Source organism: Rhinopithecus roxellana, chromosome 17, assembly GCF_007565055.1.
Source record: "Rhinopithecus roxellana isolate Shanxi Qingling chromosome 17, ASM756505v1, whole genome shotgun sequence".
NCBI lineage: Eukaryota > Metazoa > Chordata > Mammalia > Primates > Cercopithecidae > Rhinopithecus > Rhinopithecus roxellana.
Window position 1 is genome coordinate 3,668,022 of NC_044565.1, and position 72,089 is coordinate 3,740,110.

A 72,089-nucleotide genomic window follows, 5' to 3' on the forward strand; every position below is an offset into this window, starting at 1 on the left:
AGACTTTTCTAGAATGGGATTGCTGTTCAATGGCATGCCCCCTGGGTGACCCTGATGTACAGCCTGGGCTGGGAACCACCAGAGGATTACCTTCCAATGACCAAGCTGACAAACTCGCTTCAGGCTCTGAGTTTCACATTTGATTTTCTAGCCCCTGTCCTTCCATGGATCACCTGCCCCCTTCCCTCCTAACCAGGAGCACAGTCAGTGGAAGCACTAATGTGGCCTCTGCTTGGCTCAAGACAACAGGTGGAAACGTGGCCATAGGTGTACAGGGCTGCCTGCCATGTATTAATAGCCACAGATTTGAAAGATCCAAGGACAAGAGACTAGAAAAAAATTTAAAACAGTCAAGCATTGGCCCAATAATGGCATTTTAGAAATCCACCAAATATTAAGACACTTTTTGAAAAATATCCAGAGCAATCACGTAAAAGTGCTTAATTATTAATAAAAGCTAACATTTGTTGGGTACTTCCTGTGGGTACTTCCTGGCATTAGGCTAATTATGTTTTTAGGAGTTAGCTCAAATGCTCCCTGTCATAATTATGTGAAGAGATATAAATATTAGCTCCATGGTACAGATTAAGAAGAGGTTACATAAATAAAAAGGAATGATACTCAAATTAGTAACCCGAGCCCGTGCTCTTAAACACTATGCTGTTATTTGTCGACTCTTACATAGGGGGCAAAAGTCAAACGCTAGATTGACTTCTGTCCACTTCCATCCAAGATGAAGTACAAGATTCAGATACGCCCTTCCACATTAAACAACCTAGGAATCAGACAAAATATACAAAGCATTGTTTATTACACATTGGATAACAGACAGCACTAGATAGTGGTGTCTGAGGAAAGCGGTGAAATGAGGTGAGTCTTAGAATTGCCCCAGTTTACTATGGGGCATAGTAAGGGCGTTGCTGCAGCACGAGGAAGCAGAACCCAACAGAGACTGGTGTTCACCTGAATTGAGGAAACCAAGTTGAAAATTTAGGAACACTTGGGGAGGGGGGAGGGGGAGGGATTGCATTGGGAGTTATACCTGATATAAATGACGAATTGATGGGTGCTGACGAGTTGATGGGTGCAGCACACCAACATGGCACAAGTATACATATGTAACAAACCTGCACGTTATGCACATGTACCCTAGAACTTAAAGTATAATAAAAAAAAAATTAAAAAAAAAAAAGAAAGAAAATTTAGGAACACTAACACAGTTAGATATGTAGGCAAGAGTATCAGAGAGGAAACAGTTCCAGGGAAAAAGAGTTTTACAGAGAGAGAGGGAAAGAGAGAGAGAGCTCCAGAGACCTGCAGAAGATTCTCCTAAAGTCACTAGCTGAGTACTGATCAGCGCATACATGTAAGGATATTACTCAATATGTGGAAAAGAACAGAAGGAATGATGTCCAAAGCTCACCCAAGGACAGGAATCATTTATGTTTCCACCAGCCAGAGTGGAACAACCTTGTAATGCATACGGAGTATCAAAATGAATATTTCCTCAAAAATAAGTTCAAATTAACTGAGACTAAAGCCTGCCCGCTTTGTCTGGACATGCCTAACAAAGTTTTGAGGGAAGCCTCAAAAGAATGAAACTGTGTCCAAGTAACTTAACTGTGTCCCAGAACAAAACTCAAGAATATTTAAAGAAATATTAAAATATTATCAAACCCAACAAGGTTAAATTCACAATGTCTGGCATCCTATAAAAAATTACTAGGCTTGAAAATTGGCAGGAAAATATTAATCATAATGAAGAGAAAAAGCAATCAATAGAAACAGGCTCAGAAATTATACATGTGATAAAATCAGCAGACATTAAAGGGTTATGATTATTTTACATGTTAAAGAAGGTAGAGAAGAGCATAAGCATATTAAAGAAAGACAGGAAAGTCCCTGTGCTCACACAGGCCAGGAGCAGTGCCTGTTTTCACCAGTCAGGTGGGAAAACTTCATATTTCATGGAGCATTGGTAGAGTACACAGTGTCTTGCCTTAGTAGAGGGATAAATGTTGTTCTGTTCTCACCTAACCCATCTTAAAAGAAAACCTGAAAGGATCAAACTGTATTCAAGTAACCTAATTACATCCTAGCACACAGCTTGACTAGTTACAGAAATACAAAATATTAATATCTAGAAACACAAAAATAATGTCTAGCACCCACCAAGGTAAAATTCACAATGTCTAGCATTCAAATGAAATTTTCTAGGCCATCAAAGAAGCAGTGAAATATGACCCCTAAGACCGGGCACAGTGGTTCATGCCTGTAACCCCAGCACTTTGGGAGGCCGAGGTGGGTGGATTCCCCGGAGGTCAGGAGTTCAAGACCAGCCTGGTCAACATGATGAAACCTCATCTCTACTAAAAATATAAAAATTAGCCCAGCATGCTGGCGGGTGCCTGTAATCCCAGCTACTCAGGAGGTTGAGGCAGGAGAATTGCTTGAACCTGGGAGAAGAAGGTTACAGTGAGCCGAGATCGCACCATTGCACTTCAGCCTGGGCAACAAGAGCAAAACTCCATCTCAAAAAAATACATATATATATGACCCATAAAGAGGAGATAAATCAACACTTCAAAACTGACCTAAACTTGCAAAGATACTATAATTAACAGAAAATGACAGTTTACTAAGTACTCCATATGTTCAAAAAGTGAAAGGTTGAACATACTAAGTAGAGATGTATAAGATATAAGAAGACCCAAAATGAACTTTTAGAGTTGAAAACTACAATATTTAAGATAAAAATACACTGGATGGGATTAATAGTAGATTATACATTGCATAAGATTTTTAAAAAATGAGCCTGAATACAGCACAGTATAAACTACCTTAAACAGAAACACAGAGAGAAAAAATGACTTTAGAGACTTGGCTCTTATCCTCTATTTGTTTTTAAACAGAGGATAAGGGGCAGAAAAAAGTGTTTGAAGAAATCATAATTTTTAAATTTCCAACTGAGATAGGAATAGCACTGGGTAGTCGCAGGAGGTTGGAAAGACCCAAACAGCAGTTAAAACAGGAACTAGGCAAAGGAAACTGCAGGATAACAGTAAACCTAAAATAAGGGAGAGAAAACAGCCAAAATGCTGATCCAGGAGACATGTCCATGACTCTTGGGCAAATCCAAACAAAGGAGAAGTGGGGGTGGGTAACTGGGAGGTCCCTAAAATCCTGTCCTTTTCCAGAATACCTTATGACTATTTCACTTCCTAACTAAAGAAACGCTCATAAAACCAGAAACCAAAACTCTCTTGTGCGCGACTCATTCTTACAAGCATGCCCTTCTCTCTTAAGAGAGAGCACTTCTATTGCAAATAATGCTGCAATGAACATACGGATGCATGTATCTTTGTAACAGAATGATTTATATTTTGGGAGGTATACACCCAGTAATAGGATTGCTGGGTCAAATGGTATTTCTGGTTCTAGATCTTTGAGGAATCCCCACACCGTTTTCCACAATGGTTGGACTAATTTACATTTCTACCAACAGTGTGAAAGCATTCCTATTTCTCTGCAACCTCGCCAGCATCTGTTGTTTCTTGACTTTTTTTTTTTTTTTTTTTTTTTTTTTTTTTTTTTTTTTTTTGAGACAGAGTCTCGCTCTGTCGCCCAGGCTGGAGTGCAGTGGCTTCTTGACTTTTTAATAATCATCATTCTGACTAGCATGAGAGATGGTATCTCATTGAAGCTTTGATGTGCATTTCTCTAATGATCAGTGATGTTGAGCTTTTTTTTTTTTTTTTTGGTCATACGTTTGTCGGCTACATGAATGTCTTTTTTTGAGAAGTATCTGTTCATGTCCTTTGCCCACTTTTTAATGGGTTTTTTTTCTTGTAAATTTGTTTAAGCTCCTTGTAGACTCACAATATCAAAGACATGGGATCAACCTCAATGTCCATCAATGATAGACGGGATAAAGAAAATGCAGTACATATACACCATGGAATACCATGCAGCCATAAAAAAAGAATGAGACCATGTCCTTTGAAGGGACATGGATGGAGTTGGAAGTCATGATCCTCAGCAAACTAACGCAGGAACAGAAAACCAAACACTGCATGCTCTCACTTATAAGTGGGAGCTGAACACTGAGAACACATGGACGCAGAGAGGGGAACAACACACATTTGGGGCCTCTCAGGGGTGAGGTGAGGGAGAGACAGCATTAGGAAAAATAGCTAATGCATGCTGGGCTTAATACCTAGGTGATGGGTTGATAGGTGCAGCAAACCACCGTGGCACACATTTACCTGTGTAACAAACCTGCACATCCTGCACATGTACCCCAGAACTTCAAAATAAAAAGAGAGAACTCTTCTCTCCTAAGTGTCTTTTGCTTTGCAATAAAAACTTCCTGCCTTTCACTTCATTCTGACTTGTCCCTGCATTCTTTCTCGTGATGGTGCCAAGAACCTAGACACTGGCTGGGGCTGGGGATTCACCGGCATCCAGAGACCCTCCTGAGCCATCCAGCAATACAACTTTGATACAAACTATGAAATCACAGATCCAAGAAGCTCAAAGAACCCAAGCATAAGAAACACGATGAAACTACATGAACGAACGCCAGAAACAGATTGTTCAAAATCAATGATAAAGAGTAAATCTTAAAAGCAACCAGAACAAAAGATACATTATATAAGCAGGAGTAAAGATAAGTATGACAGCAGATTTACAAATAGAAAAAAACACAAGTGCAGCAACAGAAACAAACTATCAATGCAGAAATCTATACCTAGTGAAAATTTCCTTCAAAACAAAGGTGAAATAAAAACTTATTTTCAGGAATACAAAAGTTGAAAAAATTAATCACTAGCATTCATCACTGCAAGAAATGTTAAAGGAAGTCCTTTAGACAGAAAGAAAATGATACCAGGTGAATACCTTGATCCCCACAAAGAAATAAAAAGATCCACAACCGATAACTTAATGGGTAAACATGTAATTTTCACCAACAAGTGAATGAATAAACAAATCATGGTATATCCATATGATAGACTACTACTTAGAATACAAAAGAAGAACTACTTATGCACGTGATAACATGAATGACCCTCAAAATTATTCTTGAGCGAAAGACACCAGATCAAAACAAAGTACATATTGTATGATTCTGTTTATTTAAAACTCTATAAATTGCATGCTATTCTATAGTGACAGAAAGAAGATCAGTGGCTGCCTGGAGACAGGAAGAGATTACAAACAGAAATGAGAATTCCTTAGGAGGTAATGGACAAGTTCATTGCCCATCATATGTATACAGCCATAATGGTTTTACAGACACATATATATGCACACACATACATCAATATAAGTTATCAAATTACAGTAAGTCCTGATTTAATGTCATTAGGTTCTCGGAAACTTCAACTTTAAGCAAAACGATGTACAATGAAACCAATTTTACCATAGGCTAATTGATATAAAGAAGAATTAGGTTTTACAGCACATTTCTGGTCACAAGAACATCATCAAACTTGTAAATAAAGACACAAAACACTTCTAATATTAAATATCAAAATAAATATGAGTTATACTGAATTTAAGAAAGATTAATAAAAATAAGTAAGATCATTATTTACTGGATTTTCGGTAAGCAGTGAGTCGTGGTGGTAATAGTGGAAGTGGGTTAAGTCAAGAAATAAGTGTTTGCAAAACAAAAATTTTAAAGAGCCTCTCCTACCACCACACATCAAACAAGAAAACATGGTGGGCTTGCTAAGCAGTTTTGTACCACATCATATCCTATGCATTTGTATGATTATCGTAAATGTTTTATGATATTTTTTAGAGACAGGGTCTCACTGTGTTTCTCAGGCTGGAGTGCAGTGGTGCAATCATAGCTCACTGCCAGTCTCAACATCCTGGACTCAAGAGATCCTCCCACCTCGGCCTCCAGTGTAACTGGGACTACAGTTGTGTGCCACCATGCCCATCTATTTTTTTTATTATTTTTTGTAAAGACAGGGGTTGTGCTTTGTTGCCCAGGCTAGTCTTCAAATCCTGGGCTCACGCAGTCCTCCTGCCTCAGCCTCCCAAAGTGCTGGGATTTCAGACATGAGCCAGCAGCACCTTGACTAAAAATTTTATTTCACAATAATTATAATTCATTCCTTCATTCATTTTACAACCTACTTGTTCCAGTTCAGGATCTCGGGTGACCAGAGCCTATCCTGGCAGTTCATGCACAAGTCAGGAAACAGCCCTGGACAGGACACCATCCTACTGCAGGAGGAAGTTATACACCCACACTCACTCAGACTGGGAACATGCAATGAACCTAACGTGCACTTTGTAATATGTGTTATATGCCCACCGGAACAGCTAAAATTTAAAAGACCGACCATACTGAGCGTTGATCAGGATGTGACACAACTAAATCTTTTAAGCGCTTCTGTGTAAATGGCACAGCCACTTTGGAAAATAATTTGGCAGTTTTTCAAGTCTAATATACCCAAACTGTATGATCCACTTCTCAACAATCAAACAAGAGAAACAAAAGCAATGTCTACACAAAGATGTGTACACAAATGTTCACTAGCATCCTTCATTATACTAGCCCCAAGTTGAAACAAGCCAAATGTCCATTACCAGATGACTGGAACATACAAATTGTGGTATATTGATACAATGAAACACCTACTTAGTAATAAAAAGGAAAGACCTATCAATATATGAAACAACATGGATGAATCTGAAAACAATGATGCTGAGTGAAAGCAGCCACACAAAAGTTACATACTGTATGATCACAACTACATAAAATTACAGAAAAGGCAAACTAATCTACAGACAGAAAAGCAGATTAGTGGTTACCTAGGGATGGGACAGAAGGGAGGAAAGGACGGATTGCAAAATAGCACAAAAATATTGGAAGGATGACAAATATATTTATCATCTTGATTGTGGTGATAGTTTAATGGGTGTATATATACATAAAACCTCATCTAACTGAATACTTTAAATATATGCATTTCATTGTGCATCACTTATTTATCAATAAAACTATAAGATAATATATGCCTACATACATTTTAAAATATTCAAAATCTCACATAGTTATATACATAAATGCAACTGAATATGTATTTAGCTGTTTTAACAAGCCGAAAGGACTGGTCAAACTCATAAGAGTGGCTGTTTCTGGGAAGGATGAAGGAGACAAGAGATGGGAAAGAGGATGAGAGCCAGAAGAGACCCTTGTAATGATTCCTTTCCTTTATTAAAAATATACTGACAGTTAAAGCTGAGAGGTGAGAATAATATTCCCTGGTTTTTGTGTCCCTAAAATTTCACAAACTAAGTGAAATGGCAGAAAGCGAAAAAATAAACCTAAGTAAATGTTATACTGCCCAAAAAGAGATTTAAAATGGAGGTTAGACACATGAGGCTTAGTTTCTCAAAAAAGTAGAATCTGCAGGGAAGTTTAACAACGGTAAAGAATGAAAGCTGGTAGCTTCTACCAGCCCAAAGCCTAAAATGTTCTGCTTATTATAATTCATAGGTAATATATTTTATGTTTACAAATGAATGCAGTGATATTAGACCTCACTTTTAGAGGTGCTAAAAATGCAAAGTACATATTCCAAGTCTTCCCAATTTTCCTTCTCTTTCCATGAATGAAAAATATACATATTTGATGATTTCCAAGTTCATACAACTGATCTTTCTCTCAATTTTCTCTTATCAAACTCCCTCCCTCATTCAGCCACCAGCCAGTCCAACTGTGCCACCTGCACAGTAGCCCTCGTGCTGTCTCACATCAGGATCCTGCCCGACCTGTGAGGAGCAGCAGCAAGAAGGAGACAGAACCTCCATGCTGAGCATCTCAGGGCTTTCTCAGAGACTCCAGAGGACCCTGATAGGGACAGAGCCTGGCCAGCAATCCATGTTGCCAGCTGTATGATTGTGGGCAGGTAAATTCTCAATTTAAAATGAGTGTAATAATAACATGTTCTTCCCAGAATGAGCTTTATGAAGATCATATGGCTGTTTGAAACTCAGAAAAGCACTGGTGAGGATGCCAACAGGGGAGCCAACAGCCTATAAATAATCATTTAAGAGCATGAATGTAATTACTTAGGAACAAAGGGCAGAGTGGAGAGACTGCCCAGGACTGAGCTGGACAAGCTGCACCCTTTAGTGGCTCAGCCCACGGGCTGACAAGGAAAATGGAGGAGTTACCAAAGAAGGTGGAAGGAAGCCAGGAGAGTGGCCCTCAGCCTGCCCAGGGCAGGGCTCAGTGGGAGAGAAGAAGATCTGTTATAAATGCTGCCAGGAGGTCGAGTCATGTTAAAATGTCCATGTGAAAACATCCACTGTGTGTATCTAAAGAGAGTGGCTGTAAAACAGGTCAGGGTCAATGGTCTCATTGTCTCAGATGTTACCTGCACACATTGTCTCATGACCAAGAAATTAAGCAGCATGGACACAAAGGGTGAGGTTGAAGCGAAAGTTTAATAAGTGAAAGAAGAAGGCTCTCTGCAGCGAAGAGGGGAGCCTGAGTGAGTTGCCACTTTGACAGCTGAATCCAAAAGCTTTTATAAAAACTCCTCTCATCTCTGGAGCTGTTTGAGTAACTTCTCTTATCTGTAAAACTGTCTGTATAACTCTCCCTTATCTATGCAACTGTAGGATGTCTCCAGGTAAGCATAAAGTTAGCTTCTCTTGTTTGTATAACTGTGGGTTTGTTTTAGGCAAGCCCCCATCCACTCCCCATGTAAGCTCCCATGGAGCCCACTATGTACATGTCTGAGAAGTGGAGGAAATTTTTTCTGGGAACTCACTAATCATACAAAGAGCAAGAGGCTTCTGTGCTGCTTATCTATTCAGGTGCAGTCTGAGTTTTCCCCAGGCTACTCTATCTTTGCCTATAGCTATGATTTTTCAGGCAGGCTGCTTCTCCGAAAACTAGCCTTAACTGTCTACCTATCAGATTTTTCCTTTTCTTCTCCCTCAACTGGTTCCCCTCACCAAGGCTAAGCAAGTGAAAAGGAGGGCACAGGGCAAGCCAGTAGTGAGCAGCAACAAGGAACTGAGACAGCAGAAACCACTCTTCACACCTGGGTTGAAAAGGGGTGGGGAGCTAGGACCATAGCTCAGGTAAGAACATAGGTAAAGAAATATTGTTGTTGTATTGTTTTTAACTATGAGAAAGCATTGAGCTTTAAATTTCTACATGAAAGATCCAGTTCAGACAGGAGCACCCAACATTCAGAAGAGAAGGACATGGTGTAAAGCTCCTGGGAAGGCTGAGAGGATTGGGACTCAGAATCCAGAGCAGAAACTGTCTGTGAACAGAAGACGTACCTCCCCTAGTGTAACAAGAGGGAAGGAGAAGGGACAGATGCCAAGGCGGTTCAGCCAGAAGGTTTGGTGGTAAATGTGAGGCTGTGCCCACCTGCTGGCTTCAATTTTCTCTTTAAAATATCAGATGGAATCATTTGATGAAGGTCATGCCATGCAATGAAATAGCAATCTGAGGCATGGAGCAGCTCTAGCTTAGCCTGTGTTTAGGGTAATTATGGCTCCAATCCAGGAGACAAATATGACTAGGGAAAATGAAGTCTAAGAAAAAATGGTCTCAAGTTGATTGCGAGTCTTCTGGGAAGCTGAGACCACAGGTGGGGCTGACAGGGGAAGAGGAACCCACCTGCTGAAAAACATCAGGCTGTTGGATGGGGGAGGGATTAGGTCTGTGTTGTAGAGATGGATGGATGCCTAAATTAGGGTAAAGGTTTCAACTCTCCCCTCTGCACGGTGTGGAAATAAACAAAGACCACCCAAATGAGAATAAGCAAAGACTATTTATCCAGAGCTTGCTCTGACAAGGGAGTTGGCCACCATCACTTGCTTGGCAGAGACTCAGAAGTAAGCAGGGAGAAAGCCTCATAGCAGAAAGAAGGGAAGGCCTTCATGTGTGCCCTTATGGGAGGACTGTAGATGTGGGTGAGCTGAAGATGGCTAACTAGAGATGGGGCCTCCTGTGCTGATTGATTAGGGGCATGTTCGGCTTTCTCTGGTTGGTCCTACATTGGAAGAGGGAACAAAAAAATTAGAGCAGCTGTACAGTTATTAATCAAGTGTTGGCCATTTTTGACTGACTGTTACAGGAGTGACTGACTCCCTGGATTGTTTGCTAGAAATAGTGGTCTTCACTTCCTGCAAGTCTGACCTTCTGGTAGTAGGCTTCCTGGGTTGGCTATTGTGGATAATGAGTAGATTTGCTGAGCTGATTCCTGCAGATTGTGGATCAGAGTTATTTTATATAAACAGTCTGGCCATTTTCCACTTACATATTCCATCTTCCAAGAGCTGGCCAAGCTGATCTCTTACCTGTCTCCCCCAGCCCCTCCACTCTGGCTGTGAAAACACAAGCCACTAGGTGAGGAATGGGGACAATTGAAAACTGAAAGCTTTTATTTGCTAGGCTTTGCAGAGCTGAGGAAAGAGATGACAACATCCAAGTGTCTGCCCTCGGCCAGTCTTAGGGCTGCAGGTGGTAATGCTAGAACTGTGTGAGTTTATATTTTCGTTTGTCTCTCTAACTAAGGTGGAAAAAAAAACCCAGAAAATTGTCTGTCTGCAGTTTCTGCAAAAGTCTAACACTGTGCTTCCCAACATTGCAGCCATTAGCCACAGGTGAGTATCAAGCACTTTAAATGAGACTGGTCCAAATTGAGATGTACTCTGAGAATAAAACACACAGCAGATTTCAAAGACCTAGTACATGCCCTGATTTCAAGCTATATTACAAAGCTGTAGTAATCAAAACAGTATGGCATTGGAAAAAAAATAGACACATAGGTCAATGTGACAGAATAGACAGCCCAGAAATAAACCCATGCATGTATAGTCAACTAATCTTTGACAAGAGTGCCAAGAATACACAATGGGCAGCACTTTGGGAGGCCAAGATGGGCAGATCACGAGGTCAGGAGATCGAGACCATCCTGGCTAACTCGGTGAAACCACGTCTCTACTAAAAAATACAAAAAAGTAGCCGGGCGAGGTGGCGGGTGCCTGTAGTCCCAGCTACTCATGAGGCTGAGGCAGGAGAATGGCGTAAACCCAGGAGGTGGAGCTTGCAGTGAGCTGAGATCCAGCCACTGCACTCCAGCCTGGGTGACAGAGCGAGACTCCATCTCAAAAAAAAAAAAAAAAAAAAAAAAAAAGAATACACAATGGGGAAAGTCTCTTCAATAAATGGTGTTGGGAAAACTAGATATCCATATGCAAAAGAAAGAAATTAGACTCTTATGTTTCACAAAATCTAAAATTAATTCAAAGTAGAAAACGACTTACATGTAAGATCTAAAACCATAAAACTCCTAGAAGAAAACATAGGGAAAGAGCTCCTTGACACTGGCATTAGCAATAATTTTTCAGATATGACATCAAAGTACGGGCAATGAAAACAAAAACAAGTGAGAGTATATCAAACTAAAAGTTTCTGCACAGCATAAGCAATCAACAGAATGAAGACACGACATATGGCATGAGAGAAAATATTTACATCTGACAAAGGGTTAATATCCAAAATATGTAAGTAATTCACACAACTCAGTAACAAAAACCAAATAACCCAACTTTTCAAAAAATGGGCAAAGGACCTGAATAGGTATCCCTTAAAAAGAAGACACACAAATGGCCAAGAGATTTTGAAAAGCTGCTTAACATAACTAATCATCAGAGAAATACACAAATCAAAACAAGATATCATCTCACACCTGTTAGAATGGCTATTATTAAAAAATGAGATAAGTGTCAACCAGGTGTGGAGGAAAGGAAACCCTTGTACAGTATTCATGGGAACGTAAATTAGTACAGCCATTATGGAGAGCAGTATGGAGATTCCCTAACAAAATTAAAAATAGAATTACCATATGACCCAGCAATTCCACTTCAAGGAATACATTCAAATAATATCAGTATCTCAATAAGATACTTGCACTCCTATGTTCATTGCAGCATTGTTCACAATAGCCAAGATACAGAAACAAGTTAAATGTCCATCAACAGATAAATGGATAAAGAAAATGAGGTACATATATATACAATGGAATATTATTCAGCAAAATCCTGGCATTTGTGATAACCTGGATAAACCTGGAGGACATTATGCTAAGTAAAATCAAAGCCTGACACAGAAAGACAAATACCACGTAATCTCACTTACATATGAAATCTGAAAACGTTAAATTTATGGAAACAGAGTAGAATGGTAGTGGCCAGAACCTGGGAGTAGAGAAAATGAGATGCTTGTTAAATCAAATCACCACATTGAATATATATAATCTATTTGTCAATTAAATATTTTAAGAATAAAAATATCTAGTACCAAAAAAGAATGCAAAATGTCTCAACAATGTTATATGAATTGCATTTTGAAGTGATAATATTTTGAATATTAGGTTAAATAAAATATATTTGAAAAATTAGCTTCACCTATTTCGTTCCATTTTCGTTAGCATAGCTACAAAAAAAATTAAAATTACGTATGTGGCTTATGAATGTGGCTCATGTATGTGGCTCACATTATACCTTGATTACACTATACAGGTTAGTGACTATACAGACTAGTCTAAGAGATGTAGCAGGGTTCCAGAAAGACCCAGGTTTGGCCTGGGCGCGGTGGCTCACACCTGTAATCCCAGCACTGGGAAGCCGAGGTGGGAGGAACACGAGGTCAGAAGATCGAGATCATCCTGGCTAACACGGTGAAACCCCGTCTCTACTAAAAAAAAAATACAAAAAATGAGCCAGGCGTGGTGGTGGGCACCTGTAGTCCCAGCTACTCGGGAGGCTGAGGCAGGAGAACGGAGTGAACCCGGGAGGCAGAGCTTGCAGTGAGCCGAGATCCCACCACTGCACTCCAGCCTGGGCGACAGAGCGAGATACCATCTCAAAAAAAAGAAAAATAGACCTAGGTTTAATACAAATGAAGGGGCCAGCTGGCTTAGCCCAGCTTGTGTGGGAAATGTTGGGGAGTGGTTTAAGACACGGCAAAGCACGACATTTTGATGCTGTTGACATTTTTGGCACACAATCATTTTGTGGCCTGAAAAAAACCCAGAACATTAAATTTACAGCTTTTTAAAATTAGCTACTGGCCAGGCGCAGTGGCTCACATCTGTAATCCCAACACTCTGGAAGGCCGAGGTGGGTAGATCACCTGACGTCAGGAGTTTGAGACCACCCTGGCCAACACAGTGAAACCCCATCTCTACTAAAAATACAAAAATTAGTTGGGTGTAATGGTGCGCACATATAGTCCCAGCTACTTGGAAGGCTGAGGCAGGGGAATTGTTTGAACCTGGGAGGCGGAGGTTGCATGAGCTGAGATCCTGCCATTACACTCCAGCCTGGGTGACAGAGCAAGACTCTGTCTCAAAACATAAAAATAAAAATAAAATTAGTTACCAAGTAATATGTGCAGCTGACATGCTCCGGAATTGTTTGGCTTCTCTCTCCCATGCTCTGATCCAACCCTGTGGGCCTCAGCTTCCTTGTTTACGACCTGGATTTCTGTTGCTGTCCGCCCACTGATGGTTTGCTTGCCTCAAATTCTCGCTCTCTTGGACCATCCAGGTCACTTCAGTTAGACAGATATTTCCACAATACACATCTGTTATCAGTGCTGCCACAATACACATCTGTTCTCAATGTCTAAAACCCTCCAATGGCCTCCCGTTGCCTGGAGAAAAAAATCCAAACTCTTTGGCATGAGTCAGGTGCTGACAGGGGCACAGTATACACACAAAAGGTGCATGCTGGAGGTAATGTAAGGAAGGGGTTACTTATAAAAGTGCAGGCAGGTGCAGAGGAAGCAGCAGGAGATGGTGGAGCTCCAGGCACTGCTGACAGCGGAAATCCACAACCCTCTCTGGAGGAGGAGGAGCACGGTATGGGGAGGTGGGTGACCCGCTGAGAAAGCTGGGGCTGTGAGAGGGCCACTGACAGGAGCTGTGGCCTTCTGTGTAGGGGAATGTGGCCACTGCCAACCTGAAGGGGTGCGGGTGCACTCTAACCAAGCCCTCTTCCCTCCCTCTGACTTCCCATTGCCTGAGCCCAACCAGGAGATAGAGGATAAGAGACCACTAAGGCAGCCCATAAGGCCAGTCTTGAAGGTACAGAGTAGATGGAGACACCTGGCATGCCCACCTGAAGCTCAGAGACCCCATTTATCACCTGGATTCCTGGCCCATAACTGCACACCCACCTCTAGCCACTCCTTGCTCTGGGTTGCCCGCCTCATTCTGGTCAAGAAATCCTCCTAAAACGCAAACCCAATCACACCATTCTCCCAAGTAGAACTCGTCAGTGGCTCTGCACCATCTACACAGCAAGTCTAGCTCTGTAGTGAAACCGTAAGACTTTTTATAACCCAACTCTGCTCACATGCTTGCTCACAGAAGTTTCATGAATACACACGTTTGGTTCATCACAAATGTCTAAGAGAGCCATCCTCAGCCCCTGCCTTCTCCTGGGTCCTGCTACAGAGAGGACCTAGCTGCTAAGGAGTCCAGAGATTGACTTTTGGTCATCTGTAGAACATCACAACTTAACAGCTGTGCCCTGCTGGAGCTACTGGCAGAGCTGCGCTTCCCAGGACCAGTAGAGGGCGCCATGACATAGAATGGCCACATGTTGGAGACCACATCTTGGGCCTGTGGCTGCCAGAGCCCTGAGCTCAGAATGGCACCTGCAACTTTGGGAGGCTGAGGTCAGGAAGTTGAGACCAGCCTGGCCAACATGATTGAAATCCTGTCTCTACTGAAAATAGAAAAATTAGCCAGGTGGGGTGGCTAATTTGAACAACTTAGCTGGGTGTGGTGGTGCACGCCTGTAATCCTAGCTACTAGGAAGGCTGAAGCAGGAAAATCTCTTGAACCCGGCAGAGGTTGCAGTGAGCCAAGATCATGCCACTGCACTCCAGCCTGGATGACAGAGCAAGACTAGTCTCAAAAAAAAAAAAAAAAAAAAAAAAAAAGTCTGCATGAAGAAGTTATCACAGGGAACAAAAGCAAGAAACAAAGAATGGGAACTTCCTTAAGTGTCTACAAGTGCAAAACAAGAAATAATGTACATTATGAGCTTGGTTACAACAATGTCAAGAAGCCAGTCACAAAATGGTGCAATTAACGATGAAAGGCAAAACGTTCACACAATGGCAGAATCATTCTCTTTATGAGCTGGTGTGAAAACTCTCTGCACTATGTATGAGAGCAAGAAAGCAAAAAGAAAAATTTCATTTTCAAATGATAACACTAAGATTATTCAGTTAAAGTTTTCATTGCAAATTGATTTTTAAAAAAGTAGCTGCACACATATTTTTAATAGCAATAATTAGGGTCCCTAAAGAAAACTACTACAAGACATGCTAGGAGTGAAATACTCAATGAGTAAATCCAGGCATTTAAAACAAACAAATCAGAGATGATGTTTGTTTTAACCTTGTTGACATTTGTTTAATCAGAGATATGCCAGAAGCACTGCAGAAATTTGTACCCTCAGGATAGGGCTGCTATAATAGAAAGAGGTGGTGGCCTTTATACCAAGTCTGTCTGAAAGCATTGAGGTTCAGGTACTTTGAGTGATTATTAAAGTTGCAGATTTGTAGTGTAAAATGTTGCTTGGACATCTGAATTCCACACCAAATGACATTAAAACATAAAATTCAGCTGCTTCCATCCAATTTGTTTTCAGTTCCTTGTGAAGATGTGAATGCAGAATACCCCACTGAAAACAGGAGAATTTCACCAAGAGTTTGCAAGCTAAAGGCAGAATTGGCATTTCATAACATAATACTTACCCTTACTGTTAGGAAAGCAGGAGCCTAGGAGAGCCAGATGGACACCATTTTCAAATCAACCCCATCTTAAAACTAGCAAGACACATTCCTTGCCAGTCACAACCCATGGCCCTAAGATGTTTACAGCTAAGGAAGTGGCTTGGTAATGCCTGCAAGGACAAACTTCTACAACAACAGAAAGCCCAGATGTCCCAATACCCATAACAATAAATGCTTTCAAGATAATTATAGTTAAGCTTTGATGTACTTAAACACACTAAAATGTCAAGGATAGTTTTCTTTAAATCAATAGGAGAATAAATTTTTTCATGCTGTCAGCCCACCCACACATAGGCAAAGCTTAGTTTAGTCTTTATATAGACAATATTCCTATATAAGAAAAATTTAATGATGGCATATTCCTCCACTTGCTTTCTGTGGATGCTCTACTCTGTAATGGAATAACTTTCAATAAACTATCTCAATTCACCACACCCTGCAACTCACCTTGAATTCTTTCCTGTGCGAAATCCAAGGACCCTCTCTTGGGGTCTGGTTTGAGACCCCCTTTTCCAGTAACATTACTATGTTTAATAGATTCCCATTTTTTATTTTCTGTTCTGTTCCTTTTTGTTTTTCAATTGATTTTTATAACTTGTGATGGATCTCACCCTTCAGTTGGTAAAGCACTATCCTAGAATTGGGCTAAAAGAAAATGTAGATGATTGGCAGTGGGCTCTGGAAGACAGAGGTCTTCTCACCTGCTCCAGGGCCCATGGAGAGAGCTGAGCTTGAGGACTACAAGAGAAGAATCCTTTTGGTTCATCCTGTCGCAAACTAAGTTTGGACTCCACCTGTGCTTCGTGGGTTAAATAGAGGACTGACTCTTGTCCTTTTCACCTCTGTTGTCATAATGGTCTAATGAGTTAAATCACAAAGACTGGAAGGAAAGGTGCTGCTCTATGTAAGTGTTTCTTCACAATCACTCAGCAAGGACAGCCTGCTCCATGCATACCTCTGTGCCTCGTGGCCGTGTAGGTCTGGGCCCAGAGCCACAGCTGCTCACTGAGTACAGTCAAAAGGCACAGGCAGTCCCAGAGCTAGGAACAGACTATGTCCTGCAGGTCTAAGTCCATTGTTCAGAGCTGTGAACTCTGAAAAAAGGTTAATCCTGAGTGACTAACTGGGCCTAAATTCAAATTACAGCCAAGTGGCCATTTTCTGACTAGAGGTCATACATGTATTTGGAGTTCCCAGAAAACCCTGCATGGACCACTCCGAATTCAGCAAGTATAAACAAATCAGAACTAAACAAGTTTGCATCCTTCATTCGCATGAATGGAACCTGGGTGGAAACTTTCTCTCTAAAAGACAAACTCTCCCTTTGTAATTTGGAGCACACATATCTTCATTTTACACTGAAGGTTGTCTCTCCCTGGTCTGCAAACTGTTCGCTGGAATGAAGTCCCCTTTCCCTAAATTCCTTTTCAGATAACTTTAGTTCACAAAGCCCACAAATGCTTATGTGACTCATGCTGTGGCTTAGTAGGCAGAGTCTGCCATTGTTCCTAGCATGGTACCGGTAGTGACCATACCACAAAATACCCACAGAACGCATCAGATCATGGAACAGTGCCATTCTAACAAAATGCCTCAACACCTCAACCAAAGGAGAGGTCACCTCCTCCCAGACTTACCTATGAACATAGGTGTGCAGATGCACCTGTCATTACCTTTTCCCCCAGAGGAAGCATCACCCAGGCCACTCTCATCCTGTGCCTTTCTATAGGTTGTGACAGCTCTGCTGAGTAGCTGCAGGGACATTTTGATCTGGGAAAAGTGGAGCAGAACCCTTTCAGATATAAAGAGACTGAGAATCAAAGTAGGCTGGAATTCTCTTAGGTCAGCATTGTGTTGAGAGTTACCCTGTGTGTTCAATAAAACAACCACTGACTTGTCCTCAGCTTCCACTGCCGACATCTATGTTCATAAGAGGCACTTAAGAAGCTGATTGGTCAAATCTACAGTAATGGGGGATAAGACCAAAGGTTAGAGACACAGCCCTTGGAAATTATTCTGTAACAGCAATCCACTGGGACCAGCTGGGGCCGTGTAGACAGGAAGGAAGGGACGCACCGGTCCACACACCCACAGGCGCTCACAATCTCTCACAAAGGCCAGAATTGCTACTTTCAAAAGGATGTCACACAAGCTAGAAAAATGAAATACTAAGACAACAACTCACCCCCGAAAAAGTTTCAACTTCCAATATACTAAAAGCCTTGTCCTGTGCCTACTCTTTAACCTGGAATCCTCTTTAGAAGCTATACTCTAAAGAAATATTCGCCTCACCGCTGAGCTTATAGGGTACGCCTAATGTCCAACAATATGAAATCCCTTCAATGAACTGCAGCACGTCCACATATAACCCACATAGAAGCTGTCCTCTTTCCTCACCTTCGAGGTTCCCATGCCAAAGAGGGACCTCTTGGACCCAAATATGTCTTAGCAATATAGAAGATGCTGGAGACTTGCAGGAGAAGTGAAGAGGGTTTACAGCGTAGCCCCACAGAAAACAACTTATGACCCCGTCACTCACTTGTCCCTTTTTTCCATGCCTCAATCTAGTCAGGAAACCACTAGATCCTAGATGGCTTCTTCTCCTTTCCCCCTCCTTTCTCTTCTCCTCTCCCTCCCTTGCCCCTCCTTTCTCCATCCCCCACTCCTTACTTCCAACCAAAACTTGACTAGCTCCAGTCTCATCCCTCCTTATTGAAAACTATTTTACTCATCCCTCTTCCCCCACTGCTGCCCAATCTTTATTCCTTACCCATATCAGACTTCGCCAGAACAAAGGCCAGGATAATAAACAGGACAAACTATCTTTCATAAAACATTTTAATGACCATATTTTGTTATTGTGTTACAATTTGAGGAGTCCGGAACACCAGGGAAGACTAACAAGAAGTTCTCCTAACAAAGATGGATCTCCCCTTACTAAAAACCCCTGTAATGGCTGAAAAGAGCATGAGGCTTTCTGCGCATCTTTACACATTCAATAGAACAAAATGCAGCAGTTAAAAACAATCTGTAGAAGGCTATCTTGTGACAGAAAGGCATTGGAGATATACTGTTAGTGACAAAAATAGGTTATAAATGAATTTTTCCATGCATGCCTCTATATTTATAAATACACACACACACACGCAAAGACAGGAAGGACAGACATTAAATGTTCATAGTGCTTAAGATAGTTAGGACCATGGCCCTGGAGACAGAAAACTGCAGCCTCTCTCCCACTTACCAGCCATGGGACCTTGGGCAATTTAGCCTCAAAGCCCCCGTTCCTTTATCTATGTGCTAGGGTTGTTATAAGAGTTAAGTGCAATACACAGAGAGCGAGAGAGAGAGTACCTAACATGTATTATGTGCTCAGTAAATGTGCATCATAGTACTCATTGTTACATATATTCCTAACTGCTTTATACATTTTTCCCTGTCCCCTAAGTTCCCTCCCCTCACCCCCACCCCTCAACAGGCCCTGGTGTGTGTTGTTGCCCTCTCTGTGTCCATGCTGAACAAAATTTTAATAGCACTACACCAACCAGCTTTAAAATCAGGACAAAAATATTCGAATTGGATGCTGCACCTTTTTAAGGAAGTTAACATTCATGCTTTTTTCATCTCAAAGCATGCTCACGAATCAGCAACACCAACAGGAAAAATAAAGCACTGTCTATGACAATCATTTTAGCTTGTTTGCTGAACCAAACAGGTTTACATCAATGAGAATATATTTAATTACTATCAAATAGCAGCTTTAATACCAGCCAAGTCATAGATTGAAAACAAAAACAAACTTACTATCTTGGAAATTAATCTTTAGGAGTTTTGAAACCTTTCTGAAAAAGCTATGTGGCTTTTTGTACCTTCAGAAAAATCCAAGCAATATTCTTGGTCAGAAAACACTGATTAATGTAGAAAATGAATCAACTCACTGATAAGACACTAAAAAGAAAGGTGTACCAAAATAATCTCATTTTGAGTCTTGGTTATTTCACTGAGCTAACACATACTGTGTGTTTTCAGTACCAGTTAAACCTTGTGTCTGTGTGTGTACTATTGGTCAGATAATGTTGTTATTCTGGAAGAATTCATGACATACAAAGACAAATGCTTGCCCCTAGCACATTCTCAGCTTCAACTGCTACAGACTGTCACTGAAAAAAATGTATAGGTCAGTCTGAGCCATGTCAAGTTAACTATGGAAGTAGCAAATCTACACCACAAACTGTGCTAGCACTTTCTTTTCAGGTCTAACTCCAAAATAGGTACAGCCTGGAAGCCACTACCCCAATATGTGAAAAGTGGTGGAACTTGGCTACCAGGAAGGTGTGGTTGTACAGTACGTTCTCATGGCCCATACCAGGTTCCCACGGAGAGCTGCACAGTCAGCCCTGCAGCATTCACAACAGTGCATTGACAAGATTCCGATGCAGCTCAGCACCCATGTGTCTGATGTGCATACTGTGGAGCCTGCTGGGAGGTAACTGAGTATCCCACGCTGCTCTTCAGCTGGGATGTGCTTGGTCCAGGGTTGGGATATAGGCAGCATGTGTGTTGGAACGCTGATAGTCTGAGGCCATGAAAAGTCCACCTGAGGTACTGGTAGGAGGAACAAGCCTCACTTTCTTCTGTGTGTCTTGATTCCTGGGTGGCCAGTTCCATTCGTGTGGTTATTGCCCCTGCTGCTGGTGGTGGTTCCTTTTGTCTCCTTTGTCATCAGGTTCTTCTTCCATTAAAAATTCTGATTTGGGGTAAGGGATTTGATAACCGGCAAAAATGTCTGATGTAGGAAGTGGGTCTTCTAAGAAATGGGGAATTTGTTCTGAGGTAATTCACTTTATTGGGTCCATGGTAAGAAACTTCTAAAGCAAGTGGAATGCTTTACTATCTGGTTTAACTTTGTGTTATTCCATATATTTGATAAGGCTGCAGTTTAGTATACTTATTTCTTCTGAAATATTTCATTAATGTTGAATGTTCAGGCATCTTTTTTACATCTTCCCAATCTTTATTTGCAGGAAATCCCATTACATTGAGTATTCTGTCCAGCCAGTCATGGTGACAAGGATTGCTAGTTTTGATGTCCTCTTGTCAACGGTGAAATACTGGTTTTGACATTAGTAATTCTTCAAACATACACCCTATAGCCCAAATATCAATAGCTTTGGTATAATGCCTTACTCAAAGAAGTAATTCAGGAGCTCAGGTACCAGAATGTAACAATCACTGGATCCAAATCTGCTAATGTAAGCTAGTACAATTCTTTAAAATGTTTTGCATTATCCATTTATAATCCATTTTATTAGACCAAAAACACACTTATGTTTCTTTTCAAGGCAGCCTTTCTCTACCATGTGTGAGGCTTCCATGGGACCAGCCCTAGAAGTTTCTTAAAGGACCTATAAAACATGCCCTTAAATCGTTCTGAGTTCTTACAATTTCCCACATTACTTCAGGTGAGTTTTGCTAAACTTCCCGCCACTACATACCAAGCATCATTTTTTCCTCTAGCTTCCCATACTATTTTCCTCACCATCCTTCAACCCTCCCTAACAGTTTCCTTGAGGCCTGCCAAGTTCCCCCTGCCACTCAGACCCAAAGCCAAAGTCACACATCTTAAGCTTTCATTGCTGTAGCACCTCACTCCAGTACCAAATTCTGTTCCAGTAATCTGGAACACATCAGCCCAAAGCCTAATGGATTATTTTGCTCATAATTCTGCAATTTGAGCAGGGCTAAACTGAGATGGTTTACTCTGTTCCACATTGCTCAACTGGGGCTGGAGGATGCAGTCCTAAGTGGTTCACTCACCTGGTGACAAGTTGCTACTAGTTGTCAGCTAGGAGTGCAGCCAAGGCTGTATGCAAGACCCCAGTTTATCACCGTGTGGGCCTCTTAATGGGGCAGCTTAGAATTTCTCACTGTATGATGGCTGGATGTCAAGAACAAGTATTCCAAGGGACAGAAAGTATTAATAAAAGCTGCAGTTCCTTAAGACTGAAAGAGGCTGGAAATGGTTACATCATCATTTCCACTGCATTCTATTGGTCAAGCGATCACAGAGCCACCCCAGAGTCAAGTGGACCAAAGAACCACATGAATGGAACTGGCCACCCAGGGAATCAAGACAGCAGTCACACACAGGGACCCCCATTGAAGAAAGTGAGGCTTGTTCCTCCTACCACTACAGCAGGTGGACTTTTCATGGCCTCAGACTATCAGCATTCCCATATCCCATGCCTATATCCCAACCCTGGACCAAATAATTTGTAGTCATCTTTAATCTGTCCCATCAATGAAGCTATTAGCTGATTGCTTATTGCTATCATAATTTCATATCTATCCACTCCCATTTTATTATTCCCAATGATGCAAGAGTCTTAGGTATCATTGTGCTAGAAGACACACCAGAACTCCAGGCATCCACTCACAGCTGTCAACACTGTACATCCCTGAACCAGGTTTGTGGTCCTCACCCTGAGATTACTGAAATACCTCTCTGGGCTGTGGCATCAGTAACTTTGGCCTTTCCCATCCTCTAGCCCAAGCCTAAATTGTCTTCCTTAGCTGCGAACCTGCATGGCTGGGGAGATGAAATAACATTATTGACTTGGCCAGGCTGTGTTTTCAACTAGAAGGATCTCCTCCTAATAGCTTTTCTAACTTTCCAAATTTTATCCTCAATACCTACTCTGACCTACTTGCTCCAAGGTACAAGAGTACCTTTTCTCCCAGGAGGGAGACTCTTGCACCATTGACTCTTGCACCAGAAGTCAATGAGTTAATAGTGACGTAGACAGAGGGAGAAAATGGAGCATGAGAGTATAATACCTTGGCGCATTGTGGTAAGGTACCACTGGTATCATTTGTTCCTCTATTCCAAGGGCTGGGATGACTGATATTAAAGGCAAATAGAGAATTTGTCTTAGGAAAGTGTTTTTGGAACCCGCTGCTTTGGACTAACTTTGCTCGAGGGAGATTGATGCCAAATGTCTGAATATAGCATCTCTTTAGGCAGATTCGTGGGCATCACTTGAGTGCATACCATCTGAAGGTCTGTTGTGAATTTCATCAGCCTTGTGACCAATTATGTTTGTGACTGAGTGTCAGTCACCTAGATCTCCAAGTCCTGCAGGCTTGGGATCATCCTGCTTGTATTTTTTTTTTTTTTTTTTTTTCCTTTTTTGAGACACTGTCTCACTCTGTCACCAGGCTGGAGTGCAGTGGCACGATCTTGGCTCATTGCAACCTCTGCCTCCCAGGTTCAAGCGATTCTCCTGCCTCAGCCTCCTGAGTAGCCAGGACTACAAGCACGCACCACCACGCCCAGCTAATTTTTGTATTTTTAGTAGAGACAGGGTTTCACCATGTTGGCCAGAACAGTCTTGATCTCTTGACCTTGTGATCTGCCCACCTCAATCTCTCAAAGTGCTGGGATTACAGGCATGAGCCACCAGGCCCAGCCCCTGTTTGTAATTTTTAAGTAGAATTTACTTGAACCCCCATCCAACATACGGTGGAAAACCCAGTTTGCTCCACCCTATTTCCTAACACCTGAGGAGTACCTCTTGTGTCACTAATTTCTTTTCTCTCCTGACTTCTCTCTCATGGCTCACATATTTCAATTGTGTCCTGTGTTGGTGCCAAACTGACCCAGAACTCCCCCAACACACACACACACACAAAACACTATCACAAAACATTTGTATCAGTCCAGTAATTCCTCAAACCTGGCTTTAGAAACACCTGGAGGACATGCTGATGCCAAGCCTGCTCCCTGGATATTTCAGTGTCAGCTATGCCTGAGAACCTGTCAACTAGCCCAGTGCTTCTCAAATGCCAGCGTGTGTGAGAATCACCTGGGGAGCTTGTTAAAATGCAGGTTCTGTTTCTGGGCCCTGGGTGGGGCTTTAGATTCTGCATCTCTAACAAGTTCTCAAGTGATGCTGATGCCGCTGATCCCCAGACCACACTTTGACTAGCAAGGAGCTAGCAGATATGAGGGATGGCATGGGCCCAGCAAACAGTTACAACCAGACATCAGACACATCAGTGACACCGCATCAGGAACTTCTCAGAGGCCATTCTGCTCCCTCAGTTCCAGCTCCAGGGCCCCCTCTCACTTCTCATTTCCCTCGACTTCTACCTATTCCCAGGCCCTTGTCTTTCTAGGGATGCCATGGCCACTATATATATATATTTATTTATTTATTTAATTTATTTTTGAGAGAGGATCTCTTTCTGTCACCTGGGCTGGAGTGCAGTGGCACAGTCATGGCTCACTATAGCATTACCCTCCTGGGCTCAAGTGATCCTCCTACCTCAGCCTGCCAGGTAGCTGGGACTACGGGTACATGCCACCACATGAGATTAATTTTTTTTTTTTTTTTTTTCTGTAGAGGTCTTATTGTTTCCCAGGCTGATCTCAAACACCTGGCCTCAAGCAGTCCTCCCACTTCAGCCTTCCAAAGCACTAGGATTACAGATATGAGTCACTACACCCTGCTAGGCTGCCGTGTCTTTATCGGGCAGCTCAATCTAGTTCTCTCTGTCTCCAAACTTATCCTGGTCCCACTCTAAGAGCTGTCTTGCCACACCTAAATGCCCATCGAAAGGATTTGCCGACCCCAAGGCAGTACTGTGCCCAAGGAATGCTACCTCTAGCTTCTAAAGCAGAGGTTCCCAAACTCTCTCAGTTCATGGTATCTTTAGTGTGCCAGGAATTTCCTCACAGAGTACTTTAAGCCAAAAGAAACACCTGACAGTTCTGTTTCTCCCTCTCTCTCTCTCTTTTTTTTTTTTTTTTTTTTTTTTTTTGAGTCTCACTCTGTCACCCAGGCTGGAGTGCAGTGGCACGATTTTGGCTCACTGCAACCTCCGCCTCCCGGGTTCAAGCAATTCTCCTGCCTCAGTCTCCTGAATAGCTGGGATTACAGGTGCATGCCACCATGCCCGGCTAATTTTTGTGTTTTTAGTAGAGACAGGATTTCACTATGTTGGTCAGGCTGGTCTCGAACTCCTGACCTCGTGTTCCGCCCACCTCAGCCTCCCAAAGTGCTGGGATTATAGGCATGATCCTCCACGCCTGGCCAGTTCTGCTTCTTAAGTAATTGTGTTGAAACAATGTAATGGCAATGGTTTTCATGGGCCTGACAGATGTCACTGTGTTTTCCTCAAAATATTTAAATATCCCATGACACCTTATGAGTGTGTTGAGGTGCCCCTACAGTCCACACTTTGGGAACCACGGTTCAAAACTAATAGATGGTATATATGTCACCTCCAAATGCCCTAGCAAGGTAACAGAAACCCATCCATAGTGATGATTGTATGTAATGCAAATGGCGGACTGAATCTGATGGGAGAGGGGGGCATTTCAGAGAGGTGCTGTCCCACTCTTAACACCAGCTGGATCTGGCACAAACAGGCCAACATTACTCTCTGTTGTAGCCAAAAGAGTCGCTTTCTAGATTCATCTCCCAGTGGAAGTTCCAAAGGGTTCTGGGATTAGAATAGTATACGAGAGAAAGTAAGGGCAGAAAGATAGTTTGTCTCTTGGTAAAAAACTTGTAAACATGACTCATCTAATATCCGAAAATCTAGGAGGAAAGCTTAACTATTATCAGATTGCTGTGACACCTGATGGTGCAAACTGTTTCCAGTTAGGAGTCCAACCCTATGATACAGTGATTCTCAACCTTGGCCGCACAATAAAATCACCTGGAGAGTTTTCAAAAAATACAAATGGCTGGGCTCCCACCCAGACCAGTTAGTTGAGTCAGTCTCCGAAGGCAAGATCCAGAGATCTATCTTTATTTTTTATTTATTTATTTATTTAAGACAGGATCTTGCTCTGTCACCCAGGCTGGAGTGCAGTGGCACAATCTCGGGTCACTGTAGCCTCAGCTTCCTGGGCTCAATCCTCCCATCTCAGCCTCTTAAGTAGTGGGGACTACGAGCGTGCACCACACCCAGGTAATTTTTTTTTTCTTTGTAGAGACAGGGTCTCACCATGTTGCCCAGGCTGGTCTCAAACTCTCAAACTCCTGGGCTCAAGAGATCCTCCTGCCTCAGCCTCTAAAGTGCTAGGATTACAGGTGTAAGCCACTGCACCCAGTCTAAAAGTTTTAAAATTTGACGAGGTCCAATTTACCTATATTTTGTTGTTCTTGCTTATGCTTTTATTATCATCTAAGAATCAACCACCAAATCCAAGGTCATAAACATATATGCTTGTTTTCTTCTAGGAATATTATAGTTTTAGCTCTTACATTTAAGTGCTTGAGTCATTTTGAGTTAATTTCTGTGTATGGTGTGAGATAAGGGCCCAGTTGCATTCCTTCACATGTGGTTATCTAGCACCATTTGTTGAAAATGTGATTCTTCCCCTCATTGAATGGTCTTGGCACCTTTGCTGAAAATCAGTTGATCATAGATGTATGAGATTATTTCTGGACTCTCAATTCTATTCCATGTATTTACATCTCTCCTTATGAGGTAGGGAGTGGGACTTGACCCTGGAGGCAAGACTGGGACAATGGACCAAATTGAGGACTAACTGAAACAGGGCTTGGGTAGAAGGAGCTTTTCATAAGACATACCCACCAGTTCCCCATGTCAGTTTACTATTCCCATGGCAACACCAGGACATTAACCCCCCTTCCACGGCAATGACTCGATGACCGAAAAGTTATTATCAATTCCCTAGAAATTTCTGCATAAATTGCCCCTTAATCTGCATGTGTTAAAAATGGATATAAATGACTGCAAAACTGCCCTGACTTCAGGAGTTTGAGACCAACCTGGCCAACACAGTGAAATCTCGTCTCCACCAAAAATACAAAAAATTAGCTAGGCATGGTGGTGTAGTTACTGTTAAAGCCCCACACTAGGCCCTTTGAAAAATATGGAGTGTGTCAGAAATTAATCCTATACAATGATGTGACAACTGCAATACAAGATACTGCAGTATAGCTAACCTCACCAAAGCACAGGCAGGGGCAGCTCAAAGAGGATAATGTCACTTCCAGCAAGGGATTGAGGGAGGCCTTTAGGGAGGAAGTGGCATATAAGCCAGATTTACAGGATAGGGAGGATATAGAGAGTAGATGACAGAGAAGAGAGTGAAAGCTGGGAATCCCAGCTAAAGGTATCAGTTTTATGGAATGAGTAGGGGACAATACTGCATGTGTTTATGTTTATGTATGTATATAATTACATAGTATAATTGCTAATTGACAAAGTAATCTATCACATTTTACATTACCAGATTTTGCATCTGTTGTTCTAAATAGACTCAGTCATCAGCCCTGTGTGTGGGCTCTTACCCACCCCCATGCACACCTGAGCTCAGACACTGATGGATGGATCATCTGCCTATCAGAGGTGGCGACAGGGACAAGTTCTCAATTTAGAGTTCCTCCTTCTAGGCACAGCTAACGCAGCTGAATGCCTAATTCCACCCATATTCAGGTGAATCCATGGCCACAGCTGCAGCATGTCCTGCCCACTAAGAAAGCCTCCACAAGAGGAGGCACATCCCCTCTGACTGTCCCTAAGCTCCTGCCATCTTCACCCCAGGAAGCTTCTGCTTCTGGGTGCTTCCTGCCTTGCCATAGTCATCCCCACCCTTGCACTGTCCTCACCATTGGTACAGCTGATGCCCGAGGCAACAGAGATCCATGACACCCTGGGCATTGCTGACGGCCTGGGCTCCCCAGTGAGAAGGCACAGAAAAGAGGGTTATCAATACCGCTACTAATAATGATAATGAACTTTCAGTTGATATTATCAACACTGCTACTACAAATGATAATAATGAACTTTCACTGAATCCCTCTTTACTCCTCCTGTCAACCCTGTGTAAAATAGGTTTTATTATTCTCCCATTTTACTGGTGGGTGAAATGAGGTTGGAAATTTACTAACTTGTTCAGCTTTCAAAGACACCTACATGTTCCTGGCCATGTCTACGCCTCGTGATCACACCAGGGGAGGCAGGAAATCAAGGCTTTGTTGTCCAACTCTGTAGGAGAAGATTTAATCATCATGGGTGAAGAGCGGGAGAAAGAAATTGCAAGCCATAAGAGCTAGAAGGCACTCCAAGCACCATTGTCCAAGGGTTAGGTGTGGCCAGGATGCAGTGCAGAGTTTTCCTGGTTAAAGACTGCTTCCTCTCAAAGGATCTCAACCTCACTGGCTCCTGCTCACTGTACCCACCTGAAAGGGGCAAGCTTGCTGGGTGCTTCCTTCCAAAGCTTCACTTCCTTCTGCTTTTGTAGAAGGGGTTGTTGTATTATACTGTTGCTACAATGTCAATGTGGATAAGTATGAAAAACAAAACACCTAATGGAAACGATACATACAGTATGTACTAAACATTTTTAAGGCATACTTATAAACTTCTTAGAACACACAGAACAAAATTATATGCTCTTCATAAATATCTACATATAAATATAAGAGCAACATCTGTTCATTTTCTCCTCTTATGTTTATATGTAGATTTCCTAGTTGGATACACCCCCGGTCATGCCTGGGCACTGCTTCTCCATCTACAATTGGGGTTGGCCTGACTGATATCTGTCTCCCCGGAGGTTATGGTCTGCACCTGGGTCTGCTCAGCCTTTCACCCTCATTGCCTGACACAGAGTAAACTGCAGAGGGCTCAGCAGTCTAGCCCACACTGTCCCACTGCATGTAAATAAGCCTCTCCCAGCTGCTGTCTTCACTGGGTGCCTCACTGCTGGGGACAGTGCACAGCCACCAGATGTGCCACACAATGGAATTTTTCCATGGTTCAGACCAATATCATCTGGAGTAGGACATCTCCTATCATATGTGTTTAAGCCTAGACTGAAAGCTAGTACAGCGGGCTGCCAATGTCCAGTCACCCAGTGTGGACTAGTCACCCAGAAATGGCTCTCAGGCTGAAAAACATGTTACCATTTTCTAATGAAATGTATGGGGAGGAGGCAGTGTTTCTTCAAAGGGTGAACAAGAAAGAACCGCTTGCATCAGAATTACTTGGGAGGTTTTTTTTTTTTTTAAGGCAGCTAAATCCCTGAGCTACATCCCAAAACAGTTAAACAAGAATCTCAGGATGTACAATCTCTCTTTTTAGGAAGCTCCCTCAAGTGAGTCTTATAGCACAGTAGTGTTTTAGCACCTCAGGGGCAGTGCAAAGAACTCTGGACTAGGAGTCACAACACCTGAAAGTCTGCCACTGAAAAGCCACATGACTGTTACTTGATGTCTCTACGTCTGTTTCCTCACCTACAAAATGGGCACACAAATTCTCCCTCAATTGGTGATTGTCAATCACCCAATGCATGTGTAAATTCCCTCACGGACCAGAAATCACCAGGACCATGACAATGTACTGAACAGTCCCCTCTGCTGTCCCTGCCCCCTTGGTGCAACTGACCTCTGATCCTGTCCTGAGCCCCTGCATGGAGCCTCTCTGATAAAGCACCTTCTGCCAGGGACTGCGGGCAAGGAACAAGGGGGTGTCCAGAGGCTCCAAGTCTCCTGATTAGTTGTACTTTAGAATGCATTTTGCTATGGAAAATTGCCAAGGAAAGGTGGGCTAAGTAAAAAATAACGATGATAACATGTTTTTGCAGTAAAATATTGAGTAGGCTTTTGGGTGAAAGGCTGAAACCCCAACTATCATGCATTTCAGCCCTCTGGTGGAAACTGTGCTTCAGGCTCTAAATTTCAGGCTCTAGACTGATTCAGGGATGAATGTTTGGAAGCTGAAGACAATCTGTGGTCTCTTCTCCTGTAGAGCAGGAGTCAGCACTTTTCATAGAGTGCCAGATTCTATATATCCTGCCACATGCTCTGTTGTTACAGTACAAAGAAGGCCATAGACAGCATGGCTGTGTTGGCAAATACACAAAACAGGCAGCAAGCTGTATTTGGCCTTTAGGCTGCAGTTTGCCAACCCCTGCACTAACACAAGGAGCTTAAAGGTGGCGGTGGTGGTGTGCTGGAGTTAACTTTTATCAGCTTGCAATAGCCAATTGTTAATATCTCTTCCAAACTCTGTGTCTGTGCCTTCGTGTTGGTAGTTTGAAATTGGCCATATTTGGAGTAGTTATGCCATGGAAATTGGCAAAAGCTGTATACCCACCTTCACCAGCCCCCTGAGAACCAGCTGATCACATCACTAGGCATGTGTCCACCAGAATGAGATTGAGGGCTGGGGTTGGTTGAGCTAGACAGTGCATGGGAATGTGGGAGAAAATATTAGATGTCAGTTCCTATTTTATTTAGTCCTTGTAAATTTTTAAATTCTGTGTAAGTTTCATAATGTACCAATGCCCACATTTCAAGACATGTTCTAGACTTTGTTTAATTGATTAGGATAATTGGGATCCAAAAAATGTTTGGAGTCTACCACTCCTAAAGCTATTTATTATATCCTATGCTGGATAGCTCATTCACGAACAGAGTGCTGAGTGAATAAGGTCTTCTCTTTCTACTCCCAAGACAGCCTTCCTCTTGTCCCCACCTGCCTCACTCGGCCCCAGGACCTCGGATGGGGTAAGAGGAGTGACCAGCTGTGAAAGGAGCCTCTGGTTGGAATGTTTCCTGTGGGAGTTTCTGCCACAGATTAAATGTCCTGAGATCACCTTTTGAGAGACATTAAATTTCATGAGATGAACAGTTATCACGTTGGGTATTATGAGTTGAATTATGTCTCCCAAAAAGATATGTTGAGGTCCTACCCCCTAGTAGCTGTAAATGTGACCTTACTCGGAAATAAGGTCTTTACAGATACAGATCAACTTAAGATGAAGTCATTCGAGTGAGCCCTAATTCAGTATGACTCTGTCCTTATAGGACAATCTGGACACAGAAACACAAGAGAGAAGACAGCCATGTGAAGATGGGGGCAGAGACTAGAGTTTTGCTGCCACCAGCCGAGGAACTCTGGAGCTACCACAAACTGAAGGGAGGCTTGGAACAGATTCTCTCTCAGAGCTCTCACAATGAACCAACACCTGGAGTTCAGACTTTGGCCTCCTGAGCCAGGAGACAATAAATTTCTGTTGTTTTAAGCCACCCAGTTTATGGTTCTTTATGGGAGCCCTAACAAACCAACACTTTGGGATTCTCAGGTGAAAGGCATAAGGGCCAAAACTTTTTCACTAAACATAAAGATCCATGATTATAATTATAGTTAGGAAAATGAAATTCAAAACCACCTGAGTTTATTTATACACTTTTTCCAAAATGCATCTACTTTGCAGGCGAAGTCATATTACTATAGAAATAAGGAGAAGACCATCATTTAAATAGAAGCATTCCTTTCCTTTCTCCCTCCCTCTCTTTTTTTTTTTTTTTTTTTTTTTTTTTTTTTTTTTTTTTTTTCCTTTCTTCATTTATAAAAATCTTAGGGAGTTCCTACAAGTGCCAAGCGCTGCAGTGGGTTCTTGGCATACATCACAGAGCAAAGCACTTGTGGGACTTACATGCTAGTGGGAGACACAAACAATAAATGTAAGAAGCAAACTATATAGCGTGTTACAGTGAGAACAATAAGACTGGGTAAAGGGGAGTCGGTAGTGCTGGGGTGAGAAAAGTTTCCAGCATTCAATGGCATAGCACACACATATGTGATCACCACAACCATGCCTTTCATGAAGTCAACAGTACACAGGGCCTTGTGCTTCAGTAAGGTGTTGATGCGTTTGCTACCTTGGTGGAACCTCACAGGAAGCATGAGTGACCCATGCCAGAGTGACTCGCTATATGTCACCAGGTTGGAAGGGGATGGAGCAGGACCAAGCCCAGGCTGTCTGTGTCTCCATTTGACCTGCATGTTCAGCCTCCTCAAGGCCATGGTCAGTAAGCCCCATCTTCTTTCTGCTAGTCTGTAAGGGAACCAGAGTCCTCACTGCCATGAGACAGCCCTGGCTCAGTGACTAATTTGAATAGCTGTGTCTTTGTCGTGAAAATAGTTTTGTGATATTATGAAGAAGAGATGCCTTCCTCTCCAAAGTATCGGTGTCACCTGGCCACATTTTTTTCTTTTATATACATACGTAATATTTCACATATTTATGGCATACATGCAAGTATTCATTACATGCACTGAATGTGTAATGATCAAGGTAGAATGTTTGGAGTATTCATCGCCTTGAATATTTACCATTTTTCTGTGTTGGGAACATCTACTAAATATACTATGTACTTTTTTGTCACTGGGCTGGTGTTGATCACCATCATCATCAGGATCAGAAACAGAAGCAGCTGACCTTGTCAGAGCTTCCCATGGGTGTCATCTCACTTGAGCCTCCGTGCCTGGGGTGCTGTCCCTACTCCTCCTTTATGGCTAAGCTTTGTCTGCCTGCCCACCACCAACATGCCTCTCTCCTGGGATTAGCTCTCCAGCTCTGCTTTGAGGAACATCACTGGCCTCATTGGATACAGTCTTGTAGAGAGTGTTGATCAAGGTGTGCTGCCCTTCACTGACCAAGGAGTTCATACATGACTCAAACTAGGGCAGTCACATGATTTGTTTGGAATCTCAATCTTTTGCTAACTGACAAAAAACATGATTGGCTCTTACCCATCTGAGTGATGGGACCAGTGTTTTCTGGCTTCTGTCATTTTTGGCCTGCCAGAAATCCCTGACTTGCTCTTCAGCATGTCTTTCCATTTTGAAAGTTACTTCACATGATAGGCAGAATAATGGCATCCCAAAAACGTGCACATTCTAATCCCCACATCCTGTGAATATGTTACCTTACACAGCAAAAGGGACTTTGCATCTGTGATTAAAGTTAAGCTTCTTTGAGATGTGAGAGTATCCTGCATATTGAGGTGGGCCTGGTGTAAATTGCAAGCGTTATTATATGTGAAAGAAGAAGTCAGGAGGGTCAGAGTAAAGCAGTGTGAGAAAAACCCAAGCAGCGAAGATGGGAGTGGGCCACTAGCCAAGGAACGCAGGTGGCCTCTGGAAGCTGGAAGAGGCAAGGAAATTGACTCTCCCCTAGAGCCCCCCCGAAGCATTGCAATCCTGCTGATTCTTTTATTTTGGCCCAGTGAGACACATTCCAGACTGACCTCCATAATTGTAAGATAATACATTGCATTGTTTAAACCACAAAGTTGGTGGTAATTTGTTACAGCAGCACTAAGAAATGAATATACCCAATATCCTTCTAGAAAGCTCCTTTCATAGTATACTTTTTGCTTAAATAAGCTAGAAGTGATTATTATTGCTTGTAACTGAAGAGCTAAAAGTAATAAACTAATTTCCAGGCCTCCGTCCCCTGTATCCACCCCCTCATTCTGTTTCCAGGCCCTGATTTCTGTTCGACCAACCTTCCTCTCCCCCATTATGAGGATCTGAGCCCTGCTTAGTGATAGGACCATGCCCTGTTGACAGGCCTCAAAGATACTAACTGGCTGCTCACCTGGTCTCCTGGCTATCATCTGACCCAGATTCCTTGTCTCTGTGTCTTTTTCACAGGTCAGGTCACCCTGCTCCTTATCTGGGACCCAACTACCCGTTTTCCATTATCACTTGGCTGGATCGTGACTTGCTGTTACATTTCTTTCTTGCACGCTGTACCCTAGACACAGACTCAGCCACTTCTGCCCCAGGATCAATGCCCTCAGAACTTACCAAACCCCAGTAGAAGGACTAATTCTAGAGCACAGCATGCACCCAGCTGCTCCTTCCTGCTGCAAGTATCCCACTCAGACTGGCCACATCATAGCATATGACACACACGTGGATGTCTGATGGTTCAGGGTAGCAGTACACAAGCAGAAGCTGGTCTCTTTCCAACCCAGAACTTTGTAATTAAACAAGCTTCTCTTGCTGTATCCTAAAAACACAAATCCTTAAAGTATGAATGAGAAATGAAACCCACTGACATAAAGGTTAGTGAGCACATTTTGTGTTTTTATGTAATTAGTTCAAATTAGCAAGGAAGGCATTTGATGGGGCAGTTTCCTAATCGCTGACCTCACTGGGGCTCATTTCAGCTTTGCAAACTGGTTGAAATGAAAATTCAATGTGTTTCCTGTTCTCAAATTTATCTGTCACTCCAACAGGTTCATTACAATTGCAGGAGGTGCAGATGAACCATCCGGGGTGAGCTGCCGACTCCAGCATGTTCCGGGAGCCAACCTGAGCCCTATAAAAGATGAAGGGCCGGCGTGCTGATTCCTTTAGGGCAGCCAGCTTCATCAGTTTCTTCTTCTGTGAGGTAAAAGGGATTAATTAGACAGTGCAGGCTTTGAGAGGGAGAAAAACCCAGCACATGTGCTCATCCTCCAGGCCTTTACACAGGAGAGGAAGAGAAGAGAGAAGGCAGATGGTCCTTGGGGAAGATGATGTGTCAGCCTTGGTACTGGTATTTAAGGGATGAGAAGCAATCATGCCTTCTTTTCCATACCCTCTTGTCCCCCAAATTAAAAATACATTGAGACAGAGAGATGTAAGAGTCAGATGAACACCAACATCTCAGCTCTATAGTTTTTAAAGTTCGTTTAGAGAATATGGCCTAGATCCATATCCAGTTGAGCTTCCTAAGATTTCTCCCCTCAAGTGAAAGGATGCTCCATGCAGGACTAAATTTGCAGAGCAGGCACACTGCCCTCCGAGTGCTCCCTCACACCCTCCTGCCCTGCAGCAGCACGCCAGGGTCCTGACACAATTGTGCTGCTTGCCACATGGAGGGCCACAGCAGGAGGGGAGCACCACCCGCCCAGGGCCAGGGCCTGTGAGCCTAGGAGATGAGAAAGGGTGCTCAGTTCCTCGTTGTCTCCCCGCTGTGTGGAGTCCCTCCTTCCCTAGAAGGGGCAAGGAACCAGAGAAGAAGGTATGGTACTCTTCTGCCTGGTGCTTCCAGAAAGGTGGATGTCCCTGTGATATTGGCCAAGATAAGAATTTGCAGAAAAGCGAGAGGTATTGAGGATCTTGGTCTTTTACTTTGGAGTAGCCAAAGGCACAGGAAATTGAGCTAGAATTCTCACCTTCAACTGAAGGGATGGATGACTTTGTCCTTTATCTTTGTCACAGGAGAGACAAAACTCCCCTTTAGAGACCCCCAAGAGAATTGGACTTCCTTTCTCCGCAGAGGCTGAGCTCAAGGATGAGGCTAACGCAAAGAAGATCTCTGGAAAAAGACAATCAGAACATGTGTGGATTCTGAGAGCAGGGAAAGGTCCCTCCTGTCTGCTGGGGTTTCAGGCCTGGTGCGCAGCCCCTCTCCCCTTGACTCTGTGGCCCACATCTCCCTCCATCACACCAGTTTAAGCTTCCTCTTCTTCCAACCTAAGTGTCTGCCTCCATTTTTCCCGCCCTTCCAGAAAGACTCCTTTCAGATCTGGTCATCACTAGAGACCCTTCCTCTGATGCCCTAGTCCCTGGGGCCTCCCCTCCCCACTTCCACCACCTGCTGGAGATGGGGCATGGTATAGCACGGAGCTGAGCCCACCTGGAGGGAGGCCTTACCCCTGCTGGGTGGGGACAGAAAACACAGCCAAAACTGAGAGTCACCTGGGCGTATGTAGTTTTTATCTGGAACTGCTATGAGATTCCCAGAGTCCAGGACCAGTACTTTGTGATCCTGGTCGTGAATGCTGAATTTCTTCGGGTTTAAGTTCTTCACCTTTGGACCTAGATCAATATCACCAGATATCAACACTTCACATCGAAAATGACTCAGTCTTCTCTTCCCCACATCCAAGGGCCCCAGCCTCAGCTCACCACCCTGCCTGTGGGCTGAGACATCACAGCCACTGAATATTTCTTCCACTCCTGGGCTTTCTATCTTGCTGGGACAAGCAATTTAGCATTCTGTGCAAGCACATTGGTTCCAGATTTGGACAGATGGATTCAAATCCAAGCTCTGCTGTAGGACAGAGGACAAGTTACTAAATCCCTCCAAACCTCAATGTCCTCATCTGTGAAATGAGAGTAATAACAGCACCTACTTGAGAGAGGAGTTATGAGAACTAAAATGCTTACTCAAGTAAGTGGCACTTAGCCTGAGAGAAGAAAATGTCTTACATATAAAAAGGACTCTTTATAATCATTGTTTTTCTTAACTCTCTTTTTTGCACCCTCTTACTGGAGGCATCATTCCATCAGCAGTGCCTAGAGTGGGACAGATCCCTGCACTGGCCAGTCTAAGGGAGCGGTGATGGGTGAGTTGGGAGGGGTGGAGGCAGGAAGCCTCCAGGAGCGCAGCACGGTGCGAGGTTGGGCTTTAGCGGCTCCTTTGAAAAGCCACAAATCTTGCACCTGGCCCTGGAGGAAGAACTTCTAGCAGCAGGACCAGCCACAACAGTCCTCAGAGGGTTCTTAGGGCGTGGGCTCCTAGCAACTCATTTGGGTCAGGTCTGCCTAGAGTAGTGTCTTAAAAGGGAACCTTCCCTCCTGGCCTCAGATTGGACAGGTGACCCTCACCTCCACAAAGAGCTCAGCACTTGTTTGATAAAGGGCAGGGGCCCCCAGGCTGGGCCAGTGACTGTCAAGAATGGGTGGGTGGCTGGAAAATGGCAAATGTGACAATATGACAACACAGTAACCACCACACTATGCGAAGCTATAATATGGGTATCTGTGATAGGCAATTCTAATGTAGAGAATAATTCTAAGGTGCCATTCTCCCGCCATGCCATAAGCACATGGCCTCTGCCTGGGTTTCTCATTGTAGAATGTCCTCCTGGTCTCCTCGTGCCTAGAGAGAGGGGAGGACTCCTCCTGTAACACCGGCTCTCCTGCCACCTCCTCCCTGCAGCCCTCCTCAGCCCCCTCTGCACAGGCTGGCTTCCTCTCTGGTGCTGCAGCGCTCTGCACTCGTCAGTGATACCTGCACACAGGTATTGGCATCCTTGTCTCGCTGCCCTATAGCACTGTAAGCTCCCCAGGAGCAGGCTCCCTGTCTGACTCACCTGTGATCCTTCACCTCCCACCCTGTAGTGCCCCAAGCATCGTGGACACTCTCAGTGTCTATCGAAGAGATGGCTGGCCCCAGGCAAGATCCTAAGTAACTCCCCAGTGATACAGGGTCAGATGAGATCCATGGTTCTCACCCCTGCCTTCCATCAGAATCTCCTCGGGAGCTTTTCTGGGCCCACCCCAGACAGTCTGAGTTCATGGGGCAGGTGCAGGTTGACTGAGAGTCACTGAGCTAGCTGAACTCTAAGCCTTTCCATTGCCCACACTTTAATGTGCAAGAAATTACCTGCAAACTATGGTTCAGTAGGTGTGGGTGGTGCCAAGGCTCTGCCTTTCTGATGCGCTCCCAGAGCTGTCTGCCTTTCTGATGCACCGCCAGAGCTGTGGGTGCTGCTGGTTTGAGGCCACCCTTTGAGTGGCATGGCCTAAGGCTGTGGGGGTCTTCAGTCTCTTGACTATGATCAGAAGAGGCACCTGGAAGGTTCCCAGACACAAACTCTTCCTTGTCCTGTGCCTCTTAGCAGGTGACCATCACCGGCCCCTCCCCGGGCTCATCTTTCCCAGATTTATCTCCTGATGGGATTTGCTTCTGCAAAGGAAAGACTTCAACCCCATCCAGCACCCTTAGGTGTCCCCAGTCTACAATTCTCCCACCCTCTAAGAGGGCCCAATGGCGCCATCCCCCATCCCCACCTTTGCACCTCAGCCACCCCCATCACCTCACCCTGGGGCCTTACTTGTGTGAACAAAATTCATGGAGGTGAGGCTTGGGCCTGGTTCCAGGGGGCTTCCAGCCGGGTCTGCAGTCAGACACAGTGAGGTTAGCATATGCAATTGGGATTTTCCAAGGATTTAGGCATATCAAGGACCATTTAATTCCCTCTTCTGTGTATGTGCTGAGAAATACTAGAGCAGCATGATAGTAATGACATTAAATCATAGCTTCCCTCCTCAAAAACATAGAATAGAGATGAATTGGCTCAGGGGTTTGGTCTCTGGCATGCTACAGACCTCTCCCTTCACACCTCAGTAGACAGTCATTGGATCAAAAGCCTCCTCCTATTGCCCCCCATGGGCAACACCCAAATGCGTTCCTCATGGAGTACTCAGATGCCCTGTGCCTGGGTCATTTTTCCAACCCAGACTCAGAGAATTGCTTCTCATTGGAGGCTTCTCTTCCACCTGGGTAGGTTGGGAGGGAAGAGGTGCATTTTGAAGGATATGCAACCATCCAGTTGGCAAACAGGATGCTAAAGCCCCAAATCTGTAGGTGAGGACAATCCTTTTATCTGCCACCTTATGTGCCTGGACACTGAAGCAAAGCTTCCTTTTCCCTTCCAGAATTTCTCTTGTCTAGTTATTTGTCCAGGGAAGTTTGAAAGCTTACTTACTGTGCATGGTCCGCAGGAAACAGCTGGGTCTGTGCACAGCACCTAGTAAAGTCCTGCTCTAGGAATTACACTTTGGCCCTGAGGTGGATTTCTACAAGAACCTTACCTTCTGAGTAGCACTGGGGTTCATCTTTTTCTGAGTAACACTGGGGTTCATCTTTTTCTGAGTAGCACTGGGGTTCATCCTTTTCCCAGTCTTCAGAGCCCATTTTCACTCCTGAGTTCTCCCCCACAAAGGACATTTTCAACATTGAGTTATTACTCATCAGAAAATGGAATGAAGTCCAAGACCTAAGGAGATAGAAAGGGGACCAGCTATGGCATCTTCTGACCCCAGGACACCTTGCTGGATGTCCCTAGTGCTGAACAGACCGCTGGCCTTTCTCTCTAGTTAGAAATGCTCGCTGCAACCAGAAAGGCCCCAAGGGGCCAGACCATGCTCTCCTGTCTGTCACTCCTTCAAAGCAGAATTTTCCGAACTGTGAGTCACAGTGCTAACACACAGGGTGCAGTAGCATTTTTGTGGATCTCGGCATTTTATAAAAATAAAATAAAAAGTTAAAAGTGCATTGCTCTAGTCTTGGGGCTGGCACGCTATGGCCCTTAGCCAAATCTGGTCCCTGACCAGTTTTTTTAAATAAAGTTTTATTGAAATACAGCCATGCTCTTGTTTACATATTGTCTGTGGCTGCTCTGAGGCTACAATAGCATGGTTTAGTAGTTGAGAGATCATCTGGCCAGCAAAGCCTAAAGTACTTACCATCTGACACCTTCTATAAAAGTTTGCTGCATCTCTGCAGTAGCCTAATCTTTGCCTAACAAAAAGCAGTTGCTCTGCAACCTCTTTTCGTGAAAACCTAAGCCACTAAAGGTCCCAGGAGGCTCAGTCCCTAATATCTTAGGGTAGGATTGACTCACATGACTTTCTTCATTGGGAGGCGTTGGAGGAGATATATTTATATATACAAATTCTGCACACCCTATCTCAGTTGACAAAGAGCTTTCAACAACACCAGCCCAGGCCAACATAGGACAGAAGTGGAGCAAAAATTGGCACTTCCATCTTACAGATAAAAAATCTGAAGTTAAGTGACTTGTTCAGAATCATATCACTTCTAAGATTGCAGAGATAGGCAGTTTGTGTACAAACCCAATCCTTTGAGAATGGTTTAGGAGTGAGACAAAGGGAACAAAATTGTTCATGCAAAAAAAAAAAAAATGACAAGGAAGGGCTTCAGGACTCAACAATAAGCAGGCGCAAGTGGGTGGAGCTGATGGATCTTTAAGGACAGGGATATCTGCTATTTGATTTTGACCTGTTTGTGGTTTGGCAGTATCCCTGAATACATGAAGCACAACTGCCTTTGTCATGTTGGGGTAAATCAAAGGACGCAAAAAATTGGAGGCACTTGACTGAGAATTTGGCAGCCAGAACATCAGAGCAAGAAATGTCTGACAGAAATGTAGGTATCCAAAGACATAAAGATACTGTGGTGCTGCTGAAGGACAGAAGGATGTTTACAGGCTGGAGGACCTGGGGTCATCCCTGGGGGGTACTCATGAAATCGGCTGCCTGTATTAAGATAAATGCAGGGAGCTTTCACAGAACTCCCTAAAGAAGCAGTGCATCTGGACATCTGAAATCCATCTCTTTGCACTCAAAATCTGTTCCCAAGGACCAATATTTTCTAGACTCTGAAGTCAGTCTCCTGAGCCTTCAGAGAAGGGACTAGCAGCATTTCCAGGGTTTGTGGGTTTCCTAAGCTAGTGTCTGCCTGGCCCTCCAGCAATGCCCTACTTGTTGGTGGAAGCCCTCCTGGGAGAGAGCAGGCTGCTACTGGGGCTGAGAGCAAGGTGTTCTGGGCAGGTCTCCGAGATCATATTTAGAAATTCAGATGTGCTTCCAGTGGAGATAAAAAGCAAGGGTCGAGATGGCCAGATGCTACTCTACTTCCCCATCCATGCCTGTTGGTCTTGAAAGCGAGCACAGGAGGACCACCTACCTGGGCCAGGGATCCTCCTGGTCTGTGGCTCTGTCTTGGACTCCTGGAGCTCTGTTTGCCTTCAGTTCTCAGGATCCTTTACCTGAAGGAGCTAGGTCTAGAACTCATTTATAATCAACCGTTTGTGAGTGGCTATGCAAATACAACACAGTATTCCTTTAGCCAACAATAAATAGCATCCTTGGTTATTAGTCATCACTCATTTCCTGCTATTTTCCATGCCAAGGGTATAAACAAATTCCTGTGGGGGTAGTGCCACTCTGCTAAGGACTGTGCCACACCCATTCAACACATTTCAAGGCACTTGTGATAGATCAGGTGGCTTCCAGTCCAGTTCAATAACAGAGGTATAGAAAACAGAGAAGAGTGAAAGAAAGAGGGTACACAGGGTTTAGATCAGCCAATGAGCCTGGGAGGTTCAAGGAAGCCCTTGTTCTCATGATGGTTCTTTGCCCCAATCCCAGAGTTCATGCAAGTGGAGTCCCCATGTCCCAGAGAAAAATGTTCTCCTTTCATGTCCCCTTCCAGGTACACTCCGGGATGCGCTGACAGTGCCCTATACCTCTTCTGTGTCCCCTCTTCTTCAAAGGTGACATGCAAAGGAACCTTCCTTGATCAAGCCCTCCAAGGACTAGCTTCCTTCTACAGCCCATTAGCTATTTACCTGCATTTCCTTGCATTTTTCCATTGTATTTGCCCTTGTCAGTTACTGTGTATGGCTATGTTTTACAACGCCACACACAGCTGGTCAGTATGAAGGGAAATCCACATAACCAACTAAGGTAATAGCTTCCGGACCACCAGCAGCAGCATGTCAATAACACAGAAACAACAGGCCAGCACAATAGTCAACCACCACGCTCTCACTGTGCCAGGTCTGGGCTCAGCCCATTTATTTCTTTTTCTCTAGCCAAATTCTTTGATGACCCTGGGAGTAAATACCATCCTTCCTGTTTTACAGACAAAAGGCAGCGCAGTTTAAAGAGGATGTACAATTTACCCAAGATCACATCCTTAGTTACTGGAAAAACTATAACCCAGGGCTTTCTGAGCATGCTGCAGCCTCATCTCTTAAACTTCACTGAAGACTGTGGTCTCATCTTGTAGCCTTTCTTCACACACACATTTATGTAACACACAAATACAGGAATGTGTCTGACAAATCATTTTGCAAGATACATTTCCCACTTAATGTATCTTGACTTTTCTACTCAATATGATATCTCAAACATCATTCCATTTCATCAATACTTTTCTACAATAGCATATCTAATTACTGCAAGGTATTCCATCATTTGTCTAAAGACCTGGAAAAATGTTATTCCCTTGATGGCTAGAATAAAAATCCCTGATTTGTCTGTTAAATTCCCAGTAAGGAGACACGTATCTTTAGAGAACTTCCTGATAAACCTCTTGGGATGGGATGAGATTGTGAAGGAAAAGAGGAAGTAAAAATTTTAAAAAGTCAAAACAAACACTAACTTATCTTCTAAGAAGGTGGTTGGGGTAACTGTGGGCATTTCTGTGGTGCTGACTTCTGGAATGAATGAGGATGTGAGTGTGGGGGCAGCAGGTCCTTGCTTTCAGGACAGGGAAGATGGAGATGCGGGGAGGGTGCCATTTTGTGGTAGTTGCAATAGAGACTTGTAGAGATTCAGCCGAGTGGTTCCGGAAAGGAAGGGAAATGAGAGAGAAGAGTTTGTCTGTAATAGGGGTTGCTACATAGTGTAGTATGGAGTATTCATAAACTTTTGCCTTTATTGTCCCATATAAAACCTCAATAAGTTCGATTATCTGTACCAATACTGATATACAAGGGACACTGTTTGTTTGTAGGAGGTTGAAGCTCGAGAGAATAAGGAGCAGCTAACCTGTATGTCACATATGGACAGATCATAGTTTAACTAATCCTCAATTTTGAACATCTGAGTTATTTTCACTTTTACGCTATTATATGTATGAGATATATATCTATATACACATATATGCATACATAATTCTGTGCATAATATGCTTGTCCAAATCTTTGCATATATCATTGATTACTCCACTAGGATAAATTCCTACATGGGTAAATGCTAGGCCAAAGGACATACATATTTTATTTTATATACTTTTTAAAATTTTCTATCTTACAGTGATTTTTAAGGACTTCAATTTATTGGAAAAAAATTCACTTTTCTAACTACTCACTGCAGAGGCAATCACCATTCAGACTTTTGACAGGTAGCTGAGTTCCCATGTGTATGTTTCTGTGGTATGTGTGTATTTGGGGAGATGCATGATGCATGTATGCTTTGTGTGTGTATGTTTTGTGCATATGTATTTTCATGTCATGTATGAGGTTGAGAGGTGAGGCCCGAAGGACTTCCTGGGTCTAGTGGGGACTTGGGGAGCTTCTCTGTCTTACAAGAGGATTGTAAAACACACCAATCATGAACTTTTCTGTCTTACAAGAGGATTGTAAAATGCACCAATCAGCGCTCTGTAAAATGCACCAATCAGCAGGATTCTAAAAGTAGCCAATCACAGGGAGGATTGAAAAAAGGGCACTCTGATAGGATGGAAACGGAACATGAGAGGGGCCAATAAGTGAGTAAAAGCTGGCCTCCCCACCCAGCAGCAGCAACCCACTGGGGTCCCCTTCCAGGTTGTGGAAGCTTCGTCCTTTTGCTCTTCACAATAAACCTTGCTACTACTCACTCTTTGGGTCCGTGCCATCTTCAAGAGCTGTAACACTCCCTGCAAAGGTCTGCGACTGCTTTCTTGAAGTCAGCAAGACCACGAACCCACTGGCGGGATCTATCTCTGAACACAGGTTTGTGGGCATGTTTGGTGTGTGTTATGTGTATATATTTTGTGTGTGTGTTGTGTGTTGTATGTGTTGTGGGTATGTATGTTTTTATGATTTTGTGTGTGTGTTATGTGTGTGTTGGGCGGGGAGAAAGGCCTTTGGTTCCTTTGTATCCACAGCACAAGACAGGGCTCAGCATGACTAGACATTTGCAATTGATTTATTTACATGAAAAGTATCCCCTTTTGCACTTTAGGCCGGAAAAAAAAGGGTGCAGTAGAGCGATGCTCCTCCATTTGAACCAGCTTCCTGCATTCAAGGTGGCAGATGTGCTGAGAGACATCCAAGAGTTGTTTTAAGAGGATTACCAGATGGCTCTGGAATTCCATCCATTCCCAAGGATACTCTTTTGATATTTCTGAACAGATTAGACCCCACTGAGAGATTCCACCTTTAAAGAAATTCAAGTGGCCACTTGCCAGCAAAGCCAGGTAAGCTGACACGAGGAGACAGACAGCACATGCTGCCAGGCATTCCCTTCATCAGACACCAGCTCCTGCCCAGCATGGGAAGCCAGGGTCCTGGTCACTTTGTGGGGCCAATGCTGCTGCTCCTTGGGTGACACTGCAAAGAGCATGTGTCCCCAGGTCACTGGCCATCCTCTCTGATACCAGACATTTTGGCATTTGGGACCCTCACCTGAAGCTTCTGGCAGCTCTGGGGGAGGGGGGCTTGTTCCCCCATGCACAAGTTATTTCAATAATTTACACCCATTTTTTTGTTGTTGTTGTTATTTAGGCCATAGGATGTGAGTTTTAACAGAGACGAGGGAAAACTCTCCACAGAATGTTCCAGATTCCTAGGAATCCTATGAGCCCTCCTCTACGTGACTAGGACTGCATTTTTAAAGCCTTCATTTGTGCAAAGGTCTTTGTGCTGACATAGTAATACCCCATTCCAGGGGCTTGGGCCATGGCCTCCTGTCTTGGCAGCATTTCTGGGTTAAGGGGCAGCGAGTGATTGTTCTCGATGCTTGAGGCACTACAGGGTAGGAGGTGGAGGATCACAGGTGAGTCAGACAGGGAGCCTGCTCCTGGGGAGCTCACAGTGATGTAGGGTGGTGAGACAAGGACACCAATACCTGTATGCAGGTACCACTGACGAGTGCAGAGCGCTGCAGCACCAGAGAGGAAGCCAGCCTGTGCAGAGGAGGCTGAGGAGGGCTGCAGGGAGGAGGTGGCAGGAGAGCCGGTGTTACAGGAGGAGTCCTCCCCTCTGTCTGGGCATGAGAAGACCAGGAAGAGATTCCACAATGAGAAACCCAGGCAGAGGCTGTGTGCTTATGGCATGGGGGGAGAATAGCACCTTAGAATTATTCTCTACATTAGAATTGCCTGTCACAGATACCCATATTATAGCTTCACATAGTGTGTGGTTACTGTGTTACCATATTGTTTTATTTGCTATTTTCCAGCCACCCACCCACCCCTGACAGTCACTGGCCCAGCACAGGGCCTTCCACCTTCCATCAAACAAATGCCTGAGCTTCTGACTGAGGGGGAAATCACCTGCCAGTTGGGAAGGGTCCCTGTTATAATCCCTGTCTAGGCAGGCCTGGTCCAAATGAACTCTTAGGAGTTCCCAGTGGCCCTGGGAAATCCCCTGGCCACTGTTATGGCTGGTCCCACCAGCTGGAAGAGGTTCTTCCAGGGCCAGATGCAAGCTTTGTGGCTGTTCCAAGGAGGCTCTGCAGCACTAGCTCAGCCTTGTACCATGCTGGGCTCCTGGGGACTTTCTGCCTCCATTTCTTCCTTCTTCACTCCTCCATTATCGCACCCTTGGCCCAGCCCATGAGGACTTTGTCCCATCCTAGGTATTTCTGATGACATGATGCCCCCAGTCAGAAGGTGCAGAAAAGATGTTTAATAATAACAACAATAATAAACACTTTGTTATTTTCAATGGTCAGGCATCTTGCTAAACGCTGTTCATTTAATAACATTTTTAATTCTCAAAAACCCCTATTAGGTGGGCTGTATTACAATCCTCACATCATGCATGAGAAGTCTGAGGTTTGGAAGGATTTTAAAGGTTGCTCTACGTCCCACACTAATAAGTGAGAGAGCTTAGATTTCTACCCATGTCTGTCTAATTCCAAAGCCCAAGTTCTGAATCTCTCAGCAGTTTCTACTGTGACAAAGATGAAGGGCAAATCCAACACTTTCCAGGGCTAAAGGCGAGTGGTTCAGGAAATAGTTTTTCTAGTGTTCTAGCTGAATGTCTCTCACTCACATTCAAACCAGAGTGGAAGGGAACCCTGGGAGTCTGGTAAAACTGCTCAGTCTTCACGCAAAGGGAGGAGAGAATTGTCCTTTTTTGCTTCCCACATTGTTTCCTTTGCCCAAAAGCTAGGAAGCCCTGTCACTGGCACCTACTGGGGAGAGGATCTTCATGCATGTGGCTTCTGTCCCTTCCCCTCTGACTGTGGGCATCTTGAGAACGAGTGTGTCACTCCTGCCACTCATTTCCTCCTGGAAGTACTCAGCACCAACTCAGATTCTGTTCTCTGGAGGTCTCCACACAAGTGTGGGCTAGTAATTCTCAGAATGACCCTATGCTCTGAGACTGAAACTCCCTCTTGGACAACTAATCCCACAACCTGGCCTCAGTGGAGTGAGTAATAGGGAACCCACCTGGGTATAGATCCGTGACATATTGTATAGCCCAATGTTCAAAGAATTGGAGCATTATTTGATAAGCACCAATTTGATTCCTGCCTCCTGCTTCCTGCAGCCTGCATTGTCATAAGATGCTGTCATTTCTTATGATTTGTCCCGGCATGTATAGCAGCAGGGATAGAAAGGCTAATTCTCCGCTTTAGGACTAACCATACTCAAGGGGTTGGATAATGCTGGGGAAACTGATCCAGCTGCAGATGCTCAATGGAAACATTCAGTGTCATGCCCAGAGCAGAGTCCAAGGGAGTATGGCAATGCATTGTCTTGGTAAGTATTCAGTTGGGGAAAATGGGAGGGGTCCCACACAGGTATGAGCAAATCCCATTAGGTAGGAGGAGCGCAACAAGGAATCTGGGTCACATGGTAGGCGCTGGATGCTCCAGATAAGCATAGTCAGTATCTGCAAGGCCCATGAACAAGGACCAGGGGCCCAGTCACAGGAATGAGGTTTGGAAGATTAGCAACTTTTAAGGGGCCAAGATATTAGACAGTAAGCAGGACACAGCCCAGAACAAGAAACAGTAGGGAAGTGGAAGAAATTATGTGATTTCGTGTTTACTGTAAGAAGCTCTGGAAGTCAGTAAAGACATGGTTGCAGTCCCCATCATTAGTGCTCTGATTAACATCTTCTGAATGTCAGTCCACTCGTTTTAAGATTGCATTTTCCCACAATGTCTGTACCTAAATGTTTGGCGTGTTTTCTGCAGTTGTTAGGTTTGGTATTCTGTATCTATTCATGAGGATCCTATTGATTAAAATGTATTCGTCCTATTGATTAAATGTTTGCTCTCCTTACTGCTCTCTTTTTATTTTTTTGGTCATCTTAGTCTATCAATAATATAAGAGGTACATTAAGATCTCCCATGTAATGTAGATTTATTATTTTGATCTCAATTTTGGCATTATATATTTTCGAAGCCATGTTATTAGTGAACACTATGATAATCCTCACTTCATGGACGATAAATCTGAGGTTTGGAAGATATAGAAATTATCTATATGTCTTACACTAATAAGTGAGAAAGCTCAAATTGGCACCCAAGGTGGGGCGCAGTGGCTCACGCCTGTAATCCCAGCACTTTGGGAGGTCAAGGCGGGTGGATCACGAGGTCAGGAGATCGAGACCACCCTGGCTAACACGGTGAAACCCCCGTCTCTACTAAAAATACAAAAAAAATTAAGCAGATGTGGTGGCGGGTGCCTGTAGTACCAGCTACTCAGGAAGCTGAGGCAGGAGAATGGCATGAACCCGGGAGGTGGAGCTTGCAGTGTGCCAAGATCACACCACTGCACTCCAGCCTGGGGCACAAAGTGCGAGACTCTGTCTCAAAAAAAAAAAAAAAAAAATTGCACCCAAGTCTGCCTAATTCCAGAGCCAGTTCCCATTTAGAATTGTTATATCTCCCTGATGAACTGAAGCTTTTATCTTTAAAGAGACACCCTCTTTGTCTCTACTAATGCTTATTTCCTTAAAGTCCACTTTTTCAGATACAGCTGCTTTCTTTTAACTAGTTTTTGTGTGGTATATCTCTTCCCATCCTTTTTCTTTCGACGTTCTCCATTCTTACATTTAAGATGTGTCTTTTTTTTTTTTTTTTTTTGGAGAGAGAGAGACTCTCACTCTCGCTCAGGCTGGAGTGCAATGGCATGATCTCGGTTCACTGCAACCTCCACCTCCCAGGTTCAAGCAATTCCCCTGCCTCAGCCTCCCAAGTAGCTGGGATTATAGTAGAGATGGGGTTTTGCCATGTTGGCCAAGCTGGTCTCGAATTCTTGACCTCAGGTGATCCACCCGCCTCGGCCTCCCAAAGTGTTGGTATTACAGGTGTGAGCCACTATGCACAGCCAACTTGAGCTGTATCTCAAAAACATCATGGGTTCTGTTTCCTTTCCTTATTTCGCTTTATAATATAAATCATTTACATCAAACATCTAAAACACTATGGATTGTAACATACAGCCATATTTTATGTATGAATTAAAAAGAGAAACACCACCAATTAGGTCCTGGACAGTAACCTTAACAATATCTCTGTGATGTGCATAAATCAATCACATCAGTTTCTCTGAACCTCAAAATTTATTTCATCAATTCTCAAGATATGGCAATTTCTCTGGTTTTACATTCCCAGAAGCAAAGAAAAAGTACACAACTTCTTCAAGTCATGAGTAGCTTCTTTTTTATAGCTCTTGATGTTTACAAAAAAAGAATGGAATTGCTTCACTAATATTAAATTTTCATCCTGCTGCTCTATGTCTATGACAAGGCAGAGGGCATCTTTTTGAAGACATTTTAAACAGCAATTAAACTCAAAACATGTAATGACAATGACACACAAAACTCAACTTATAACCAAATGAAGAGTTCCAACCAAGTTGACACAAGCTGACTGACAGAGCTTGTAATACACACAGCTTGGCATATGCCTCCCCATTTCAGAGATGTAAAAATATGAATAAATGTTTGCCCTAAAATCAATGAAACAGAGCATTTGGACTGAAAATCTATGATTGTTATAGTGTTTTCTATTCATTATTCTCATCCTGTTTCTTCTCCCCCTTCTTGCTTTCTTTGGGTTTGAATATTTTCTATCATTTCATTTTTTCTTCCTACTAGTCTGAAACTTATGCATTTATTTTCTATTTTTTACACTTACCTAAAATTTCTCTGTAATCCATGGATCCTTAATTTATTTAAAAAACTAATGTTAATGAGTAGCTTTATTTTCCTCCCATCTAATTTAAGGGCCACAGAACACCTTCACTTGCCTCAATCCTCTCCCAACTTATATGCTCTTAATGTCATATATGTTAATTCCACATATTTTAAAACTTTCTAAAATAACATTATTTTATAGCATAAGTGTTCATTTACATTTTTGCATATATTTAGAACTTTCTTTGCTCTTCATTTCTTCTTCTATTTATGACCTCACCTCTGGGATCATTTTCCTTCTGCTTGAAGTACATATTTCAGAACTACACTACTCAGTACAGCAGCCACTAGCCATATACAGCTATTGAAGTTTAAGCTAAGTAAAATCGAGTAATATTAAAAACTCAGTTCCTCCATCTCACTAGTCACATTTCAAGTGCTCAGCAGCCACATGTGACTAATGACTACTGTACAGCAAATATGTAGGACATTTCCATCATGCCAAAGAGCTCTACTGATAGTGTTCATCCAGAGTTTCTGTTCCAGGACCAAACAGGGCTGGGCTGCTATTTCTCGTGGCCCAATAACGAGATGCAGATGAGCTGGGGAGAAAGAGAGTTTTTATTTCTGCAACCAGTTACAGGGAGAAGGCCTGGAAATTATCACCAGACCAACTCAAAATTATGACATTTTCCAGAGCTTATATATCTTCTAAGCTATATGTCTATGTGTAAGTGTGCATTCATCTAAAGACATAAGTGATTAACTGCTTTTAATCTATAACTAAGGTCTGAGTCCTGAAGACCTTCCTCTGGAGTCTCAATAAATTTACTTAATCTAAATGGGTCCAGGTGCTGGGGTGATTACCCTTATCTTGTCCTCTGCTAAATCATGGAGGTTTGGGGAGTTCCTTCAGACACCAATAAACATGTTTGTGGAGGCCTGGGGAGTTTCTTCATCCCCACAATAAAACTTGTTTAATACTAAATGGGTCCTGTTAAAAATTCCTTCGTAATTTTGTCATATTTTAAGTCCCAGAAAAGGCCTAGGCAAAACTCTTGATGGGCTTTTATTACCTTCCAACCTTTGTGTAAGGGCACTGGCTTTTAATATTTAACTTAACCACTTAGTCAGTACTGAAACAGTTGTTATGGAGGTCTGCATTAGTGAGACCTGGCCTGCCACATTTCCTTTTCTGAAGATATTATGGTAGTGATCACCTTTGTGAAAGGAAAATAAATCTTGGGGCCCCAAAATCACTAAGCCAAAGAAAAAAGTCAAGCTGGGAAGTGTGTTAAGCAAATCTGCCTCCCATTTCATTGCTAAATAACAGCTACAAGGATAAAAAAGCTGCATACCTCCCTCACAAGATTGCCCACTAGGAAATTCCTTGTGGACCCCCAGATCTTTACCCTAAAAGAGTTCTATTGAATTTCACTCTGACAATGTAAATTGATAACTTGTCCTCACAGGTACAGGACAAAGGACAGAACTCAAAGTCATCCCTCTTTGCAACTGAGACAAATGCATATCTGATTGCTTCCTCCACTCTATGTTTGTTTTATCTTAGGTAAATATGCAGATTCACTGAGCTAGATGAATGCACAAGTGACTATTCGTCTACCCACCTCTCATATGTAAACTGCTGACCAAAGACTCAAAAGAAGGCAACCATTTGCCTCTTATCTACCCACACCCTTTATTTTATTATTTTTTTAATTTTAATTTTTTTTTTTTTTGAGATGGAGTCTCGCTCTGTCATCCAGGTTGGAGTGCAGTGGCTCGATCTTGGCTCACTGCAAGCTCCGCCTCCCAGGTTCATGCCATTCTCCTGCCTCAGCCTCCTGAGTAGCTGGGACTACAGGCGCCTGCCACCACGCCCAGTTAATTTTTTGTATTTTTAGTAGAGACGGGGTTTCACCATGTTAGCCAGGATGGTCTCGATCTCCTGACCTTGTGATCCACCCGCCTCGGCCTCCCAAAGTGCTGGGCTTACAGGCGTGAGCCACCGCGCCGGGCCCCCACACCTTTTAAAAATTGATCTTTCTCCAGTATCTGCCCTTTCCCACTTAAGTACTGAAGCCCTCAAAATCGCTTTTGGAGAAAGGCACAGACCTGTCTCCTGAGCATGCATGCCTAACCTTGGCAAAATAAATTTCTAAATTGATTGAGATCTGTCTCAGATACTTTTTGGTTTACACCTTCTGTTTGTGTTTGGCCAAAAATATTCTTCTTTCATTTTCATTCTTGAATTTCCAAGTTCATTGTTACTTGAAAGAAGCTTTAGTTTGTTCTCTGCCCAAGTTACTCCTACAAGTCACACTGTCCTGCCATTCACTTCAAGGAATTATCTAGTCTCTGTCAAAAAGCAATCTAAGAAGCTCAAGTGGAATTTTTATTTTTTTCCTAGAGAAACAGTGTTGTCAAATGGAGTATAGATAAGTAAAATGCTAATATTACACCTAGGGATATAAAAGGAACTAAGTGGGCTTTTGTGGGTGAGACTGGGAAGCCAATCATCATAAATTACATTATTTCTGTTGGAAAATGCATCTTAAGTTCCAAACTCACTCACAAATAAGCTTTTGGAAACTGAAGGGAGCCCCTGGCCTTAGTCCTCTAAGAGGGACCTACAAATACAGCAGGTAGAAAGAAGAAACTAGTATTAGGTTAGTGCAAAAGTAATTGTGGTTTTTGGCAATTACTTGTGGGCAATCCGCCCACCTCAGCCTCCCAAAGTGCTAGTATTACAGGTGTGAGCCAGCCTGCACAGCCTGTTGTATTTTTTAAATCCTAGGATGAAATGTATACACACTGTAACAAAATAATCTAACTATATTAAAAATGTGTAAAATAACCTCATAAACGGAATGAGTGAGAAAGGTATGGACCTAAAGTAACTTTGGACATGAGCAAAGTCTGTAAAACTAAAGGCAAAAAGTACTGTACACAAGCTCTGTACTCTAGTTGATAAAGCCGTTTCCCATCAATTCGAGTTTACAGTTTTGAAACCATTGTACCTATATACTGGAATCATACAACTGAGGAAATAGATGGTGGGTGGTAGGAGCCAGGTTTCTCACTGTTAGATTAAGAGTTTACAGACAGGCCAGGCGCGGTGGCTCAAGCCTGTAATCCCAGCACTTTGGGAGGCTGAGACGGGCGGATCACGAGGTCAGGAGATCGAGACCATCCTGGCTAACATGGTGAAACCCCGTCTCTACTAAAAAAAAAATACAAAAAAACTAGCTGGGCGAGGTGGCGGATGCCTGTAGTCCCAGCTACTCGGGAGGCTGAGGCAGGAGAATGGCCTAAACTCAGGGAGGCGGAGCTTGCAGTGAGCTGAGATCCGGCCACTGCACTCCAGCCCAGGCTACAGAGCGAGACTCCGTCTCAAAAAAAAAAAAAAAGAGTTCACAGACAAGCGTGGGGGGTAAAACTAGAAGGATTTGTGTGATAATGGATTAGAACTGGAGACATCAGTATGAACTCATGTTTAGTTTAACATAGAGATAGATGGCTACATATAGAAATATTTATAGCTCTATCTCTATACTACTTGGTATATACACATGTATTTCCCTGATCAATCAACTGAGACAGCCTAAAAGCAATGACACCCCCGTAACAGTGAGCATACCTAGGGCCCAGATCTCAATTTCCAGTATTATTCTCCAATAACAGTGACTAGGGACCTTAGAAAAATGGCTGATTTTAGGGATGGGGAAGAAAAGATACACAATGAGCCTACAGCATCCTGTAGTGCCAGAAAATAAGATAGTACTTTAAAAAATGCAATGATAGGATATGTCAAAGGAACACAGGAGCTAACAGTAAGAGCTACCAATGGCCAAAGCTGAAACAATTTGCTGGGGAAAAAAAAAAAGAAAAACACATAAATGTAGCATTGTATTATAACCTAAATTATAAAATAAATACCCACAAATCCATACTGATGCAAATAAATGATTGAATAAATAAATGGAGAGAAAAGACAGATCTCCCTGCAGAAGAATTAAGCAAATTTTAAGGTTTTGTTTTTGTTTTCTTGAGGCAGCATCCTGCTTTGTCACCCAGGCTGGAATGAAGTGGTGCAATCAAGGTTCACTGCAGCCTTGACCTCCCATGCTCAAGTGATCTTTGCACCTCAGCTTCTTGAGTAAGTAAGACTACAGGCATGCACCACCATGCCCAGCACTTTCTTTCTTTTTTCAGAGACGGGGTCTCACTATGTTGCCCAGGTCAGTTTTGAAATCCTGAGCTTAAGTGATCTTCCCACCTTGGCCTCCTAAAGTGATAAGATTACAGGTGTGAGCCACTGTAGTCAGCCAAAACAAAGGGTGGGGGCAGGGGGCCAGGAAAGCAAGGTTTCTTACTCCTCTTCTCTCATTTACCCTTGAGTTGTGGTCAGCCTAAAATCCACCAAGGTAGAATTGGGAGACGGGAGAGTCATGAGCTCTTCTCAGTATTTCAAAAAGTCAGGAAAAATTACATAGTTAACCACATTAAGGCCTTCTCTTCATATTGGCTTCCGTATAGGCGATAAATAAATAAAGCCTTCTCAGTTAATGTAGGATCAGGTCGCTTTGCTTTTAGGTGGAATTACCTCAAGTCTGTGCTGTGATCTGATGATCTTGTACTGAGCAGATATCACAATTGACCACTGTATGTTTGCAACACATGGTTTAAAAAATAAACTAATTCTTGCACAGTAAATACAGTTTGCTTATAAAATCTATAAAAATTTACAGTGGTGCCAGTTAGAATGGTGATCATAAAAAAGTCTGGAAACAATAGGTGCTGGAGAGGATGTGGAGAAATAGGAACACTTTTACACTGTTGGCGGGACTATAAACTAGTTCAACCATTGTGGAAGACAGTGTGGCGATTCCTCAAGGATCTAGAACTAGAAATACCATTTGACCCGGCCATCCCATTACTGGGTATATAGCCAAAGGATTATAAATCCTGCTGCTATGAAGACACATGCACACGTATATTTATTGCGGCACTATTCACAATAGCAAAGACTTGGAACCAACCCAAATGTCCATCAATGATAGACTGGATTAAGAAAATGTGGCACATATACACCATGGAATACTATGCAGCCATAAAAAAGGTTGAGTTCATGTCCTTTGTAGGGACATGGATGAAGCTGGAAACCATCATTCTGAGCAAACTATCTCAAGGACAGAAAACCAAACACCACATGTTCTCATTCATAGGTGGGAACTGAACAATGAGAATACTTGGATACAGGGTGGGAAACATCACACACCAGGGCCTGTCATGGGTGGGGGGAGGGGGGAGGGATAGCATTAGGAGATATACCTAATGTAAATGATGAGTTAATGGGTGCAGCACACCAACATGGCACATGTATACATATGTAACAAACCTGCACATTATGCACATGTACCCTAGAACTTAAAGTATAATTTAAAAAAAAAAAGAATAAATGTACTGTGGTGTTGGAGGGATGAAAGCATAACTAAAGAGGTTCTCAATAGTGCAAAGACTGGGAACACTGATGTAGCAGAGAACTGGTTTCGAATTCTGGCTCCATCACTTCTCGCTCTGTGAATTAGCTTACCTTAACTTTTCTGATCCAGATTCCTCCTGTTATAAAGTGAAATAATATCAGCCTCCCTGGGCAGTTGTGAGAATCAGGGGTATAGAAAATAGCATAGCACCTGATGCATAGTGGATTGTCCTCCATGCAGGTGAAGTTCTGATGAGGATGATGGTGGGGATGACGATGATGATGGTGATGATGATAATAATGGTGATGCTGATGATGGTGATGGTGATACTAACAATGACAATGAAGATGATATGATGATGATGATGATGATGATGATGATGATGATGGTGATAGTGACGGTGACAATGATGATGGTTATGGTGATGATGACAATGAAGACTTCTCATCCACAGAGATTCTGGCTTAATTGGTTTGTGGTAAGGTCGGGCATCAGTACTATTTCAAAGCTTCCCAGATGACTCTAATGTACAATCTGGATTGACAACCACTGTCCCAGTCCAGCAGAACTCAAACTGTTTGATCTCAGGACCCCTTTATACTCTTAAAAATTATTGAGGACCCCAAAGAACTTTGTTTTAAACACAAAAACATATACATACCCCTTTCATTAGCCATTAGACTAATGACATTATCACATTATGTAGCCCCTAAAAAACTCCACTGGACACTAGTAAAAAAAAAAAAAAAATGACAGAGCAGCCTGGCCAACATGACAAAACCCCATCTCTACTAAAAAATACATAAACTAGCCAGGCGTGATAGTGCACAGCTGTAATCAGCTACTCAGGAGGCTGAGGCATGAGAATTGCTTGGACCCTGGAGGCAGAGGTTGCAGTAAGCCGAGATTGCACCACTGCACGCGAGCATGGATGACAGAGCAAGACTCTGTCTCAAAAAATAAAAAATAAAAAATGAGAGTGGGAGAAAAGAAACAAATAATGTCTTGTGCTGTTCTGAAAATCGTTTTGGTTTCATGGACATCCTGATGCTATCTTAGACTAGTTTTCTACACCACAGTATTGCCCCCTGTGCCCCTCTTCCCCCAACACTGCATTCACACCCACAGACTGTCAGTCTCCCTCACTCGCATCTCTGCCACACCTAGAGGAGGAGTGATACCATTGGCTTTCAGGCAATAGAAAACAGTCAAATCCCACATAGCCTGATACTAAATGATCATTAGAAAGGGGCCAGACCAAAGGTTGCCACGGCTCTTGCTGCTTGAAATAAAACATTATAGATTTGCAAGATAAATTAATAGAATAAACAGGACTATCAGATCTGCGTGGGCAAATGAACCCTCAGGTCCTTCGTAAACAGATGAGATGCTGAGCAAAACTAATCGCTTGACCAATCACACATCACCTTGATGACTGACAATGACAAGGCACACTTGGCTGACCTAGCTGAGTATCAACGGTCCAAACTGGTGGCCATTGGGAGAGATTAGGTCCACATACAAGTTCACTTGTCCCACACAATGTTATTTCAAAATATAAATTAGTTCCCAACATTAAAATATGGACATTTCATGTAAAAACCTGGATTTCTGGCTTTTCTTGAAACAGAAGAAAATCTGGCAATACTCATGCTTTGTTTCCTCAGTGGGATGAAGCAGAGTTGTAAGTGCTGCCTTCAGATGGCACTTGGGTCTCCTTTCTTACCACAGCCTACTTCTCTCAGTTGCATTATATTTAGTATTACATATGCACGGAGATAACATTATCACTTTTGTTTAAGAAGTTCATGGATCTTAAAGGCCACTCCTTTTCTTTAAGCCATATCAGTAAGGTTAGACTCACCTCATTTATTTAGAAGTCAGTCTTACTATAACTTCTACTATCCAGAACTTACTCTGGGATCTGAAAAGCCATGAAGTCAGGAAACCAAGAGAGTAGGCACAACGTCTATGAAATTTCTTCTGAATAAAGGCATTGCACTTGGCTAACTATATTTTATATGCAATCCTAAAATGTTTTATCAGATTTTTCAAGTCAAAGAGGAAAATAATTAGACAGAGGAAAAAACAAAATCCCAGCTTGTAAACATAAGGGGGAATCCCCCACCTCAGCCCACCTCTCCCTCCCCCAAAACACCATAATTCAGTGCAAGGAATTTTTTAAATCAAGATTAAAGACCAAATAATCCTCTACGACAAGGAACAAGGATGTCTGCTTTCACCAATGCTATTTGACATAGTGCTAGAAGTTCTAGCCACTACAATAAGGCAAAAAAATATATATATATATATATATATAGAGAGAGAGAGAGAGAGAGAGAGAGAGAGAGAGGGAGAGAGAGAGACTGAAAAGGAAGAAATAAAACTGTGCCTGTTTGCAGACAACATGACTGTTTATATAGAAAACTCAAGGAGTCTACAAGAAAAATGGAAAAACCTCCTAGAACTAATAAGTGAGTTCAATAATGTTACAAGATACACACACAAAAATTCGTTGCTTTTCTACACACTGAAAATGAACTAGTGGAATAAAAAACACAAAATCATTTACAATTGTTACCAAGGAAGTGAAATGCTTAAGCATAAATTCAACAAAACATATACAGAATCTTTAGGATGAAAATTTTTAAAAATTAATGACAGAAATTCAAGAAGGCCTAATGCTTATGCTCATAGATTAGACGAATCAACTGAATAAAGACATCAGTTCTTTTTAAATTAATGTATAGGCATAATGCAATTCTTGCCAAAATCTTCATAAGGCTTTCTGTAGACATAGACAAAGTTATTTTAAAATTTACGTATAAAGGCCCTAGAATATCCAAAAATTTTTTGAAAAAGAATAAAGTAGGAAAAACACTTTTCCTAATGCGAAGGCTTACTATATAACTGCAATAATCAAGACAATGTGGCATTGGTGGAGGAACTGATGCATTTTTTAAAAGTAACATGATAAAGAGCCCAGAAATAGACTCACACAAATATGTCCAATTAATTTCTGACAAAGGCAATTCAATGGAGGAAGGATACCCTTTTCAATAAAAGGGAACTGGAGTAATTAAACATATGTAGTTTAAAAAAAAAACCCTAAACCTAAACATCAACCTATATAATTATATATAAAAATTAATTAACAAAGGATCATGGACTCCAATGTAAAACATGAAACTCTAAACTTCTAGAAAAAAATTTGGAGAAAATTTGTGGTACCTATGACAAGACACAGTTCTTAGTCTTAACACTAGAAGTGTGAACTATAAGAGAAAAAATTAATAATTTGAACTTTATGAAAATCAAAATATTTGCTCTCCAAAAGACCCTGTTAAGAGGATGAAAACTAAATTACAGACTGAGAGAAAATATCTGTAAATCACATATCTGACAATGGACTTGTATCTAGAATATCTAAAGAATGCTCAAAACTCAACATTAAAAAAAAAAGCTAATTAGAAAATGAGTGAACATTTTACCAAAGGGGACTTATAAATTAGCAAATAAAACACTTGAAAAGATGCTCAGCAACACTAGCCATTAGAAAAATGCAAATTAAAACCACAATAATGTATCACTACACATACGTAAGAATGGCTAAAATAAAAAAATAGTGATAACACCAATTGTTAGTGAAGATGTGGAGAAACACTCATACATTGCTGGTGGAAATGTAAAATGGCATAGCCACTGTGGAAAATTATTGGGCAGTTTCTTTTAAAACTAAAAATCAATCTACCACACAACCCAACAATTTCATTACTGGGCATATATCCCAGAGAAATGAAGATTTATGATCACACAAACATCTGTACACAAATGTTTTATGGTCACTTTATTCACAATAGCCAAAACCTGGAAACTATCAAAATGTCCTTCAATGGGCAAAGCATTAAACAAACTGTGGTACATCCATACCATGGAATACTACTCAGCAATAATAAGGAAAGAATTACTGCTCCACACAAGTTGTATTAAACTCAAGGAAATTGTGCTGAGTGAAAAACTAAAAAGCCAGTCTCAAAAGACACAGACTTCATGATTCCATTTGTATAACATTACTTAGCATAACTTAGCATAATTAATTATAGAGATGGAGAACAGAATAGTGGTTGCCAGGGATTAGAGATGGTGGAGGCGATGAGGTGGGCTTAGGGTTTGGGGATGAAGAGGAAACAGCTGTATAGCAAGAGAGAGTCTTGTGATGAGGGCACAGTTAAGTATTGTGATTGTGGTGGTTACATGAAGCTACACACATAAAATTGCATAGAGCTACACACACACACACACACACAAATGAGTGGAAGTATAACTGGCTGAAATCTGAGTAAGCTATCTGAAAATTACCTGTGTTAATTTCCCAGTTTTGATAGTGTACTATAATAATGCAAGATGTTAACATTGGAAGAAGCTGGCTGAAGGGGGCTCAGGAACTCTCTGGACATTTCTTTGTACCTTCCTGTGAATCCATAATTATTACAAAATAAGACATTTTCTAAAGGTTAAATCATTTTAATTTTAAAATGTCCCTGTTGCTGCTGAAACTCACATGTCCATATACTGATCAAGAACAGCACTAATGGTCCCTGGCCTCCAGGAATTCACGATTCCTACTGACATTTCTTTGACACCTTGGCCAAGTCACCTCTCTTCTCTGGTCCTCAATTTTTCATCTTCAAAATGAAGATTGAATGACTATTAAAATCTCTTGCAATTCTTGAGATGAAGGGTCCTAAAGGAACTGAAGAGGATGCCATGTAATGTAAATATGGGTTTTACTCCATCAACCAGCCAAGACAGAGGACAGACACCAAGACATGGCAACCGAGGACGCCATGTGTAAACAAAGACCATTTAGACATATGCTCTGGGCTTTGCGGCCCAACTGGTGAGACCAGTTGGTGGGGTATGAAGGAAATGGGGGCTTCCAGGAACCATGTTGAGTGAAGATAAACAGGGAGGAATGCAGAAGACATGGGGGCAGTGCCAGTCTCAGCCCGAGCCAGCTACACCCACACATGGTTATGAAAGACTGATAGCCTGCAAGTTGAACTGCCGCCCTGCCCTCTCCAGTCCCCACCAGCCGGTAGGATTGGGAGTGGTCTTAACTGGCCTCAGCTGAGGCCCAGGCACTGGCATACACAGGGCATCTCGTCCAGTCCCATGGCTTCAAACTGCCTATTAACTAATGCCTTCTACATTTGCCTCTTCAGTCCTTACCTCTCCTATGGAATTGAGACTTGTCTAACTGCCAACTTGACACTGTCACTTAGCATCTCTTCTTCAAATGACCAAAGCCAACTTTTACCTCTCTGCTCCCTAAACCTGCTTCCTTTCTAGTTTTCCTTCTCAGGAGCCATCCATCTTTTCACAGTCCATTAACCAGTCCTGTTGGCCCCACCTCCAAGACATATTCCAAATCTGCTCACTTCCCTCCTTGCCCTTAGCTACCACCCAGCTCCAAGCCACCATCTCTTCTCCTGTGGACCTAACAGAGTCCCCTGCCTCAACCCTGCCCAGAATAAAATGGCCTTTCTACAATGTCAATTAGATCTTGTCATTCCCCAGCCTAAACCTCTCAGTGGTCCCCATCTTAGTTAAAATTCTTCACCCTGGCTGACAAGGCCCCATCTACTCCTCTGACCTCACGCCCTCCACTCTCAGTCTTGCACTCACCCTGCCGCATGCACAGGGCTTCCCCAGGTTCCTTCTTAGATTCCTCCGATAGCTCAGGAACTTTGCACGTGCTATGACCTCTGCCCAGCTCCTCCCCAGATCTTCTCATGCCTAGCTGCTTCCCATCGGCACCCCTCAGAGACTTTCCCTGCTCCACCTCTCCAGGTTCCACACCTGTCTCCCTCCGCCAATTACGTAACAGTGTCTTCACATAGCGAGTTACCATCCCAGCATTTCCCTAACTTATTTTTTGTGACTGGTCTGTTGCCTGTCTCTACCACGAGAACATAAGCTGCATGTGAACAGGAGCCTTGTCTATCTTGTCACCCCACTGGCTGTGACATAACCTGATATACATTAGATGCTCAGTAATATGTGTTTGATGAATGAAATGCTGGTCGTCCCACTGTGTTTCCTTGTCTGTGTAAATATGTCTGTTGTGGTTTCCTAAGAACCTACAGCTCTTCCACCATGACTCCTGTTCTACGGTCCTGATTTGCTGGACTGAAATCCTAAATTCCATGCTTACTCTTAGTGTCCTACTCCTGGAGGCTGAATCCTAGTCCCTAAACCCCCACTGAACAGCTAAGATCCAGTTTCCAACCAGACAGGCCTACACTGAGACCTCAGCACTGCCCTTCTGTGGTCTCATCCTTAACTCATCCTTCAGGGTCCAGCTTAAATGTCTCTTCTCCAAGGAAAGCTATCCTCCTTCTGCCCCTCAGCACCCTCCATGCCTCCTCTATGCCTCCGTCCCTGCTTTCCAACCCTGCAGAGGTGGAGAAGTTGCTAATCTGCTGTGTTGACATGTGCTGGGGTGCCTTGGGCCAGGAAGCAGGCTGGTGGTGTGCTGATAGCCCGTGGCTATGCCCACGTCCACACTCACTTCCTGAGCCCTGGCAGAGTAGGCTCCCTTTCCCTTATTGCAGCGCTCAGAGGAAGGACGTGCTTCTTAGGACAGATCCGACCAACCTCTCCTCGTGAGAGAAGGCCCAGCCATCCTCCTGCCCTCTTTCTTTCTCCTGCCCCTGAGTAATAAAGGCACCTGGCCAGAGCCTTCTGGAAGGAGACCCATACATCCACCACACATTCCCAGTTCCAACCGTCATCCACATGGCTGGCTGTGCAGGTAAACGCAGAGTCTATTTCACACACCCAACCATCTAGTATTGGATGGGAGGACACTAGAGTGACACTATTCTCCAGACTTGAGCCCAACCATGGGCCCCACCCAACCCAGATACCAGAAGAGCCCGTACTGGGATGTTATTGGACGCTTGTCCAGTCACGTACAAAGTTAGTCCTTTGTTATATAGAGTTAGTAACGTGCAGCTTCCTCTATAGGGAACCCAAGAGGGGAGAAGAGATACGTAGTAGGATTTAACCTGCAAATCCTCTGCTGAGCACCCTGCACTGCATACAGTGGGTAGCATGTGGTTGGTGCTCAATAACTATTGACTGATGGATTAAATACAGGTAGGAGTATGACACAATCTAAGATCCCAGGGGTAGGGAGACCACACGCTTGGTTAGGGAGACCCAAAGTGGACCATGTGGCCGGGAGAGTCCCACACAGCACTCTAGTGACAGTGCAGAAAGTCACTGTGGGAAATCTAGAAGTTTCTGGAGGTTGCTATTTCATCATAGCACTGTGTAGGCCAGCCCTTCCTGCTCCACCGACTGTCAGGAAAAGCTTTCTCTTTTCTTTCTAGTCAGGCAGCTCTTGAAGTGCTCCACTCTCTCACCTCCACCAGGTGTCCTCCATCCAGGTGGGGAGGACACTTGCCGGCTGCTTGTCTGCTGACTCATCCCTTAGTTTCACTTGGAAAACCTACCACCAACTGACTTCTTTCCAAGCATCAGCCTCCTCATTTTCTTAATCCCTTAGGTGTGATCTCACCTCCACACAGTAGATTGCCTCAAGGCCCAGTTCCAATATGAATAAAAATGATTCTTTTGTCATTTTCCAATCTTCCTTTTAAAATATTATTTTATAATTCTCTTTAAGAGGATCACCTAAGTGAAGATTATTTTTACCTAAGAAATGTTAAAATATAAAGACATGGCTGTAATCTGGGAATTCCTGTTAAAATGGCTAGCAGACAGAAGTCAGACGACAGGCTAGAAATATGTGAAGAGTGGTTGCCTTTGAAAGGTGGAGATGGTAATGATTTTCTTCCATTTTTCCATGCTTTCCAATTCTCTACAAAGGCCTTAATATTACTTTGATAACCAGGACCTCTGATAACCTGCCCCCACTTAGTAAGGACTTAGCTGGGAAAGTCAGCTTCATGGGAACTAAAAGGAACCAGGCAACACGCAGTTCCCACTGCCACCTGTCAGGTGTGTAGGTCTGAGCTTCCCTGGGTGTGGGAGGAAAGAGAAAGAAGAGAGAAACTCCAAGATCCAAGAGATCCAGCAAGAAGGCTGGAGTCTGAGGACCCAGAAAGCTGAATGGCACAGTTACAACTAATGTGCTGAAGTTCTGTGGCCTCTGGGTCTCCTGACAATCAAAGACCCCAGAAAATGATCTCTATACCCTACCTGTGGAAGGGGAAAGTGCTTAAGATCATTTACAGGACAGCCACCTGGACCTCGAGTGGCTTACAGTTCCTTCATCCAGAGGGTCTTCATTTAGTACATAACAGGTGCTAAGCTGGGTGCTGGAGACATGACAGGGAACCCATCCACCATATCTGTGTTCCTGTGACATTCACATATAGGAAAAGCCAGCAAAGGGGAGGGATCGAGGAGAGCTTGTTAGGCAGAGAAAATACCCAAGGGTAAGGGATAAGCCAGCCTGTTCTGAGCACACACAGTGGTTCCATCTGGCTTGGCCTCAGTGCCAGGTTGGACTAGAGGTGGGGCTGAGGAGCTGTCACAGAGCATTCTGGACACAGATGTCACATAGTCCCTCGAGGTCAGGGTCCTTAGGCATGGCAGCATTCCTTTGAGTTTTCCCTTTTGTAATGTTCCCATTCATGACAATGTGGAAGAGGGGTCCTTGCAGAGAAGGGCTGGGCTGGGAGACCAGTTAGGAGACTAAGCTGTGAGCCAAGGAAAATGAGGAACACCTGAACACTGGGGCAGGCGCAGGGCCCAGCGAGAAGCAGATGGCTTCCTAAGGTTTTAAGTAGGTAGAATCAAGGCAGCTGGTACAGATCTTTTATTACATATAAACTGGGATAAGCCATCTGCTCCAAGACAAAAGAGTAGGCAGAAAACAAGACAAGACAGAAATGGAATTAGAACAAACCTGGGAGGAATGTGGAGTTAAGAGTAGAAAGTCTGACACGGGCTGCAATTATAAAAATGTAAAACAAACAAAAATTTGCTAGGTGTGCTTACTTAGAAATAATTAGCTGTCATATTAAGTTCACTTGTGTTATGGCTTAAATGTGTCCCCCAAAGTTCATGTGATGTGTTGGAAGCTTGATCCCCAATGCAACAGTGTTGAGAGATAGGACCTTTAAAATGTGATTAGGTCATGAGGGTTCTGCCCTCATAAATGGATTAATACTGTTATCACGAGAGTAGGTTCCCGATAAAAGGATGACCTCTGCTCCCTCCCCTAAGCCCTCTTGTGTGTGCTTTCTTGCCCTTCCACCTTCTGCTATGGGATGATGCAGCAAGAAGGCCCTCACCAGATGCAGCTCCTTGATCTTGGACTTTCCAGCCTCCAGAACTTTAAGCCAAACAAATTTCTGTTGATTATAAATTACCCAGTCTTAGGTATTCTATTATAGAAGCACAAAATGGACTAAGATAATTAGATTCTCATTTTTTATCAGACTATGGAAGTGAAAAATAAAAATCAAATAAATAAATTAAGAGGGCTGGGTGCAGTGGCTCACGCCTATAATCCTAGCACTTTGGGAGGCTAAGGCGGGTGGATTGCCTGAGCTCAGGAGTTTGAGACCAGCCTGGGCAACACGGTGAAACCCTGTTTCTACTAAAATACAAAAAATTAGCCAGGCATGGTGGCGTGTGCCTATAGTCCCAGCTACTCGGGAGGCTGAGGCAGGAGAATTGCTTGAACCCGGGAAGCAGAGGTTATAGTGAGCTGAGATAGTACCACTGCACTCCAATCCAGCCTAGGTGACAAAGCAAGACTCCATCTCCAAAAAGAAAAGAAAAATAAAAAGAAATTAAGAGAAGGGCAGGTATTAACCCCAAATATCCCACCATGGGGACATATTAAAGTTTTCTTGGCCACTCCCCTAGTATAGTGTATGGAATGTCTTTAAGGACCCTCTGTTGTAAATACAAGGACCAGCCCTGCTGGACTTAATACATCCTGCAGGCTTTGAGATCCCTACTCTGTTGCCATCTCTCATAGGATTTGCAGACCAAATCCAAATACTTAAAATAATAATACTCACAAACATGCAAATCAGAGCAAAAAAGAAACTTCTAAAAGGCCCTGAAATTATGCTTTATGAGAGAAGACAATTGGGACCTGAGGATGGTGGAATTTTCTCTCTATGCATCTATGTTTCCAGGGCTCACTTTCTCAATAAACCTTAAATTGCTTTTAAAGTAAGGGAACAAGCAAACATTACATTGAAGAGAAATCAATTTCATAAAGAAGGGGAGATTTCCAGGGTACTTTTGCTTCCATGTTTTGCTTCCATGAATCTGTGTTTAACAGAAGATGCAGCAAAACACACAATTATTGCAAAATCAAGGAAATCCACTTCACAATATCCCTTGGTTTCCCAGGCCGGTGTCACAACTGAAAATACCTATTGTGGCTAATTGTGTGTCACAAATTAGAATGACAAGGCAAGAAAAAAAAAACTCTCTGATTAACTAATAGCAGCCAACACAGACAGCCTGTGTGGCTCGACACTGCTGGTTTATAAAAGGCAGAAGAAGGAAATGGCTTCTGGACCACAACAGGAAGGGCCTCTGCTCTTAATGAATAAATAACATTTAAATTATTCTCCCCCATTTGCAAAGCATTTTCCCACTCATTATCTCATCTGACCTCGTATTATTGTATCTGACCAAGAACTTGTATACAAAATAAAGAATAAAAAATAAATATGGGCCAGGCACAGTGGCTCACACCTATAATCCCAGCACTTTGGGAGGCTGAGGCAGGTGGATTGGTTGAGGTCAGGAATTTGTGACCAGTCGAGCCAACATGGTGAAATCCGATCTCTACTAAAAATACAAAAAATTAGCCGGGTGTGGTGGCACACACCTGTAATCCCAGCTACTCAGGAGGCTGATGCAGGAGAATTGCTTGAACCCAGGAGGTGGAGGTTGCAGTGAGCCAAGATCACGCTACTGCACTCCAGCCTGGGCAACAGAGTGAGACTCCATCTCAATAAATAAATAAATAAATAAATAAATAAATAAATAAATAATATGGAACTCTCCCAACACAATAATAAGACAAACCCCCAAATGTTTTAAATGGACAAAAATATTTGAACAGACACTTCACAAAAGAAGACATGTAAATGGTCAAAAAGCATACAAAAAGATGTTCAACACCATTAGTCATCAGGGCAAAGAAAACTAGAACCACAATGAGATGCCTCTGTACACCACTTAAATGTCCAAATTAAAGAAAACGAGTTTTAGCAAAGCTGTGGAGCAACTGAAATTCTCGTGTATTGCTGATAGAAAAACAAAATGGCGTAACCATCACAGATAATTTTTTGGCAGTTTCTTACAAAATTAAACATACACTTACTGATATGACAATTCCATTCCAAGAGAAATGAAAACATAAGTCCACACAAAGATTTGTACCTGGGTGTTCATGGTAGCTGTATTCATAGTTGCCAAAATCTGGAAACAAATCAAACGTCCATCAGCAATGGAACGGATATACAAATTGTGGTACACATATACAATAGAAAACTGCTCTGCAATGGAGAGAAAATAACCACTGACAAACACAAAAACATGGACAAAGCTCAAAGACGTTATGCTGAGCAAAAGAAGCCAGACACAAAAGACTGTACAGTGCATGATTCCATTCATATGAAATCGCAGAAAGGGATCAACTGAAGGTGCAGAGACAAAAAGTAGATCTGTGGTTGCCTGGGCATGGGGTGGGAGGTTGACTGCAAAGAGGCATAAGGAAATTTGTGGGTAGATGAGGGGTGATGGAAATAGTATATGACTTGATTTGTGTATTAGTTTCATAAGTCATATATGTGAACCCAACAGTATCTGAGATAGGCCTCAGTCAATCTAGAGAGTTTATTTTGCCAAGGTTAAGGATGCACCCGTGACCCAGCCTCAGGAGGTCCTGACAACCTGTGCCCAAGGTAGTCGACGTACAGCTTGCTTTTATACATTTTAGGGAGACATGATACATCAATCAATACACGTAAGGTGTACATTGGTTCAATCTGGAAAGGTGGGGGAACTTGAAGCAGGAAGCTTCCAGGTTACGGGTAGATTATTATCAATAGAAAGGAATGTCTGGGTTATGATAAGTGGTTATGGAGACCAAGGTTTTATCTCATAGATGAAGCCTCCAGGTAGCAAGCTTTAGACAGAATAGATTGTCAAAGTTTCCAATCAGACATAAGGTCTCTGTTAATGTTAATGCCAGTCAGCTTTTCCTGAATTCCAAAAGGGAGAAGGGTATACTGGGGCATGTCCAACCTTCCCTTCCATCACGGCCTGAACTAGTCTTTTCAGGTTAACTTTGGAATGCTCTTAGCCAAGAGGAGGTCCATTCAGATGGTTGGGAGGGCTTAGAATTTTATTTTTGGTTTACAGTGAAGACTTATCAAGCCGTACACTTAAATAAGTATGTTATTAAATGTAAACTATACCTAAATAAAGATTATATTAAAAGAAATTAATGCAGCTAACTGTGACCCCTGGCAAAATAAAATAGTGTATATGTACGTACATATACATGCAAAGAAATGAGTTGAAACTAGAAGGATGCCAATCAAATGATAACATGGTCACCTTGGGGTCAGAGTACATTTGGGGATGAGGGGAGCTGTAAAAGCAGACTTGGACCTTTTCTTCTACAAGTACTGTGTCATTTGAATTTTGGAAAGAAAAAAAAATCTCAGAAGGAGGAGAAGGAGCAGGAAGAGAAGAAGATGGATCTTAAGTGATTTGCCCGGGAGCACCTTACGAAGATGAGATTCAAGTCTAGGTCTAAGCTTTCTAATTCCGTGAGTGGGAGTGACCCACATCCAAGAGGAAGCTCAAAAGGAAGATGTTCTCCATCACCTCTTGCTCATCCTGACAGCATGCAAAACCACATCCAATGCAGCTCAGAAAACTCCAAAATTGCCCAATTTCATTGGAAACACTTAATGCTGTGGTTTCCAATTTCAATTGTAAAGTAGATATGTAGGCCATTTTTACCATTAACTTCTCAGAAATGGAGAGAGCTCTCTTTCCGCCTCCTCCCTCTCTGCTGCGGCTTTGGTGAAACGTGCACTCAGGCTCACCTGTCTCAATGATCTCCAGTAAGTACACATGAGCAGAGAGGCCTCAGCTCAGCTCTTCCTGGTCCCACCAGGGTTGATTCTTTGAGAATTATAGAATGCCACATCCTAGGCCCCCCAAAGAAATCCTGCATCTTACCCCCGGAAATGTGAATCATAGCAAATTTCAAATCAACCATTGTTTAATACTCACAGACTGGGCACATCCAAAAACATATTTTCAGTTTTACAACAGTACCTGCTGCATATCGGCACTATTTGTGGAAGCAATAAATCGACACGGAGCTGAAACACAAACAAATGCCAAATTGCTTGTATAACACTTGATTTTCTTTCTATTTCTTTATTCAGTTTAGTTTTGTTTTGCTTAACTCTAAACTCACCAGCCAGAAGCTCCCTTGAAATGTGGGTATACAGCCACTAGGTGGCAAGAGAGAGTCTCCTGCCTGGAGGGAGGACCGCCAGTCTGTCCCTGGGTCAGGCTGGGGCCACCCCACTACCTGCAATTAGCATGGGGCTTTATGAACCATGGCTTTCTAATAAACACAGCATCTGTTTGATAGAGCCTCCAAAACAGGCCTTCCTAGTGATGAAAGACTGAACTTCAGAAGAAAACCTTCATGGCAAACATCTTCAGAGATGTTCCCAACTTAAGGTTCTGAACACAGACACTTCCCCAGAAAGCCACTGTTTCTCAGTCCCGGGAGCCTTGCTTTGCTTTGCTTACAGACTTGCTGTTCTTAACTCACACTACAGCCAAGATAACATCTGTCTCTTCTCTTACCCTCCATTTCAATATAAAGGACTCCTCACTCTTATTGCTTCCTATAGGCTACCCCTCCACAGGGAGAAATAGCTGATTTAACAGCAGTCAATACCCCAAATCTGGAACAGGGAGAATGGAAGCATTGAAAAATTGGAGAATTTAGGCCGGGCACGGTGGCTCACGCCTGTAATCCCAGCACTTTGGGAGGCCGATGTGGATGGATCACTTAGGAGTTCGAGTCCAAGCCTGGGCAAAATGGCGAAACCTCATCTCTACAAAAAAAAAAAAAAAAAAATCCCAGAAATCAGCCGGGCATGGTAGTGCACACCTGTAAGTCCCAGCTACTCAGGAGGCTGTGGAGGCAAGATTGCTTGAGCCCTGAGGTCGAGGCTGCAGTGAGCCAAGATCACACCACTGCACTTCAGCCTGGGCAACAGAGTGAGACCTTGTCCCAAATAAATAAATAAATTTAATTTAATTAGAGGATTTAAGGATTTTCCCTACACACACCTCCTTATTTTCTCTGGCCCTTTCTGACTACTCTCCCTAACTCCCTGCTCATCTGGTCTCCCAAAACTACTCCAGAAAAAAAAAAGGATGGGGACTAAAGGAAAGCCAGGTGACAGTGCCAGTGTGACAGATGACAAAGCCTCTGCCTGACCAAACCTTAGGTCCCTGAACTTTCTCCAAGCCCTATCTGTGGACTTACCTATAAAAACCAGTTTTAGCAAAAACCCTCCTAAGCCAGTTTATCAAGATCCCCTTACCCTCAATATCCATCTGATTGGATTCTTCATCCCCCACCAGTCCCCAGTGATGTCTGATCACCAGGCCTTTCTTCAACAAGAGTCGTTACTGAGTTCAGTCAGGACGCCCCCTCACCCCGATATGCCCTTTTAGTAATTCTTCATCCACAGGTTCCCACCCTGTCCTAGGCTCTACATTCCCATTTACCCATGCTGCATTCGGAATTGAGCCCAGTTCTTTTTTTTTTTTTTTTTTTTTTTTTGAGACGGAGTCTCGCTCTGTCGCCCAGGCTGGAGTGCAGTGGCCAGATCTCAGCTCACTGCAAGCTCTGCCCCCCGGGTTTACGCCATTCTCCTGCCTCAGCCTCCTGAGTGGCTGGGACTACAGGCGCCCGCCACCTCGCCCGGCTAGTTTTTTGTATTTTTTAGTAGAGACAGGGTTTCACCGTATTAGCCAGGATGGTCTCGATCTCCTGACCTCGTGATCCGCCCGTCTCGGCCTCCCAAAGTGCTGGGATTACAGGCTTGAGCCACCACGCCCGGCCTGAGCCCAGTTCTATGCTGAGGTCTTGCTTCACCTCTCACCATAGTCTTGAATAAAATTGGTTTTCACATTTAAAACCTGTCCAGTTCTGCTTGTTCCTTGACATGGGGTAATTTTTATTCTATGTGACAGTTTGCCTTACCTCAGCCTACACCCCTCAAAGCTGCAACTCTATGTTCAAGAACCAGACAGCCCTTTCCAACAGATAGGAAGAGGCTGCCCTGGTGAAAAGGAAAAGGCTCTGGGAGAAAGGAGAGAGCCCGAAGGCTGCCCCCTTCTCTAGACTGAGCTCTGGGATGGGTGGATGATAAAACCCAGATATATTTAGACATCTGAGGATGAAGAGGACTTTGCTTTGCTTCCACAGGGACCCCAAGGAAACTGCAAGCCCTCCAGAGACTAAAAACAGCAGAACAGCAAGAAATGGCAGCAAAGGTCTGGGCAGAATCATCCTATGTGGGCACAGACACATACAGAGTCCCCTGTGGCCCCAGGAGAGTTTATAAGAAGATCCAGAGGCTGTCCTATTCCACATCTCAGCAGAGAGAGGCCCATGAGCCTAAAAGCTGATCATCAGGACAAGAAGGACACAAATGGTCCTGCAGAGTGAACCGCGGGGAGCAAGTCCAATCACCAGACACCAGACCGGCCAGACACAGCTCTGCAGTTCCCCAAGACCACCACAGACCCATCGCCCCTCACCAATAGCTCCAGGCTGCATAGACCCCTCCACTTCATGGATGTCCTCAAAGGAGAAAGGGGAGGCAGGAGTGGAACCCTGACTTGGTTCAGTTGAAACAAAATGACTGCACTATTGTTGAATTGCTGAAGTTTACCTGAAAGAAATGAGATTAAGTTTTCAGCCACAACGCAAAACAAGAAATGAGGCTTCGACTGAGATTAAGGTGAGTTATAGGAAAATGTGCTCCCTTGAAGGACCTGTGAAATGTGTTCGCTATGAGAAGATGACCAGAATTCACATTCTTAGCTGTGGGACTCAGGCTGACTCCTGTTTCCGGAGCTTGCACAAAGGGCAGGGAAACCCCTGTTTCAGGCACAGTGATTTCAATGTTTAAAAGAAAACGGATGGGCCCTGGCGATCACAGTAACATTTCATAAGTTTACATCTCTGTGAGGCAGGTAGTGTAATCCACATTTTGCAAAGGAGGAAACAGGCCGAGAGCAGTTAAATGGCCTCTTCAATGGGGCCCAAATGTTGGAGAACAGAGCTTTAACAGAATCTAGCAATTCTATACTTAGAACTGACTCTCTCTTTATTATATCTCACTACTACCTTGATATTTAAAACATTTAACTTTTTTCAATCAAAAACTAACAATAATTTAGGCATAATGACTACTATGTCATTTAATTTCTTGCTGATATTTTCAATATTCCATGCCAGGATTAATTTCAATTCCTAAAGAGCTAACCATGGCATCAACTCCCAACAACCATCCTTCCAGAAATGTTTTCCCCTTTCCTTTGTTCTAGAGTGGCACTGCCCTGTATGGTGACCACTTGCCACATGTGGCTATTGAGCACTTGAAACTGGCTTGTCAGAATTGAAGTGTAAAGTGTAAACCACATACCAAATTTCAAAGAAGTGACACATAATAAAAAATGTGAAATATCTCATTAACCACTTTTATATTGACTATGCGTTCAAATGATAACATTTTGAATATATTGGATTAAATACATGGATGATGCTCCAACACTCACAGTCCCTTATCAAGTCTCCGCTTCACATTCTTGCACCTCTGACTTGGAAATAACACTGGTGTCTAAGAGCCTATTAATGTCATCGATAGGTTCTTGGAAACCACAATTTTTTAAAAAATGACATATAAGAAAATGAATAACATTGAACAAAATGACATTATTCCAGGATCTGCTGCACATTGTTTCACTTAAAGTCAGTCTCCAAGAACCTATTGGTGATGTTCAGTGAGAACTTGCTGTCCTTCCTGTTTGCAGGTACCTGGGCAAGTTACTTAACTTCTCTAAGCCTGGTTTATGCCCCTGCAAAGAGGGAAGGATAATAATCACCAGTACTTAGTGATGCCGGAAGGAGAAAATAAATAATAATATGAAATGGCTGACAGTGTCCTTGTCACATAGAAGACGTGTGATCCACAGTAACTGCTATTGTCTGCCTCACTTCACTAGTAACGGTCCAGGGAAGCCTGTAATGTGCATGATGCAGCACATTCACATGCTGGACATGGGTGAAGGGAAAGGCCAGGCTCATCTGAATACAACAGGATGCTTGTGATGTTTTGAGGAGGAATCAAGGACTAGTTATTCACAGCATGGATCAAATGAGATAAGGCACGCGAAAGACTTTGTCAGTAGTAAAGCATTACGAAATGCAGAGACTAGCTGTGGGTGATGATGAGTCAGACCCAGCTTCCCTCCGTGCCTGGCTGAAGTCACGCCATCCGTCTTGATGCCCTTACCCATCTATATAGAGGGAGCAACTGAGGCCCCTTCCAATACTGAAATCCTTTATTTCTGCTACTTTAGAAATAATCACATTTTTGGTAAATTCAAATGATCAAAGGATTCCATTTCCTAATGTTCAAAACTAGCTGCAGAAACATCTAAATGAATCAAACCAATAAAGTATTTATTGTGTATGTTTTGATTGCTGAAACCTCTATTTTGGCAACACACACACACACACACACACACACACACACACACACAGAGAGAGAGAGAGAGAGAACCCATAAGCCTTCATCTTTCCTTGGATAAATGAGCCTTCTTGTCTGGCCGTTTAAGTCATGATTAAGTAAATGATTTCCAACTCGCCGTTTGTAGCAGTTCAGGTGGGTCCTTCCTGCGTGGCAGTGGCCCTCCTGACATGATTTCCTGTGTGTCAGTCTGTTACCATCGCAGCTTAAATGAGGAAACAAGAACAAAACAACCTCCAACCCCAAGAGACTATTGGAGGCAAAGGCTTCAGTCCCCAGAATCTCACACGTGGGGAGCCCGAGAGTCCAGCCCTGACCTTTTCTCCAG

At 43.0% G+C, this 72,089-nt stretch overlaps 1 protein-coding gene and 1 pseudogene across 2 annotated transcripts; both read right to left on the reverse strand.

Annotated features, from left to right (window-relative positions):
* Positions 1-20,308: 20,308 nt before the first annotated feature.
* Positions 20,309-31,726, reverse strand: LOC104672554 (annotated as a pseudogene).
* Positions 31,727-33,778: 2,052 nt separating this feature from the next.
* Positions 33,779-40,323, reverse strand: IL37 (interleukin 37). Of its 2 annotated transcripts, none has more exons than XM_030921661.1 (6): positions 40,203-40,323; positions 38,306-38,490; positions 37,546-37,608; positions 35,402-35,521; positions 34,876-35,018; positions 33,779-34,099 (listed from the first exon to the last, which is right to left on the reverse strand). In XM_030921661.1, exons 2-6 carry the CDS (start codon positions 38,463-38,465, stop codon positions 33,851-33,853), a joined length of 735 nt encoding a protein of 244 aa, XP_030777521.1. In that variant the 5' UTR covers positions 38,466-38,490; positions 40,203-40,323; the 3' UTR covers positions 33,779-33,850. The 2 variants fall into 2 exon arrangements, with proteins under 2 accessions (XP_030777521.1, XP_030777520.1); XM_030921660.1 differs by having other exon boundaries at positions 33,792-34,099; positions 35,357-35,521.
* Positions 40,324-72,089: the final 31,766 nt, after the last annotated feature.

What these genes read in the sequence shown, in the direction of transcription:
- IL37 (XM_030921660.1), bottom strand. Translation starts at nt 38,465, where the DNA reads ATGAGTAATAACTCAATGTTGAAAATGTCCTTTGTGGGGGAGAACTCA. An exon ending in CATGAATTTTGTTCACACAA is followed by an intron (nt 35,522 to 37,545) that starts GTAAGGCCCCAG and finishes ATATTGATCTAG; the next exon opens with GTCCAAAGGTGAAGAACTTA. An exon ending in ATCCATCCCTTCAGTTGAAG is followed by an intron (nt 34,100 to 34,875) that starts GTGAGAATTCTA and finishes TTTACCTCACAG; the next exon opens with AAGAAGAAACTGATGAAGCT.